This window comes from Oncorhynchus nerka, linkage group LG27 (assembly GCF_034236695.1).
Source record: "Oncorhynchus nerka isolate Pitt River linkage group LG27, Oner_Uvic_2.0, whole genome shotgun sequence".
In the NCBI taxonomy this organism is placed as follows: domain Eukaryota; kingdom Metazoa; phylum Chordata; class Actinopteri; order Salmoniformes; family Salmonidae; genus Oncorhynchus; species Oncorhynchus nerka.
In genome coordinates, this window is record NC_088422.1 from 25,791,049 (window position 1) to 25,863,137 (window position 72,089).

General features: G+C 42.6%; 2 protein-coding genes across 2 annotated transcripts; one reads left to right on the forward strand and one right to left on the reverse strand.

The window, feature by feature from the left end:
• The first annotated feature begins 15,465 nt into the window (after positions 1-15,465).
• Positions 15,466-31,196, forward strand: LOC115111454 (adhesion G-protein coupled receptor D2-like). The gene is made up of 24 exons (XM_029637505.2): positions 15,466-15,510; positions 15,773-15,833; positions 16,029-16,265; positions 16,425-17,054; positions 18,156-18,281; positions 18,437-18,531; positions 18,763-19,062; positions 19,955-20,066; positions 21,503-21,637; positions 23,359-23,467; positions 23,726-23,831; positions 23,991-24,046; positions 24,164-24,290; positions 24,422-24,525; positions 24,789-24,891; positions 25,134-25,287; positions 25,655-25,788; positions 25,969-26,084; positions 27,397-27,517; positions 28,104-28,145; positions 28,275-28,328; positions 28,481-28,628; positions 30,958-31,010; positions 31,146-31,196. Exons 1-24 carry the CDS (start codon positions 15,466-15,468, stop codon positions 31,194-31,196), a joined length of 3,219 nt encoding a protein of 1,072 aa, XP_029493365.2.
• Positions 31,197-36,139: 4,943 nt separating this feature from the next.
• Positions 36,140-55,976, reverse strand: LOC115111455 (steroidogenic factor 1-like). The gene is made up of 7 exons (XM_029637507.2): positions 55,769-55,976; positions 53,642-53,766; positions 53,406-53,547; positions 51,889-52,547; positions 48,278-48,397; positions 39,299-39,446; positions 36,140-38,092 (listed from the first exon to the last, which is right to left on the reverse strand). Exons 1-7 carry the CDS (start codon positions 55,788-55,790, stop codon positions 37,839-37,841), a joined length of 1,470 nt encoding a protein of 489 aa, XP_029493367.1. The 5' UTR covers positions 55,791-55,976; the 3' UTR covers positions 36,140-37,838.
• Between the last annotated feature and the right edge of the window lie 16,113 nt (positions 55,977-72,089).

The following is a 72,089-nucleotide window of genomic DNA, read 5'->3' on the forward strand; positions in this document are numbered from 1 at the left end:
CCTGCAGTGCCTGCCTACCGTGCCTGCCTGCCTGCCTGCAGTGCCTGCCTGCCTGCCTGCCAGTGCCTGCCTGCCTGCCAGTGCCTGCCTGCAGTGCCTGCCTGCCTGCCTGCCTGCAGTGCCTGCCTGCCTGGTGCCTGCCCAGTGCCTGCCTGCTGCCTGCAGTGCCTGCCTGCAGTGCCTGCCTGCCTGCAGTGCCTGCCTGCCTGCCTGCCTGCCTGCAGTGCCTTCTGCCTGCAGTGCCTGCCTGCCTGGTGCCTGCCTGCCTGCCTGCCTGCCTGCAGTGCCTGCCTGCAGTGCCTGCCTGCCTGCCTGCCTGCAGTGCCTGCCCGTGCCTTCCTGCCAGTGCCTGCCTGCCAGTGCCTGCCCTGCCTGCCTGCCCTGCCTGCCTGCCTGCAGTGCCTGCCTGCAGTGCCTGCCCTACAGTGCCTGCCTGCAGTGCCTGCCTGCCTGCAGTGCCTGCCTGCCTGCAGTGCCTGCCTGCAGGTGCCTGCCTGCAGTGCCTGCATGCCTGCAGTGCCTGCCTGCCTGCACCTGCCTGCCTGCCTGCAGTGCCTGCCTGCCAGTGCCTGCCTGCCTGCCTGCCTGCCTGCAGTGCCTGCCTGCAGTGCCTGCCTGCAGTGCCTGCCTGCAGTGCCTGCCTGCCTGCAGTGCCTGCCTGCCTGCAGCCTACCTGCAGTGCCTGCCTGCAGTGCCAGTGCCTGCCTGCAGTGCCTGCCTGCAGTGCCTGCCTGCCTGCCTGCTGCCTGCCTGGTGCCTGCCTGCCTGCAGTGCCTGCCTGCAGTGCCTGCCTGCAGTGCCTTCCTGCAGTGCCTGCCTACCTGCCTGCCTGCCTACAGTGCCCTGCCTGCAGTGCAGTGCCTACCTACAGTGTGCCTGCCTACAGGTGCCTGCCTGCAGTGCCTGCCTGCCTGCCTACAGTGCCTGCCTGCCTGCAGTGCCTACCTGCCTGCAGTGCCTGCCTGCCTACAGTACCTGCCCTGCCTGCCTTCCTACAGTGCCTACCTACAGTGCCTGCCAGTGCCTGCCTGCCTGCCTACCTACAGTGCCTGCCCCTGCCTACAGTGCCTGCCTGCCTGCCTGTGCCTACCTGCCTGCAGTGCCTGCCTGCAGTGCCTGCCTACCTGCCTACCTACCTACAGTACCTACCTACAGTACCTGCCTGCCTGCAGTACCTGCCTAGTGCCCTGCAGTGCCTGCCTGCCTGCCTGCCTGCCTACCTGCCAGTGCCTAACCTGCCTGCTACAGTCCTACCCTGCCTGCCTACAGTGCCTGCCTACCTACAGTGCCTGCCTGCCTGCCTGTGCCTGCCTGCCTGCCTAGTGCCTGCCTGCAGTGCCCTACCTACCTACAGTGCCTACCTACCAGTGCCTACCTACCTACCTACCTACCTACAGTACCTACCTACCTATACCTACAGTGCCCACCCTACCTACACCTACCTACCTACATACCTACCTACCTACAGTACATACCTACAGTACCTACCTACCTACAGTACCTAACTATCATACCTTCCTACAGTACCTACCTACAGTACCTACCTACCTAACTACCTACCTACTTACCTACCTACCCTACCCCTCTGTGGAGAAGCCTGGCTGGTCATTGAGCCCCAGCCCGGCCATCCCCTCATCTATCAGTGACACCACTGGCTGACAGAGCACTTATTCACACTCACTCATGAATATTCAATTTACTCCCACTTCAAGGGTACAAAATATATATCTATACACAAGAGAGAGAAGGAGAGACATCCCTCTTTCTTTCTCTCCGTCTCCCTCTCTTCCCCCCTCTTTATATCTCTCTCTATCTGTCTCTCTCTCCCTTCACTTTCTCTCTCTCTTGCCTCAGCTTGCATAACCAAAACACAGCAAGCAAATGTGGGCTCTAATTTCATGTGCATGTTTCATTAGAGGTGTCGACCAGTAGACATTTTTCCTGATACTTTGAGCAACTCCACACAATCCTGCACCATTTGCTGAAAAAAAAATCCCATTTGTCCTTTGTCAGCACAAACACTTTAATTTGATGCTTTCACTCTTGAGTGAGCAGCAGATCTCCTCAGAAGCCCTCAGAGACACAGGAAATGCATGTGGGTCCTTTCCTCTACCTCATCAGCAACACACCTAATACTACATGGCCTCTATGTTTTATAAATCATTTGAATCATGCATAAGTGGAAATACTGTAGAGGGCAAAAGTGCAGGTGTGTCAGTTTTCAAGTGGCAAAAACATCACAATAACTATGTCTTACTTTATAAAATGGCCTTTGGTATGCTCAACTGGATTCAGTAAAATAATATATGGTATGCTATACTGCATTCAGGAGAATAAAAAATTGTATGCTATAGTGCATTCAGTAAAATATATATATATATAGTATGCTATACTGAATTCAGTAAGATGTATACAGTATGCTTTTCTGCATTTAGTTTTTAAAATATATACAGTATGCTATACTGCATTCAGTTTCAAAATATACTGTATGAAAGTAATAATGTACTGTAACATGTCTTATATTATTAAATTAGGAAACATTGACATACAGTACCGATTGTAACAGTGATTGCATTTATGATCTCAGAAAGACTGAGCTGTACATATTTGGTTTTTCTCATCATAGGAAGTATACGACTGAGATGTGAGCCCACTCCATACTCTGAGCTGATCCCTGCAAGGACCTGCAGTCTGAGAGGAGCTCAGATACAGTGGTCAGCAGCTTCATGAAGCTGCTCTCTGTCCATCTTCTCTCTGTCCTTCCTTCCTTCCCCTTTGGTGTTTCTACAATGACTGGAACACTGTGCTTCTGAAACTCTTAAGAAATGCGATCATTTAGCAGACGTTTTGATCCGAAACAACTTCCAATTAACAGTAACTCATCCAAACCATCCAGATGGTATATTTGAAGTGTAGCCCATATGGGAATCAAACCCATTGCCTCGGTGTTGCCACTTGCCAGCGCCGTACTCTAACCTACTGAGTCCTTAGGACCATGAACCATGTTCAATGTACAGTATATTCACACACACAGGGTTTATAGTACAGTATATACTGAAACCTCCAGTAGGTCTATGGGGAGTCGTGGATCTGTCACAGCACACTGAGCTGCCAGGCCCCTGATGCCCCTCTGCCCTATCAGATACAGCCACAACATAGCAAGTGCCACTGTCTGAAACAGTTCCACCACACAGCCTGTCAACCACAGCCAATCACTTCCTCTGCTTTATACATAGCATAACGTTACACACAGAGTGACAGAGGGTGGGGACATACTCATCAGCTGATATGTAATAACAGACCTACTATACAGTACCTGAACAAGAGATTCAGTACCATTCAGTACCATTCCTACCGAAATCACACATTGTATAGCTTGCCTGGACTATTAAGGTTCTAGGATTTCCTCTGTAATGAATATAGCAACGAGTGGTAGATGTTTGGCATTATAAAACTTGTCAAGGTGTGCAGAATTGAAATATCCCATTCTGACATGTATTTGATGGAAATCAGCATGTTACTCTCCAGGTGTGATGAGGCCTTAATTAGCTGTTTGTGATGGCTGCTGTGCTGTGGGTTGCAGCGCGAGGTGAGCCACGTCACCGGGGCAATGAGCGGGCCAAGTGCAAACCTCTGTTCTCAGTATTTGCACAGCTGTTTCACAGTGATGGCGAAAGGTAATTGTTTCCTCCCCATCTCATTCATTTCCGCAGTAGTCTGTGACTGCAGGTGACACAGTCAGAGCAGGTAAACCTGAACAGGGAAACCTGTCTCTCCTGTGATCTCCTGAGAAGTCTACAATAATATCTCATTATTGAATCACAAGCCAGTGCCACTGAGCATTGAGTCCTTACACTACAGCAGCACCTAGTGGACATGTGCATAATTTTAGCTGGGAATTGGTGGCTCTGAGGTAGTATAATATTGTCTGCAGTTAATCGTACATTTCTTAAGGTGTGGGAATTTCTTTCAGAAATTTCAATCAAATCAGCGCTCTTTGATTTCTCAGTCAGAATTGATCATATGTAGTGTATACTGTAGGTGGCAGGTGCTGGTCTTGTGGCCACTTACCTGGTATGTATACAACATCCTGCCACTTGGTGTCAGTGTGTCAATAGGAATTGCTGTCATGCTCTGTGACTGCCCCTTGCATAGCTCAGAGTTTAGTGATATCCTTATCACATGTTATATCTCGTAATGTTTTTTACATCCGCCAAGCCTGCAGTGACAAACTCAGTTCAGTTTAACTTTTCTTACTTGACAATAGAGATTTACTGTACCTGATAACTAGGAATAATAGTTCAAAATTGAGGGTGCAGTTAGAGAGTGACACATTTGATCATTTTTCTATACATTATCATGTGCACACAATATTTAATTAAAACGCCAAAAGCCAGTCCATTAATCAGCTGTAGAGATCCCCACAATTTGATGGGGGAAATCTGCACTTGACTAACTCATTCAAAATACAAAGTATCATGTGTTTTACTCAAGTGGAGGCCTTGGGGTGCCTGAAAAGTGGACAGACCTTCACACATAACATCCACATACCTCTCCTTTCTAACTACAGCTCAACATATTATCCTCCAGGAATCCTCACAATGAGAGTCAACTCTTTACTGTAAGAATTTGTTCTTTTTTCAATACGTTCTTCAAGAATGCAATTTCCAATGGGAAGCCTTTCATTTGGAGTGGCAGAGCTCACTAAATGTATGATAGATGTGGACAGAAAGACACAATAGTTCACAATCAGAGAGAGAGAGAGGGAGAGAGAGAGAGAAATGTCATAGATTAACAGATTACACCATTTCAATTGTTCTCAGACCATTCATTACACATCTCTATTGTGTATCTGTTTCTTAGCTATTCTACCTCAAAATCCTATTAAACCATCCCATAATAGGTTTGTATTGAAGTGGCATAGGGAGGAAGTGGCTGAACATAATGTTTTAACGCTCCATGATTAGTTGCTGAGGACCACAACCGCCAGTTGAACAAGCTCACCACTTTTGGTTTTCCTTCATGCAAAATGCGAAGGAAGCATTTCTATGAATTCAGGGAGTGGCCAAGGACCAAAGTTTGAGTTCAGTTTTAAACTTTAAAGTTTGTCATTTAAGTTTAGAATGTACGGTATTCTCTATCAACAGAAGTTGGTTAGCTCTATCACTGACTGAGTGAGTCCACAGTAGAGTCCAGCAGAGTTTACATTATGCATTGGTGCTTTTTAGTGAAAAAGAGGTCTGAAATGAGCAGCGGATATGTATAAGAGGTAAGTAAGGTCAGACACGCCAGTGGCAGAGTGCTCTGAGATAAAGCTAATAGCTAATGTTAGCCTGCACCAAGTGACTCCACCCCCCCACCCTTCTGTTTTTGTCTCAACCTAATGCCCGTACAACATTTATGGCGCTGCTTTTAAAGGCGGTCTCCATAGCGACGGTGTGAACCCCTCTCCAACACTGACCCTTTCCCCAGCAGAGGTTCTGATTGATGGTTAAAGGGGCGGTCATCAAGACTATCTGCTCTGGCCAGATTAGGCAGGACAAACATGCCCCCGAATGGCCGGCCAGGCAGGAATGTTTGTTAACGAGGTGAAATTCCACCATTTTCTGAACCGCAGATTTACAGACATGTACCCTTTAATAATTGCATAAATCTCATCTGAATGTATTCTTGTCTTTAGGTTATTTTTGAACCTTTGAATCATCTCTTAATCTGAATACAGGTTAGTCTTGTCTGTCAGAGGACTCACACAGTCGTTGTTAGAATTTGCCATATGGGCTCCCGAGTGGAATCGCATTGCTAGTAGGCATCACTACAAAGCCCTGATTCGATCCTGGCTGTATCACATGATCAAGAGTCCCATAGGGTGGCCCACAATTGGTTTAGGGGAGGGCTTGGCCAGGGTAGGCTGTCATTGTAAAATAAGAATTTGTTCTTAACTGACTTGCCTAGTTAAATAACAACAAATACAAGTAGCTTTTGCTTTGTAGAGAATTCACTGGACTCTGGATGGTTCATTTACTGCAGGGGGCTAAATCAGGGACACACAGTGTTTCTTGGTAGTCTTAAACAAATCTACTTTTTTTAAAGTATACACCTCACACACATGGTTATGGGCTTACAAAAAATAAGACACCTGTACCATGTCAGATATAGAGTTTAAACGTCTTCAATTTTGAGTTTACATCACAATATTACACTTGAAATATATCACAGAACACTGAAATATAACAAAACTGTTTGACATATAAACACCGGATTTTCTGTGTTTTTTTTAAAGTAACGTTTATTATAATTATGAAAAATATTAATAACATTCCACCCATGAGGCCACTAGGTCATTTGACTGCCGGAAAGGATTACAGTGATCTGTCCAGACATTCCTGAGCAAAATGTCCAGAGTCCTTCTGTATCCCATGGATCTACCACTTCTATCACCTCCTTGGAAGACATCAGTCAGCAGCCCATTGTAGTAGAAATCACTCTGTAATGGAACGGCACAGGGGAACTGTGCAGCTATCCCTTCAACTCTCAACACATTGTTGCCCATTTTACATTCAAATCAAATCAAATGATATTTGTCACGTGCTTCGTAAAACAACAGATTACTCATGGGTCCTTTTCCAACAAATATGTTTTATCTTTACATTTTTGTAAGTCATTTGACACTTTGTTGCAACTCCAGGTAGCTTTACGTATTACAGGTATGTGCAGTTATGTAACACCATTCAGCTTCATCATATAGAATCTTATTGCTGAACAAGACAAAAGACTTTGCGGGTGTCAGTATCCCAGGGTGCCTGGGCATGCAACTGTGGGCTGGTGCTTCTGGGAAAAGTGTTCATCCTCTCACCACATGTAGCTCACTGGCTCTTTGTCTCCTCTGATGTGAGCCTGCCGAGCCCACTGTTTGACGTTTCCATGCCGTTCTTACAACCCCCAGGTTGTCATGGAAATACACTGGGTGGCAGTTGCCACAAAGTTAGAGTGGGGGAAAGGGGAGAGACAAGATGGTGAAAGGGAGGGGGGTCAATTATTCCGGGCTCTTTTGTGTACTTGTGCGACATCATAGTCAAATGTTGATTAAAAGGAGCTGTTGACTGCTTTACTATGGATATTTGTTGACACCAAGCTAAAGAAGGTGTGTACAGAATATTCAGTGCAGTTCAGAAGTCTAAATGTTGTACTTTATTAGTTTTACAGTACATGGATGTCTTAATGAAGGTAAATGTTTAATGTGATTCAGAGAAACTTGAATAGCCTCACAGTCTCTCTATCCCCATCCTAGTCTCTCCATCTGTGTAGAGCAGTGTTGACTTTGTTTGAAACAAGGCTGCTCTGAGGAAAAGCCCACAGTGGCCAGACAAGGCTGAACACATAGGCGCTTACATAGGGAGCCCAACACAACCAGCTTACAAAGCCTTCAAAAACACAGCATTCAGTACAGTGTAGACCAACAAACAACATAACATCTATTGTCTGTGTTGGTGTTATGTTTGTACTTGACGTGTGTATGAGTGGGTAGATGTGCTGTATTTTCCCACTCCAGACCACAAGACAGACAGATATTTCCCCACCATTTCTAGTGTAATTTAGAACTGTAATCATTATGTCCTTCAGTTTGCAACATTCCAATAACAACATCACTGTTTACAGACCTTCTCAGGTTCCTAACCTTGTCTGATGTATTGTACAGTATCTGACTAAAATCGATTGGGAGGTTACTGAAATAACTGTCAGCAAATCAGTGACACTCTCGTCCCCATATCTACAATGACAGTTATGATCTGACATAGCTTATCAACCACAGTTTGTGTGGATAGGATCAGAATCAGGGTACACAATGTCACATAAAGTGCATCGGAGCCTCCTCCAAAGTCCTAGGCTCTTTCTTTACCATGAACATGCAGCTGTTAGAGAGGCGCTTTTTCAACCACACGTTTCTCTCCTTGCTCCTGATGTGGTTAGTCTGTTGCTCTGGGATCCCCCGGACAATGCTGTGGTTAGTCTGTTGCTCTGGGATCCCCCGGACAATGCTGTGGTTAGTCTGTTGCTCTGGGATCCCCCGGACAATGCTGTGGTTAGTCTGTTGCTCTGGGATCCCCGGACAATGCTGTGGTTAGTCTGTTGCTCTGGGATCCCCCGGACAATGCTGTGGTTAGTCTGTTGCTCTGGGATCCCCCGGACAATGCTGTGGTTAGTCTGTTGCTCTGGGATCCCCCGGACAATGCTGTGGTTAGTCTGTTGCTCTGGGATCCCCCGGACAATGCTGTGGTTAGTCTGTTGCTCTGGGATCCCCCGGACAATGCTGTGGTTAGTCTGTTGCTCTGGGATCCCCCGGACAATGCTGTGGTGCCTCTTCCACATTATGTGTTCACCAGCACTGCTTTTATAACCCTGTGAATCATTGCATTGTAGTTGACATACCAGCGTACCAAGGTAGTCATGCCTCCACTGCATCCCACAACTCCTACCTCAGTCCTACTCTGTTAACAAGGCCGTCTCCTACACACCACATTCTCCTCACACTCTCAGCGTGGTTGTCACGCTGTCACCCTATAGTACATCTCATCTCAGTACCTTTTCAACAAGCCCTGCAGTTAACCCAAATTATATTAAGAACAATATGGATTGAAGTGGAATAAAGATTGATAAGTGTTGCTCATTAGTTGGTATCAGTAAACCATCAATCAATATGTTTGTGAAGGGTATATAACCTGTCTTATGTATACAGAGACATTTCTTTAATGCAGTCAACCAGGGTAGAGATGGTTATCACACCCCTGTCTCACCAACACACAAGATCCCTTCTCTACCTCCATGTTAAACATACTACTTGTTTTGTAAAGCCAAATGACATAATCAATACTCCTCTAAAGATCATGAGTTTCAAGTATCTGCTTGTGTGTCCTTTTTCTGACACACTGAGTCGGGGGAAACATCACAACTGTACCCATTATTTTTGTCAACTCAGTGTGTAGAGCGAACGGGTGGTAGTTAAGTTTTATACGTCAACCCCTAATGTGTTTTACTGCAGTGAGTCAGCAACACAGGGCTTAGCATTATGCTCTAACTATACCGTTTACACAGAAGGTGGACAGAGACACACACTTAGAACCACATTAATAGTCTTCCTAAAGCCTGTTGAGAATTATTAATAGTCAATTCAGATGATGGTTATCTACACTGTACATTTTCTTCAATGAACTGAGTCATTTTAATTATCTGAAGGTGAAAGAAGTATCCTGTTCTACTTCTTCAGTTGATCAGTACAAATGTAGGATCTTAACTTGATCACCCTGTTGCAGGAGAAATGTTCTGCAATGTAGGACATTTAAAACTTGTAGTGTGTTTTAAACCTCAAAAGGCTTCGGAAGTTTGTCATTTCCACTTTGACATTTCAGACTTGATTTACCCGTATGATGTGTCAACTCCTACAAAATGTCCATGAATTATAATCCACATAATTATTCACATTTCCTGTTGCTGCAGGATTATTTTCCCACTGTAGCAAAGTGGCTCAAAATAAGATCCTAAATCCACACATTTTGTTTACACAGGATTGGTGGATCCCCCGTGGGACGGTTGAGCTAACATGGGCTAATGTGATTAGCATGAGTTTATAAGTAAGAAAAACATTTCCCAAGACATAGATATATCTGATATTGGCAGAAATCTTAAATGATTGTTAATCTGACATACCAGTAAATGTAAATGGTAAATGTACTTTCCAATTTACAGTAGCTATTACAGTGAAAGAATACCATTCTATTGTTTGAGGAGAGTGCACAGTTATGAACTTGAAAATGTATTAATAAACCAATTAGGCACATTTGTCACGCCCTGACCTCAGTTACCTTTGTTTTCTTTATTATTTGGTTGGGTCAGGGTGTGATAAGGGTGGTGTGTAAGTTGTTGTATTGTCTAGGATTTTTTTGTATGTCTAGGGGTTTTTCTAGTCTAGGGGTATATGTCTATGGTTTATATGTCTATGGTTGCCTAGATTGGTTCTCAATCAGAGGCAGCTTGTTTATCGTTGTCTGTGATTGGGAACCATATTTAGGTAGCCATATTCCTTGGTTTATCTGTGGGTTATTGTCTATGTATAGGTGCCTGTGTCAGCACTAGTGTTTATAGCTTCATGGTCATTTTGTTAGTTTGTTTAAGTGTTCTTCTTTTAATAAAGAGGAATGTATTCTCATCACACTGTGCCTTGGAATGTGACACATTTGTGCATTTTGAAAAGAAATGCAATGGTTCATTGGATCAGTCTAAACCTTTGCACGTACACTGCTGCCATATAATGGCCAACATCTAAATTGCGCCTGGGCTGGAATAATACATTATGGCCTTTCTCTTGCATTTCAAAGATGATGGTACAAAAAGTAATACAAAAAAAACATGTTTTTTCTTTGTCTTATCTTTTACCAGATCTAATGTGTTATATTCTCCTACATTAATTTAACATTTCCACAAACTTCATAGTGTTTCCTTTCAAACGGTATCAAGAATATGTATATCCTTGCTTTAGGCCCTGTGCTACAGGCAGTTAGATTGCAGTATGTCATTTTAGGCGAAAATTGAAAAAAAGGGGCAGATCCTTAATTAAATTTTTTCAAACGCAAACTTGCAAAAGATGCTTACATGTTCAAACCAATGTGTATGGTCTGGGTGAAGGGAGAGGCCGCAGGCTGCTGTTCAGACAGCAGATTAAGGCGAGTGGTGCCCAGTTTGGTGCAGCAGCAGGCTTTGTTAATCTGGTTCTGTGGTGTGGCTTTCAGTCTGTGTGTTGGTTGGTGCTCAGGGGAATACTAATGCAGCTCTTTATCTTCCAGGGCATTAGTGATTAGTGGCTTTTGTGTGGGGTCTTACACTCAAGCACACGTGTGTGGGCTTGGGGGCACACGGGAGGCTCCCTCTACTAAAACCAAAAGCCGAGAGTGGTCCATACTATTTATTTCATTTCATATACAGTAAAGGAATGTATTCTGTTTGTAAATGTCTATGTATGCTGTTCACTTATGTGCATCTAAGAAGAAAGTATGTGTCACATGCAGTATGTTAAACACTCAGCATACAAAACATTAAGAACACCTGCTCTTTCCATGACATAGACTGACCAGGTGAATCCAGTTGAAAGCTACGATCCCTTATTGATGTCACTTGTTAAGACTTTTTAAAGAAATTAGATAATTGAGACATGGATTGAATAGAGCGCATCTCTTATTCAGATGGGTTGAGTTAAATGCGGAAGACACATTTCAGTTGAATGCATTCAGTTGTAAGACTGACTAGGTATCCCCACACAATACCCCATAATGACAAAGCGAAAACAAGTTTTGGGACATTGTTGCACATTTATTCAAAATAAAAAACAGAAATACCTTATTTACATAAGTATTCAGACCCTTTGCTATGAGACTCGAAATTTAGCTCATGTGCATCCTTTTTCCATTGAACAACCTAGAGATGTTTCTACATCTTGATTGGAGTCCGCCTGTGGTAAATTAAATTGATTGTGCATGATTTGGAAAGGCACACACCTGTCTATATAAGGTCCCACAGTTGACAGTGCATGTCAGAGAAAAAAAACAAGCCATGAGGTCGAAGGAACTGTCCGTAGAACCTCAGAGACAAGATTGTGTCGAGGCACAGATCTGGGGAAGGGTAACAAAAAAAGGCTGCCTCATTGAAGGTCCCCATCACTCTTAAATGGAAGAAGTTTGAAACCATCAAGATTCTTCCAAAATCTGGCCTCCCGGCCAAACTGACCAGTGCTGCCTTGCACACTCTTAACTGCATCTAGCTGATAATGGGTGTAATCATTAGTCGAACCGTTGCACACGAGAGTTTCTATTGGACAAATTCAGGTATGTTTATCCCCTTTTTGTTCCGTTTGCTTCTGTTTAAGAAACGTTTTTCAACAGAATCGTCAGAATGAATACACCCCTGATCACCCTTAAACACAGTTCACTGTAGCCACGTTGTATTCCTTCTCGCGTCTACGTTATGCGCTCTCCTCCTTTCACCTATTCCATTCTATTCCCTTCAATGCACAACACATCAGCTGTATGTGACCAGGAGAAAAAAACTTTCCAAGACATACAGCCTACAAACCCTAACCTGGACGACACTGGGCCAATTGTGCACCGCCCTATGTGACTGTCAATCACTGGCAGTTGTGATTCAGCCTGGAATCCAACCAGGGTCTGTAGTGATGCCTCTAGCGTTGAGATGCAATGCCTTAGACCGCAGCACCACTCGGGAGCATCTCTGGAGAGACCTGAAAATAGCTGTGCAGCGACGCTCCCCATCCAACCTGACAGTGCTTGAGAGGATCTGCAGAGAAGAATGGGAGAAACTCCCCAAAAACAGGTGTGCCTAGCTTGTAGCATCGTACCCAAGAAGACTTGATGCTGTAATCGCTGCCTAAGGTGCTTCAACAAAGTGCTGAGTAAAGGGTCTTAATACTTATGTAAATGTATTTATTTACATGTTTTTTTTTTATATAAATTTGAAAACATTTCCAAACAACTGATTTTTGATTTGTCTTTATGGGGTATTGTGTATAGATTGATGAGAAAAAAAAAACATTTAATCAATTTTAGAAAAGCGCTGTAGTGTCACAAAGTGTGGAAAAAGTCAAGGGGTCTGAATCCTTCCCGAATGCACTGTATGTGTGCCATTCAGAGGGTGAATGGGCAAGACAAAAGATTTAAGTGCCTTTGAACTGGTAGTAGTATGGTACTAGGTGCAAGGTGTGCTCAACAGTTTCCAGTTTTATTGTGTATCAATATTGGTCCATCACACAAAGGACATCCAGCCAACTTGACACAACTGTGGGAAGCATTGGAGTCAACATGGGCCAGCATCCCTGTGGAACGCTTTCGACATAGTGTAGAGGCCATTCTCCAGCGAATTGAGGCTGTTCTGAGGGCAAAAGTGAGGGTGCAACTCAAATTTAGGAATGTGTTCTTATTGTTTGGTTAACTCAGTGTATATATACAGAGTAACCTAAATAAAATAGATGATGCTCTATGGTTTACCGTAGAATTGGAAGTCATTCATTATCATCATAGTATTTTTTAGTATGTTTTTTATTTAACCTCGTTTTTATTTTTATTTTGGTTTGTTTTGAAAATATTTTCTCAACTCTATTTCTTGAACTGCATTGTTGGTTAAGGGCTTATAAGTAAACATTTCACGATAATGTCTACACCTGTTGTATTTGGTGCATGCGACAAATAACATTTGATTCGATTTTTGACCCAATCTAACTTTATTTTTTTACCTTTATTTAACTAGTTAAGAACAAATTCTTATTTACATTGACAGCCTAACCCAGCTAAACCCTAACCCGGATGACGCTGGACCAATTGTGTGCCGTCCAATAGGTAGTAAATGACGTCTCATTGACTATGTAATGTACTGATACACTATATGTACAAAAGTATGTGGACACCACTTCATGTTGGTGGATTCGGCTACTTCAGCCATACCCGTTACTGTCAGGTGCATAAAATCGAGCACACAGCCATGCAATTGCCATAGAAAAGTATTGTCAGTACAATGACCTTACTGAAGAGCTCAGTGACTTTCAATATGGCACAGTCATAGGAAGCCACCTTTTTAACAAGTAATTTCTTCACATTTTTGCCCTGCTAGAGCTGCCCCCGTCAACTGTAAGTGCTGTTATTGTGAAGTGGAAACATTTAGGAGCAACAAGGTGAAGAGGTAAGCCACATAAGCTCACAGAATGGGGCCGCAGAGTGCTGAAGAAAGTAGCATGTAAAAATCGTCTGTCCTTGGTTGCATCACTTACCACCGCATTCCAAACTGCCTCAGGAATTAGTCGGGAGCTTAACGAAATAGGTTATAATGGCCAAGCAGCCGCACACAAGCCTAAGATCACAATGCGCAATGCATTGGTCCCCGCTTTGCTGCTATAACAGCCTGAAGTGGTGTAAAGCTCACATCCATTGGACTCTGGAGCGTTCTCTGGAGTGATGAATCATGCTTCAGGCAGTCCGACGGACGAAATAAGGTTTGGTGGATGCCAGGAAAACTCTACCTGCCCCAATGCATAGTGCCAAATGTAAAGTTTGGTGGAGGAAGAATAATGGTCTGAGGGAGGATTTCATGGTTCAGGCTATGCTCCTTAGTTCAAGTGAAGGGAAATATTAACGCGACAGCATACAATGACATTCTAGACAATTATGTGCTTCCAACTTTGTGGCAACAGTTTGGGAAAGGCCTTTTCTTTTTCAGCATGACTATGCCCCCGTGCACAAAGCAAGGTCCATACGTAAATGGTTTGTCGAGAACTTGACTGGCCTGCACAGAGTCCTGACCTCAACCCCATCGAACAACTTTGGGATGAATTGGAAGGCTGACTGCGAGCCAGGCCTAATCGCCCAACATCAGTGCTCCACCTCACTAATGCTCTTGTCGTTGGATGGAAGCAAGTCCCCGCAGCAATGCTCCAACATCTAATGGAAAGCCTTCCCAGAAGAGTAGCAGCAAAGCGGGGACCAACTCCATATTAATGCCCATGATTTTGGAATGATATGTTCGACGAGCAGGTGTCCACATACTTATCGTCATGTAGCGTACCTTGATGTATACAGTAAATAGCAGAAGCAGCAGCAGACAATAAGAGTGGTGCAGAAATGCTTGCCACCCTGCAGGTCTTGATGAAATCTCCGTGCCAAACACTTGGCACTGCTTGCGTAAGTAGGGTTCTTAAAAAAAATGGCCCGATTTGCATGACAAAGCATGCTGCTGATTCAAGGGTGCTGAAGAGTGTGGTGGTGGTGTTGGTGCTAGGGAGGGGGGGCTGGCTGAAGGCAGAGGTTGACTGTTGGACAGAAAGGCAACGGACAGATGCTCCTCACAACGCACAGCAGAGACTTCTCCATAGAGACCAGTCAGGCAGGAGATACTGGAGGCTAAAGCGGCTGGACAGTGGATGAACTGACTAGACTGGACAATGGTCAGAGCACACGCAGGAAATCAGAATAGTGATCCTCAGTATTTAAGGAGAGTTACAGCAGCCTTGGAGTAGCACTAGGCAGTAAGAGCTGGAGTCGGAGCAGTCTGTTCTCTACGAGTCTACAGTAAGCCCAGTTACACAAATAAGGGGACATCACCTGTTGCAGTGTGGGTCTAGGGTAACTTTGATGTGTGTTATACGGTAAGATAAGTAGCCTATCGCTATTTTATTTGAAGTGGTTCTCTTTGAAATATACACAAAATATAGTATAATATCTATAACACTTCAAATATTGTTTATACAGTATGTTTTTGCACTGTGTTAGTCATTGTATTGTTGAACAGAGGTGTATTGGTCTTTGATATGAATAGAGGCTACAGTATAATCCATTGAAGAAACCTCAGTGTCTCCTGAAAGGCAGAGACCAGTTAGCATTGTGTTTTGTTTCAGCTGTGGAACACTGAGACATAGAGATGACTGGAGCCCTCCTGTCTGGGCTTCTGCTCTGTTGCATAGTGGTAATGTCTATTCCTTTATTATATATACAATTACATCATGTGGAATATGAATCCATTCATTGTTTTCAGCGTTTTACTGTAGATATTAATTTATTTATTGGTAGATCTGATACGTTTCATAGGCTAAACACAACTATTCATTTGACTCCATGGTTCTGCTTGTTTCTATACTGAGTTCATTGGATAAGTACATATCAAGGATATTACATGTCTATGCACTAGCCAACAGAATAAAGCAGAGTAAATGTTTCCTCTATTGTAGGTGCTGTGTGAATGTGAGCCAACACAACCGGGGCCAGACAAAGGAGAGATGGACTCAGGTGGTGAGTTCTGGAACTGTCAATCACTTTCAATGTGATGGCAGCAACTCTTACAACCTGATGTATGATGCTAGAATGTCTTTAGGATATCATGTCATTTCCCTGTTGTTTCCATAGAGATTTGCTCAAAGAGATGATAGAGGAGTTCCTGTAAAGTGTGATCCATGCCTATTTGTGGTTTTGTGGTCATAATGACAGAGGGCAGTCTGGTCCATCAAACATCAGACTGGGTGTTCCAGCTGGTCAACGTATCCCTGGACCTCTCCCAGGCAGAGAGCTTCTGCAGCGGCCAGTTCAGCTCCCTCACCACCCTGGGCCAGCCTGAAGATGAGGAGGGAACCCTGGCGCTCCAGATGCGGGCGGGCCTGCATGGACCCATGTGGGTCAGGGACCCCAACAGACCAATGAGCAGGCCTCTGGCACTAGCCAAACAGTGTGAGTTTAGCAACTACAACACCTATGTCTTGATGCCATATTGCATTAATCTCTTCCACTCTATCAAGTTGTCTATAAATGATGATCGATACCTTGGCATTGTGTTGTGATCAAGGCCAGCATAGAGAGTGATGATCTTCTTCTGTCTCTACCTGTTAGACATGCTCTTCCAAGCCCTGAACTTTCCCAGGGATTCTCAGGAGGGCTACGGTCGTGTCAACATGATGTTCCCGGCCCTGCCAGCGGTGAGCGTGTGTGTCCGCGTGCAGTGGGACCCCCAGTGGGACCAGGTGTCCACCATGTACTCCTACGCCGCACCTGTCTTCACCAATGAGTTCCAGCTGCGCGGGCAGGTGGACAGAACAGGACGCATACTGCTGGCGCTCATTGTCCACGGGCAGCACTTCCCCTACAAGGCCTCCTTCCTCAACGATGGGGCCTGGCACCACCTCTGTGTTACTTGGCGCAAGGCTGACGGCCACTGGGCCATCTATGTGGACGGGGAGAGAGGGGCCATGGGCTCCAAGACTAACACCCCCAGGGACATACATGGAAAGGGCATACTTATCCTGGGGCAGGACCAGGACTCATTTGGAGGGAACTTCACTGAACCCTTCGTAGGGAATATCACAGATCTGAATGTCTGGAACACATCCTTGGAGCAGAGGCAGTTCCGTGCCCTGGACGGCTGCTCACCTTTGACCCAGAAAGCTATCTTTACCTGGAGTATTGATAATATGACCCGTCACCCAGTGGTAAAAGAGGTGTCAGCCAATCTGTTCTGCCCAGGTGAGACTGCACCAACACTCACACAACAATGAGAGATCCCTACATAAAATATAGCTGTAATCTGATCTTTATTGGATGTGCTTTTTATCAGTGCTTTAGATTCAAGGTTGATATATGTTTTGTTTGGTTTGATTGTCATCTTAGCAGTTGAATCTTGGCTGTTTAAACTTACTGTCAGCCATTTTGTTTCACATGCCCCTTGTGGTCTCTTGGTCCGAGTTAGGTAGCCTACTTTCCATTGAAGAAGGATTTGTTCACACAAAAGAATTCAGAATAGATTATTGGGTGGCCTCCAGCAGATTTAAAATCAGAATGTAGGTATTTTGTTTCTTTCACATAGCTTTTTAATTCTGATATGGTACCTTTATGGAGCTTTCTATTGCAAACCTATTGTCCTTCTTCCAGATCAATCCATAGCTATTACTAATCCAATACTGAGGCAGTGGTGATTGTTCCCAGTCCCCTGTCAGTTGGTTGTTGAATCATTCTGGGTGATCTACCTCAAAAGAGGCCAGTTAAACCAGTGGCTGTCTGCCTGAACACATCCAGTATGTCTGTCTGAGAGAGAGTCATGGGGGAGAGGAAACTGGTTAGTGTGGTTCACTGGCTAACGGCCATGTGGAGGGCAGAGGAGGGGGATTCACACAAGTATGAGGTATGTGCTTTACGAAGAGAATGGAGCTCTACTCAATAGTGAAAAGCAACAAAATGTTAAACCGTCACGAAAGGGATTCCATTTCTGTAAGTAACAAGTTGACTGGCTTTTTGTTGGCAGCCATTTTCAGTAAAAATTTCAAACACGGTTAAATTAATTGCAAGTAATTGTCTGTGTTTTTCAAAGGTTGTTGAATATGAATATGAAAATATGATAGTATTTTACTTATACATGTAAATTGCTTTAAAGCATGTTATGCTATAGCATGCTAAATTAAACCAAATACTTAGAGGACCATGGAGTAAACAAAGGTGTTACAAAATCAAGAGCTCACTTGACACAAATAAGTCATTTAAATATATTTCCATTAACTTTAGTAGAATAATAAACAGATTATGTAGTTACTGGAGCTGTCTCATGCTGTATGTCTGTGTGTTGTGTTGCAGGGGTCCACAGGCAGAGGGAGATGCAGGGCTGCAGGGCCCTAGAGCGCTGGTCTAGCCAACAGCTCCCCTTGTACAGCTCTGCAGACTGCTCCACCACACTCCCCTTCATCTGCAGGACCAGCAGGGGTGAGTCAACTACTATCTAGACCGCCAATACATAGGCCCAGACCATTACTTACGTACTGTAACAAACATAGCAAATATAGTTTGTGACTAAATAACCTAACAAAACATCAGAGAGGAACCATGGACTGTTTCTGACACATGGCTCTCTGTAACAGAGCGCTATGTTAAGATGAAGGGGTTGAGTGAGTTACAGAGCTCCCATCCCAGTCCCTTCATGAACCTCCTCATGCAGCTCTCCAATGGAACACAGGTAAAGACTGATTACTATAAATCACTGGTTGCCTGTCAGGATTAGGACATTTATGATTGCTCTCTAACTTATTTAACTTGACACAGCAATTTAACTTTGTTCTGTCAGAAAAGGATGTCCAGTTTTCTTTGATCTACAATTCTTGATTTCCTTTACATCCTCTGCTCTTTTTGTGTGTTTGTGTGTATTTGTGTGTGTGCGTGCGTGCGTGTTTGTGTGTGTGTTCATCAGGGTGTGGAGGGTGTGATTGGGGAGCAGTCAGGGGGTCAGATGAGCTGGGGTCAGGTGTCCAGTCTGCTCAACATGTCCAGGCAGGCCCTGGAAGACACCAAAGAGGGGCTGCAGCCGAGAGACATGCTGTCCCTGGTCCAACTGCTAGTGCGGGCTGCAGACGTGCCCACAGACATGGCCACGGAGGGGAACCACAGCCGGGCCACCAACAGCGCTGGGGAGCTCAGCCACACCTTCATCACTGTGGCTGACAGCATCATCAGCCAGGACAACGTCCCCAAGTGGCAGGCCATCAAACAGGTATCAATCAATTATTTAAAGTGATTTACGAAGCCCTGTTTACATCAGGTACCAGAGTGGCAGACTACAGCAATGACTGGGAACAGGAGGAGGCAGAGACAAGGTGTTAAGAATGTAGTACTGAAGTATGATTTTAGCATTTCTCCACTAGAGGACAGTAAGATGTATACTGTGAATGACCGAGAAACTATCAAATGAATGGTTACGCTTGGCTTAATTAGTTAGTGTACATGTACAGAACACATAAGGCTGAATCTTGATAAATCTTAATTGCACATACACTAAATGTAATCTCCTCTAAATCTCCTCTAAATCCATGAATATCTAGTGTAACAATAAACAGGTCTAATTTATATATTGCTGCAGCACTTTTTCACAGACTATTATGATCTCTGAACAATTTTTATTTAATATCCAACAAAGACAATATTGAATGTTCTTTAAAGGAAGCACTGTGTGCTTTTATGGTTAACAGACCCATCCAAAACAATTACATAGAACATGTATATTATATGTCTATGTATCCTAGTGGTAGCCATATGATAAGTGTTCATATTGATGCAGCGCTCGCCTCCCCCACTTCACCCACCTCCCCTCTCCCAGGCCTTTCTACCCTTCAAGGTCACAGCAGCACAGCACAGCCAGACTGAATGTATTAGAGCAGCTAGAGGACTGAAACACTGTGGCTTTCCTCAACCACGTAGCACTGCTTCACTCACAGTGTCTGCTCTTCTCCAATAACTACAGCCAGGAGTCTCTTGACCAGCTGACCAAACTCTGTGTCCTAGTTATAGGCTTAATATCCTGGTCAGTTCACGTGGTCAGGGCCCTACCAATGACCAGTATATTGCTATGATGAACCCCATACCCTTATCCCTGCCCCGTGCCCCAGGTGGTGAGTGGACCGATGACTGTGGTCAGGAGTATTGACCGCATGGTGACCAGTCTGAGCACTCGGCTGATGGCAGAAACCGACCATCTGCTCATTCACAGCTCCAGCATCAGTAAGTCACTTAGTACAGTACATTCTCTAGACTGTTACAGTGTGTTCTGTGTGCTTCTGAAAGGCTGAGAGAGTGGGCAGACATACTACACAAAGCAATATTGAAACAATAACATCTTCCACTGGCTAATTCAGAATTAGCCACTTAACATTTTTATTGGTTCGATATTGCTTTGTGTACCCACATGAAAAAAGACTAAAGTATACTATAGAATATTACAGTACTTACTATAGAATTCTGTAGTAAACTTAGTATACTGTAGAATACCATACTAATTAGTACATACTGTACCCTGCCCATTCCCCACCCCATAATCTCAATTTGTGCCACCCATAAGTGAGAAACCTTATTATAGACCATATATTGTGTTACCTACAGTAGGTTTCCAGAAGGACAAAGCCTGTACTTCTATGTCAAAGATAATAAAACAAAAACACTATAGTAAATACTACAGTCATGTCAGTAGAAACACTACAGTAAATAACACACTATAGTACAATCTGCGAAAACACCACATTAATTACTATATTATATACTACAGTTTTCCTTTACTACATTATTTATACTATAGTAAAGAGTAAATACTACAGTATGCTACAGTAAATACATTTTGCTGAACTTTAGTTTGCAGAAATGCTACAGTCAATACTACAGTAAAGTCCACAAAAGCACTACAGTGAATACTGTAGTAGTTATACCATAGTATACTTAAGCAATAAGGCACGGGCGGGTGTGGTACATGGCCAATATATCACAGCTAAGGTCTGTTCTTATGTACGAGGCAACGCGGAGTGCCTGGATACAGCCCTTAGCCGTTGTATATTGGCCATATACCACAAACCCCCGAGGTGCCTTATTGCTATTATAAACTGGTTACCAATATAATTAGAATAGTCCAAATAAATGTTTTGTCATACCCATGGTATACAGTCTGATATACCACGGCAGTCAGCCAATCAGCATTCAGGGTTTGACCCACCCAGTTTATAATATAGTATTTTTTCATGTGGGTAATGCGTATACTGCTATTCAGAGAAACCTGGACCTCTTTGGACCCCGCCACATGAGCTTCATACTTGTTCTTTCCTTTGTTCTTCTAGACCTACTATAGCCTAACACAGGCATCTTGCTACAATACAACGTAATTTACCAACCGCTATGGAGCACTTAGCTGTTCCTCTTACTATAATACAAAAAGGACAGCTAGGCCTGCCCACTACACTATGCATGTTCCTTATACCACCTTTAATGACAACCTTCCTATCCACAGTGGACCTGTCTTCATCAGGTCACATGTAGGAGCATACAGTGTACAGGCCTTTCTGTCCTTTGCATGTTTACTCATTAGCACGTTTTGTAGGATGTGCTGCTGTGACTACAACCCTTCCTCTTCCTATAGTTCCACTGAGAATAGTTATTTACTTTATGTCATTCAGAGCTGGAGGTCCAGCAGAAGAGTCTGGGAGAGGAATCCAGTGGGTCGAAGTTCTGTGGTCCAGTGGTGGACAGCAACACCAACATAGACTGCATCTCAGTCCCCACACAGAACATGCAGGATCTCCATGACAACGGTGAGAGACATCCCTGAGAGCGCTGTACTGTCTGTAACTGTGCTGTCTGTAGCTGTACTGTGTCTAGATGAGTATATGCACTCCTTCAATCATAGCCAGCCGACTACTTTACAGTCTCAACCATGCATTCCTCTAACAGTAAAAACACCTACAGTAGTGAAGCAGGATTTTAAAATACATTCCAAGAATTTATCAAGTACTGTTTGAATACTGAGTGTGCAAAGCATGAAGAACACACTCCTCATATTGAGTTGCAAGTTGCACCCCCCTGTGTTTGCCCTTAGTACAGCCTTTCGTGTTGAAAGCGTTCCACAGGGATGCTGGCCCATGTTGACTCCAATGCTTCCCACAGTTGTGTCACCTCAGTACCTCCAGGCTCTGATCAGGCCCTACACCCAAACAAGGGCACTGCGTTCATCCACCTCTGGCCTGCTCGCCTCCCTACCACTGAGGAAGTACAGTTCCCCTCGCAGCCCAGTCAAAACTGTTCGCTGCTCTGGCCCCCCAATGGTGGAACAAACTCCCTCACGACGCCAGGACAGCGGAGTCAATCACCACCTTCCGGAGACACCTGAAACCCCACCTCTTTCAGGAATACCTAGGATAGGATAAAGTAATCCTTCTCACCCCTCCCCCCCTTAAAAGATTTAGATGCACTATTGTAAAGTGGCTGTTCCACTGGATGTCTTAAGGTGAACGCACCAATTTGTAAGTCGCTCTGGATAAGAGCGTCTGCTAAATGACTTAAATGTAAATGTAAATGTGTCAAGTTGGCTGGATGTCCTTTGGGTTGGTGGACCATTCTTGATTCGCACAAGAAACTGTTGTGCGTGAAAAACCCAGCAGTGTTGCAGTTCTTGACACACACCAGTGTGCCCGGCACCTACTACCATACCCCGTTCAATGGCACTTAAATCTTTTGTCTTGCCCATTCACCCTCTGAATGAACGAATGGCACACATACACAATCCATGTCTTAGTTGTCTCAAGGCTTAAAAATCCTTCTTTAACCTGTCTCCTCCCCTTCATCTACACTGATTGAAGTGGATTTAACAGATGACATCAATAAGGGATCATAGCTTTCACCTGGATTCACCTGGTCAGTCTATGTCATGGAAAGAGCAGGTGTTCTTAGTGTATGTACTAGTACACACTTGGTGCATGGTACAGACATTATGTTTTCATCCATTCGTAGTACCACTTGACTTCATACAACTATTCACAATCTATGTTAGCTGGTTATTGTGAGACATAATATTGCTCTGTTTCCACTTTGTGCTGCATTGTTAAACTGTCTAGTGTTCTTAGAAGTGTTGTTTATGTGGATGTTGTTGTTTATGTGGATGTTGTTGTGTATGTGGATGTTGATTTTGTTGTTTATGTGGATGTTGATTTTGTTGTTTATGTGGATGTTGATTTTGTTGTTTATGTGGATGTTGATCTTGTTGTTTATGTTGATGTTTATGTGGTTGTTGTTTATGCTTATGTGGATGTTGATCTTGTTGTTTATGTTGATGTTTATGTGGTTGTTGTTTATGCTTATGTGGATGTTGATATTGTTGTTTATTATGTGGATGTTGATGTTTATGTGGAAGTTGATGTTGTTGTTTATGTGGATGTTGTTGTTTATGTGGATGTTGTTGTTGTTGTGGATGTGGATGTTGTTGTTTATGTGGAAGTTGATGTTGTTGTTTATGTGGATGTGGATGTTGTATGAGCAGGCTTCCAGATGGTGACTGTGGTGAACACGTGGTACAGTTCCCTGCGGCCTCTCTTCAACTCAGAAGAGAACATCACCATGTTTCCCATCGTCACCGATGGCATCCAGAGGTAGGGAAGACGAGAACTCTGAACTGTTTTAGGCCATGGTGACACTGACTAGGCACGAAATGAGAAGAAATCATTTGAAACAGGACAGGTCTTTTTTTCATGAATTACTGTAGATATGAATCAGTCCATTAGGAACATTACTTTCCATTTTCCATTAAGACTTTTTTCCATTAGTGCCTACTGAGCATAAGCCAGTGTTGATATCCAGCCTTATGTGTGACTGTCCCTATACGGCCTGTGCTTTGCTATGTGTGTCAGGTACCTGGGCACCATCCTGGGCTCTTCTGTCATCTCTACTACAGTCCTGGGTGACGGACAGCCTGTCAGCATGGCTGTACGCTTCCAGCTCCAACACAGAGCTCGGGTTAGTCTCACACTCACATGGAACACATTCCTCTATACACTATATACCTCTGCCTCTGCCTCGCTCACAGAGAATATGATATATGCCCCTTGTTCTCCTCCATACGTCTGTCCTTTACTGTAAGTGTGAAAGGATGTCCTGTTCCATTGATTCCTTTAGAATCCTGTAGGGACCGTGTATGACCCAGTCTGTGCATTCTGGGACTTTGATCTGATGTAAGTATAATGACAGCAAATATTCTGCCATTACATCAATAGTAATCAGTGTTTGAATCATTAGTGTAAAGGTTACCGTACATTGCGATGAAAGTGTAAACTGTTGTCCCTCTCTAGGCCAGAGGCAGGGGGGTGGTGGTCTACTAGAGGATGTGAGGTCATCTCTAAACAATACGACTCCACTGTCTGCTTCTGCAACCACACCACCAACTTTGCCCTGCTGATGCAAGTCTATGAAGTCCAGGTAAAGGTCCATTCTATCCTCCACAAGTCCTCACATTCCACATTGTGAAATAGTGCACTCAATAGAGAATAGTCAACAGACACTTATAATCAGTTTAGTTTCTGATAAATACATATGTGTGTGTGTGTCAGAGGAGCCCAGAGAATGAAAAAGCCCTCCAGGTGATGACGTTCATTGGCTGTGGAGTGTCCCTGTGTGGCCTACTCTTCACCTTCATCCTCTTCATTGCTGTAGGGTGAGTGGTGCTCTGCTCCAGGGAATAATCTACTAGCATGTGAAGGGTACAAGACATGTGTTTGTTTGAATGATTAGCTCTGTCTGTACAATATGTCTTCTTTACCATGCTGAGCAGACCTATTGCTGCTGTGTTTAGTATTTATGTATGATTACTAACTCACAGACGAGCTGCATGTTGGTCTGACCTTGATCATCTCTCTGTGTCTGTCTCCCCTCTCCCCTCTCCCCTCTCCCCTCTGGCCTGGTGTGGTGTGGGTTCAGAGTTCCTAAGTCTGACCGCACCACTGTCCATAAGAACCTGATCGTGGCTCTGGGAATAGCTGAGCTGCTGCTAATGTGCAGTGACTGGGCCTCTGCTAACGAGGTGGGACTCTTTACGTACAGTAGCTCTGTCTGTCTTCAAACATCTCATTCTCTGTATGGTTATGGGTACTATGAACTAGAGGAGGGCATAGGGTCAGAAATCCATGTGCCTGTAGGCTTTTATCTGCTTTTGTCATTGAAAGTATGATAGGACTCCATTCTCTTCTCTAGACCACGGTTCTATATGTGTGTTACTTAAATGGCTGACAAGTGTGTCAATGCTTTGTCCCTCCTGTCCACTAGGGGGCGTGTCTGGTGGTGACAGCCCTGCTGCACTTTTTCTTCATGGCCTCCTTCTCCTGGATGCTGGTGGAGGGGCTGCTGCTGTGGAGTAAGGTGGTGTCTGTCAACATCAGCGAGGACCGGAGGATGAAGATGTACTATTCCATCGGCTGGGGTAAAACCCACTACAGCAATAACACTGATACACTCCACACAGGACTCATCCAGTCACACAAGACACTGGCCTATATCCTACAAGCCCAGTTTGTGCACAGTGCTGTCTGGAACACAACTCATCTAGACCAAAGGCTGTGTTCCTACTGACCACATTGGAACAGTGTATTTATTCAAACAAGCTCAACACACTCATGATGCTGTGTTATAAGATGCTCATCTATAGGCCAGCTGTCTGAATAAATAGAACGGCTGGTGAATGATGTCTACTGCAGTGCCTGTAACACAGCAATGCCAACTCTCTTCATTAAAGACATTCCTGTGTTATATTCCTTTAAAAAAAAAAAATTGTTGCTTTCTTTTTGCAGGTCTACCTGTTGTGATTGTTGGTGTAACCTTGACGATATCCTTGGACAAGTACAAAGCAGACAATCACTGCTGGCTCAATGTGGAGACTGATATGATTTGGGCTTTTGTGGGACCTGTTCTATTTATCTTGGTTGTATGTAGCTTTGCTTTACTTGTGTTACTTCACTTCACTGTGTGTGTGTGCATTTGCATGTGTGTGTGTGCATTTGTGTGTGTGTGCTCACCTGTGATGATTATTCATGTGTCATACATGTGTCATGCAGCAACAATATGGCATGTCCATCAGTTGTTCTAAGACTTTGTGTACTCCTAGGTCAATGCAGTGGTGCTTTGCCGGGTAGTCATAGTGACAGTGTCCAGCGCTCGTCGTCGCGCAAAGATGCTCACTCCCAGTTCGGCATCTAAACTCCATAGCTTCGACCTGACCTGGTGAGTCACCACACTATATCGCTCTCTCTCTCTCTCTCTCATTCAATCTCTCTCATTCAGTCTCTCGTCCTCTTTCTCTCTCTCATTCAATCTCTCTCTCATTCAGTCTCTCGTCCTCTTTCCCTGACTCTCCTGCTCTCTTACGCACATGCAAACCTAGGACACATACATTGTATTTTGTTTCTGAAACCCAACATCCAACACTTGGTGGCTTTTCATGGTATGTTTTATACGTGCGATACAACGTGACAGAGAGCTGTCAGAGGAATTTTCCTTTGAAGCACAATCTGTGGAATAGGTGATTTTCAAATCCACAAGTGACCGATCCACACAGCCAAACTTAACGGAACTAAACAGAGAGACTGTAACTGCATGAGAATGAGGTAGTTTGAGTCTGAAGTAGTGGGAGTTGTTATAGGTCTTATCAGCCTAACACCTGGTCCTAGAGAGACGGAGAGGCAGACTGTGTGGGTGTGTGTTGGTCTGTGTGCTTTTCACTGAGCTCATTGTCTGGTCAATGTGGACTCTAAAACAGGGACCAGGGCATAGGGTTCAGTCCTGTCCCAATATAGACAGGGTCTAAACATGCCATACTCATATTTAGCTGCCTACATGCAGAGACAAGACAAATAAAACAATGATATTGTGCACACTGCACATCTATGAACACCAAGACAGTATTTCATTGAGATATTTATTTTCAATCATCACCTGTTCATTTCCTTGTAAAGAGAGTGAAGGAGTAAGCAAGCCATCTCTGCCCCCTCCGCAGTCATCTCTGCCCCCTCCGCAGTCTATCTGTTCCCCTAAGAATGGGATGAGATGTCACAAGTTTGGAAAAAAGACTCAATTGAGAAAAAAAGCAAAGAAAGAAGAGGAATTTCTCACTTTGTCCTTGTAGACAGAGTTCAACGTGAACTCAATCTCCTGGCCCAGGTGCAGCAGGACGACAACAAATCAGAGACACAGAGCATACATGATAATAATGTCATGTGATTATTGTTATTATTTTTACTAATTTCAATTGAATACACTCGCATCAAGTATAGCTGTGGCTGTCAAATAACTACATTTTGTGTGTGTGTGTGTGTGTGTGTGTGTGTGTGTGTGTGTGTGTGTGTGTGTGTGTGTGTGTGTGTGTGTGTGTGTGTGTGTGTGTGTGTGTGTGTGTGTGTGTGTGCGTGTGTGTGTGACAATAGCTAGACCTCATAATGGACATCTATTCAGCATCAGCTGAGTCCTGCCAGGAGAGTGTGTGTGGGGGGGTCGGTGAGTGGGTGTGTGTACTATACTGACAGTCTGACGTCTGCAGGGCTGTGACGCGACCCGTCCTTATTCTACTGCCAGTGCTGGGCCTTACCTGGCTGTGTGGAGTCCTGGTGCACCTATCCATGATGGTGGCCTATGTCTTCATCGCTCTCAATGCTTTCCAGGTGAGCAAAGCCATTCTTTCAAGGATCATTGTCTGTAAAAGTTTGTAGAGAGCGAGCGAGAGAGAGAGATGGGCTAGATAAGCCGATTGGTGGGCCGCGGGAGCAGTGTAGTGTGTGGGAAAGGGTGGCTCAGTCTGGACCTTTGAAGGACAGGTCATGGCAGGGCTCAAGGCTGGCCCCTCGCCAGATTCACCTCCACCTCTCTTCCCATCACACTCCTGATAAGACCTATAAATCAAATGGGGGTACTCTGCACTTCCCCTCTATTTTTCTCTTTCTACCTCTACCTCTCTTTCGCTATCTGTCTCTGTGCTCTCTCTCTCTCTCTCTCTCTCTCTCTCTCTCTCTCTCTCTCTCTCTCTCTCATATAAGCTTCCTGCATGGTTGTTAATTCATGTGAATGAGCTGGCCATGGCCCCGGAGTAACCCTCAGAGAGTTGCTAGTTAATTTAGATTTATTGTGAGGCTTCATCCGGAGAAAGGGGAGGTAAACCTCATCATCCTCAAACTATACTTAGGTTGTTGAAGGGTCCATAGAAATAACTCACTATATTGTACATTGTCTTCTGTCCTTTCCTTCCTGTAGGGCCTGTACATATTCCTGGTGTATGCGGTTTACAATAGTGAGGTATGTTTTCTAAGAACTCTGTTTCTCTCAGAATGCAGTTGTCTATCTGTGGCATGCCAACCATTTGACAATGCCAAACACGTTAGTGGCAGTACTGAGTACTGAGGGTATTGTCTGCTTTTCTTAAAGGTGAGGAATGCCATAAAGAGGATCAAAGAGAAGAGGAAAGCCTTGTCTTTCACGGTGAGCCAAAAAGCATACAGCGACATCCGTACTAACATTTTGATTATTTTCAACCTGGAGAAAAACATTATGCTAATTCAGGGTGAACATGCATTGAATACACAATCAGACAGCGTCATGTAAACTTCTCAATGCAATCTCATTGGTTGTAGAACTGTTCCCAGCCAATCAGCTTTCTGCCGTCCCAGAGGGGTCCAGCCCAGACGTGGACCCACAGTCTGCCACCTCCCTCCAGCCCAGAGACCAGCGACATCTCAGGCCCCGGCAGCACCACCTCCACCTCACTGGTCATCAAGAGCGGTAGGAGAGGCTGGCCAGAGTGGGGTGGGTGGCTCTGGGGTTGGAGTGAGGATTGGGGCTGTGGAGGGTTGGGGTGGGTCAGGTTGTCTGGTTTTGGGTAGGCTGGGTTGGGTTGGGTTAGGGTTGTGTAGTGGTGGGTTGTGGTGCAAGGAGTCATGCAGTCTGGATATTACACTTAGGTGTTCAACATACCTGACATGAATGCCATTAAAGGCATTAAAGGAAAGTTTACCCAAAACTCTCAAATGATTCCATACATTGAAACTAGTTTAGTTTGGAGTTTGCCCTCTCCCCCTCTCTCTCCCTGTAGTGCTGTACTGAAACAGCTGCAAAAATGGGTCACATGACTTGTGACTCTCGCTGGATGCAGGCCTCACTCTACTCCGTTGCCAGTGAATTCATTATTCAGAAATGTGTTATTTTATTGAAAGCGTACTGCCGAATGAGCTATTTTTGTCAAAAGTTCTATCGGTTTTGAGTCAGGAAAGTTGTATATTTCAACCTAAAATATTAGCGATTATTTAATATTATTATCTTATCTAGCTGACTGCCACAGCAGCGGAGATGTCTAACAACTGCACACGTGTGTCCTCATGGGGTAGACCGTCCTCATGGGGTAGACCGTCCTCATGGGGTAGACCGTGCTATGTAAAAACATCACAATATACCCTTATATAGAGCTAGACGTCACGAAATTCAATTCTTTAAGGGGTGAGAAATAACCTGGTGCGAAAGTTAATAGTTAGAAAAATAATAGGTAAAGTTAGTTACATAAAGTGGAAAAAGACATGTCAGCAAGCGCTAGCTGATGTCCGGTCCCTGACTGCACTTTATAGTAAATCAAGGGAAGAAGCCACCAAATGTCACGGTGTTCTGATAAAAGATATGGAGTGATGCAGAAGAAGGTTAATAGCAATTCAAAATAGTAAACACAATATAAATACTCCTGCAGCCAACCTTGCATTGCTACATGTGTGTAGCAAGCACTTCAGTGGGGATGTATATGAATAAGATATGCAATCTGAAATTATGGGGACAAGAAACTGAAGGATACTAAAAGATACAGCTGTTGCCACTATGTTTCCATGGACTGGATATGGCGCAGTGCCAAAATATAAAGGCGCATTTGAGAAGAGAAGGCGACAACGCAAGCTTTTGGAGGTAGGTAGACTAGCCTGTCCGAAGTGTTCTTATTGTGTTATTGCCATTGCGTCATATCATGTAGACATATAGACCTGGGTTCTCTACAGGTTAGAATATGTATTTATGACAGGGCGGGTTGAGAAACAATACACCTAAAATCACCTTACATTGCAGAGTATAATATCCCAAAAATATTTTGAGAAATAAACATATGATATATAGTGTTTTGGGATAATGTAAAACCCACTAACGGTCTTGCTCATAGAGGTTTATTATAAGCGGTGATGCAATAAAGTAAAGTTTGAAACAGATGTGTGCTCCAATTTGTTTTTTGAATACATTTTTTTTTCAGGACACCAGAGTTTATGAGGGCAGCAAAATCCCTCTGGTCACAAAAGCAAACCAACTGCTTCTCATCATCATTATGTTCCTCCATTTCTGTAAGAATTGTAGTCATTTATTTGAATTCTCTCTGCAGCACAAACGTTCTTTATTTGCAGCATTGGAGTGAAATTGCCACAACTACACCATCGTCTGTGTTGATCCTGGAGATGGGTTGGGGCTGTGATCCAGCTACTGCTGCAATTTGACTCAATTCTCCGTCCGAATACTCAGGCCACGACACCATCAGCACCCCTCCAGTAGCTTTTTTTTGGTCGTCAGACATTTTTGGAGGTTGTCGTTTACTTTGTATAACTAATGTCTAACGTAGTCTTCACTTCACTGTCCTTACAAAAACCTGTATCTGTGATTACGGCACCCATCTCCACTGCTGTGTCAGACGGATATATCAAATTATGATGTAAAATAATAGCTAATGTTTTGGGTGGAAAAGTACACATTTCCTGATTCAAAACCGATGATGCTATTGACAAAAATAGCTTAATCCGCAGTATGCTTTCAATAATACAATGAATTTCTCCACAATTTGCAGATTTCTATATCATGAATTCATTGGCAACAGCGCAAAGCGAGGCCTGCACCCAGCAACTTCACCAGTCAGTTGAACTGCTTTTGCAGCTGTTTCAAGTACAGCACTACAGGGAGAAAGAGGGGGAGAGGGCAAACTCCACGGAACTAGTTTCAATGTATGGAATCACTTGGATTCATGATTTTGGGTAAACTTCTCCTTTCGTACCAGGTGAATAAATGCATCTATGTGAGATTTTGCCTTTTTGTCTTTCAGAGAGTTTTGGAAAAGAAAGTAGTTTCTCCTTGAAACCTGCATCAGGAAACCAGGTATGTTTGGTATTATGCATCTATAGAGATTCTATCCTCTTATTTGACCTACCATCACTCCTAAATGGTTCATTGTGTATTTTACGAATTCTGATCCATCTCCCAGACATCAACACGTCTGTTTTACTTTACCAGGTGGTTCAACTGACTGCTTTCAAGCCCTCAGGTATTTTCACCATTTCCTAGGCAGCTGAATCTGACTTTCATTTAATCTTGCTTTATTAAAAATAATGTGGCTGGCACACATACAATAAGGAACCAGGTTACATTGTCTACTGACAATTTGGTCATCATTTAATCCCCTTCTGTTAGTATCTATATTTTCTTCAGATTTAAATGATTTTTGATTGGACAATTATTTTGACTACATGTAATAACATCAGGTATGTGTTTTGTAAACATATTGGCAGCTCTTTTTTGTTTTTTGAAGTGGGCCAGGTCATTTCACCATGTCGAGAGCCTGGAACTATAAGGTTCTATCTGCAAAAAAGAGGATTCTGAGATAATTGGCTTTAAAGTTCTGAATCCTAATCGGTTTGAATGGTGTCAGCAATTTTTATTGTGTATTCTTTTGAACATAGCAACATGAATTGGGTATCTAGAGTACTATATAAGTTGAGAACACTGAACAGAACAAGGCTATATCAATAACTACATTTTGACAAAAATGCAGATGGAACCTTATAGTGTCAATCAAATCAAATCAAATCAAATGTATTTATATAGCCCTTCGTACATCAGCTGATATCTCAAAGTGCTGTACAGAAACCCAGCCTAAAACCCCAAACAGCAAGCAATGCAGGTGTAGAAGCACGATGGCTAGGAAAAACTCCCTAGACAGGCCAAAACCTAGGAAGAAACCTAGGTAGTCAGGTAGTCCTGGGGCATGGTCCTGGGGCTCAGGTCCTCCGAGAAAGAGAGATAAAGAGAGAATTAGAGAAAGCACACTTAAATTCACACAGGACACCGAATAGGACAGGAGAAGTACTCCAGATATAACAAACTGACCCTAGCCCCCCGACACAAACTACTGCAGCATAAATACTGGAGGCTGAGACAGGAGGGGTCAGGAGAAACTGTGGCCCCATCCGAGGACACCCCCGGACAGAGCCAAACATGAAGGATATAACCCCACCCACTTTGCCAAAGCACAGCCCCCACACCACTAAAGGGATATCTTCAACCACCAACTTACCATCCTGAGACAAGGCTGAGTACAGCCCACAAAGATCTCCGCCATGGCACAACCCAAGAGGGGGCGCCAACCCAGACAGGATGACCTGATCAGTGAATCAACCCACTCAGGTGACGCACCCCTTCCAGGGACGGCATGAGAGAGCCCCAGCAAGCCAGTGACTCAGCCCCTGTAATAGGGTTAGAGGCAGAGAATCCCAGTGGAAAGAGGGGAATCGGCCAGGCAGAGACAGCAAGGGCAGTTCGTTGCTCCAGAGCCTTTCCGTTCACCTTCCCACTCCTGGGCCAGACTACACTCAATCATAGGACCTGCTGAAGAGATGAGTCTTCAGTAAAGATTTAAAGGTTGAGACCGAGTTTGCGTCTCTGACATGGGTAGGCAGACCGTTCCATAAAAATGGAGCTCTATAGGAGAAAGCCCTGCCTCCAGCTGTTTGCTTAGAAATTCTAGGGACAATTAGGAGGCCTGCGTCTTGTGACCATAGCGTACGTGTAGGTATGTACGGCAGGACCAAATCAGAGAGATAGGTAGGAGCTTTATCCGGGTAGCCGGAAAGTAGAGCATTGCAGTAGTCTAACCTAGAAGTGAGAAAAGCATGGATTAATTTTTCTGCATCATTTTTGGACAGAAAGTTTCTGATTTTTGCAATCATCAGAAAGGAGAGAGGTGAAAGTTTGTCCTTTGATTTGCTGAATGTTTTCTCTTTTATGGCAAACACCTGATCGGTGGTGTGTGAGTGGCACTTGGGGTCCGATGTTGACAGTCAGAACAATAGGAAACATAATTTTCCTCAGTAGTTAGACAATCAGGCCGCTCATCCACTCAAACACCTGCTCCCACAGCTTGACTGTGTCACACAGCATGTATGCACACACACATACGCATTCACGCGCACACACACAGACAAACAGACACACACACACACACACGCAGGCACGCACCCACACACACTCAATCCACCCAATATGTTGTGTTGGGGCAATAATGAAGGTTTTACAAGGTCTAGTCTTTAGTTTTCTTTTTTGCAAAGAAAGAATAATCTATTATATTGGACATAATGTGTTGATAGAATAATACATTTTGTGTTACTTTTCTGTTACAACAGGCTGCTGATGGAATGTTTGGAATTGGACACAAAGGCACATTTATCATATAACCTGGTGGGAAGAAAGCGGAATTGCACAGTGGATACCACAAACAGATACATACAATAGATGCATCCTCTCTCATACAAATATTGTAGATGGTGTAAATAGACACACACTCAAAAACTGCACATATAGAATACACACACACACACACACACACACACACACACACACACACACACACACAGAGCGTGTGAAGCAGGAAGCGTTTTTTTAGGGCGACAGCTCCTCCTCCACCACAGTGTCCCATTCCCAGGGTCAGGAACCATCTGCTGTTTAGGAAATCGCTGTTCCAGAGAGGCAACACAACATTTGTCGTGTGCAATACAGACTTCAGTTTCATTCTCTTTTGCTGAGTGGCTTATCACACCTTCAGTCTTTTTTTTACAGTCATCTTTTTGTGTATGTGTCATTTTGGTTTTTACAGACATAACTAGACAGTAGACGTTACTGTTTTTACAGACATAACTAAACAGTAGACGTTACTGTTTTTACAGACATAACTAGACAGGAGACATGACTGTTTTTACAGACATAACTAGAAAGTAGACGTTACTGTTTTTACAGACATAACTAGAAAGTAGACGTTACTGTTTTTACAGACATAACTAGACAGTAGACATCACTGTTTTTACAGACATAACTAGACAGTAGACGTTACTGTTTTTACAGACATAACTAGACAGGAGACATGACTGTTTTTACAGACATAACTAGACAGGAGACATGACTGTTTTTACAGACATAACTAGACAGTAGACATTACTGTTTTTACAGACATAACTAGACAGTAGACGTTACTGTTTTTACAGACATAACTAGACAGTAGATGTTACTGTTTTTACAGACATAACTAGACAGTAGACATGACTGTTTTTACAGACATAACTAGACAGTAGACGTTACTGTTTTTACAGACATAACTAGACAGTAGACATGACTGTTTTTACAGACATAACTAGAAAGTAGACGTTACTGTTTTTACAGACATAACTAGACAGTAGACATGACTGTTTTTACAGACATAACTAGACAGTAGATGTTACTGTTTTTACAGACATAACTAGACAGTAGACATGACTGTTTTTACAGACATAACTAGACAGTAGACATGACTGTTTTTACAGACATAACTAGACAGTAGACGTTACTGTTTTTACAGACAACTAAACAGTAGACGTTACTGTTTTTACAGACATAACTAGACAGTAGACGTTACAGGTTTTACAGACATAACTAGACAGTAGATGTTATTGTTTTTACAGACATAACTAGACAGTAGACATGACTGTTTTTACAGACATAACTAGACAGTAGACGTAACTGTTTTTACAGACATAACTAAACAGTAGACGTTACTGTTTTTACAGACATAACTAAACAGTAGACATCACTGTAAACACTTTGAATCAAGGATTAAAGGCCTATACTACTGTAAGATATTATATGACCAGACAACAAGATTGTGTTGTCAGTGTGAGAATGTGGATAGTAGGATGACAGATCCTCTCATAGATCAACAGCATTATATAGTAGAGATATGCTGCTAACTCACTGTGCACTGTCTGGGCAGCTCATAAAGAGACTTTAAGAAGCCTATCACCTGTTGTACAGTACTGTATCACCAACCAACCACGATGTGTATTGGAGGCTGTGCTAGCTGCAGCTTGGCTATCTCCCCAAGCCTTTCCTCCCTCCCCTGCCCTGGCCTATCCTGCCTTACAACAAGCAACAGAAATCATGGCCTCTCCCTATCTCCACTGCAGGAAGGTGCACTCTGAACCAAGACACATTATTCAGTACAGCTCAAATGATCGCATGAAACTCTTTATTGTCCCAATAGAAGAATATGCTGGGCAAATATAATGTACATTATCGTTTGATATAATTTTATTTCTATACATATATTGTTATGAGATGGGGGAAGGTTATTGTTAGGACATAGACAAACACACTACCACACACTTCCACACCTCATCCCCAGGGGGCAGCAACAACCTGGTTCAAATGCTTAGCCAGGAAGTCTTGTGGAGCCTTATGAAGTGTTGATTGGGCACAGGTGCAAGGAAATGAGATTGAGACAGCTATTAGAGCCGTAAGGCTGATGTTTTTTCTTGGTAACCATGTGAGCCCTTTGTTTTGTTTAAAATCTTTTGCTTGGGAATGTTTTTAGTTTTTTTGCATATATTTATTTTTGTCACCTCTGAACAATCAAAAATCTGCTTGGACTGGCTAACCAAGAGGTCATGGAGGAGCTGGCCCTAGACCAAAGGTAAGGTTGCTGTCTTCTGGGTACATGTACATACAACACAGTCCTTATACTCTGATTTCTCACATAGGTGCACATCTTAAATCAGGTTATAGACCATGTAACTAGGACTAAGACCCCTAGACTTAGAGAGTGCAACAGTATTAGCAGGCTAGTCAATCGATTTTGTAACAATACATTGTAAGATTTGTATGAAAATGATAGCTTTTCCAAAACCCTTATACTTCGTTCCTTAAATGTATTGTTTAATTACTGTTAATGGCCTCCAATATTTGTGCTCATTGTAGCCATTGGCTGAAATGTACATTTACATATGTATTTGTGAAGTAGCACTGACTTGTCAGCCCAAAACCATAGACTTTCACATTAATATGAATTGCTTTGTCATGACTCATAAATTGCTACCACTATCCTGGATAGCCTCCAGAGTATTTGAAAAGAATGTATTATGTATATATGACCCCCATGGTCATTGAACAACAGCGGGATGGTTCAAAAGAAATGGACAGAACATAGGTAGCGCTTTACTTAATTGCATTTATTGATTTGATGCTATTACAATAAAATATATTTAAAGAAAAGTATGTTTTGATTGTTTCTGTTTGAAAAGCATTCATATTGCTGACAGAGGTAACCAAGTGGACCATCACAGACAGTTTGAGAATGAGATCTTAAACAGACCTCATCACTTCACCAAAACATCCAAGACTGGGACTGCACAGAATAAGGTGAAACTCAACAGAAGCAAAAGCAACATATAGAGAACCAATTACACAATGAGCATCTTCAACCTTAAGAAATAGAAAAGTATGTGTGGTGAAACATCTGAGCTTGATGTATTCCTCACTGTGGCATTTCTTTTCCTGCTTCACAATATAAATGCACTGTACAAAGAGGTACAGATGACAGTTATTTCAGTTAGGAAAAGGTCAATATATTCAGACAGACAGGCCAGGGTTATCTTAAGGCAGGTGTTCTGATTGTCTCCAAGAAGTGAAGTTAAAAGAGACAACCCTGCCATGTCTGTATGCGAGAGACAATTCAAACATGTTGCTTCATGTGTGCTATGTGCTGAAATTACGCAAACGGATATGTGGGTGTTACATGTTAGTCCTGCCATTTCTCAAGTACGATAAGTCTATTTTCTCTTTACACTTGAATCCAACTGGATTTCCCTAGATCTCTTTCCAATTTAGCTTAAAAAGCAACCATTCCATACATTGCCAATTGCATGTTTTCCTTCATTCTGCGAGTACAAAATGTCTGGAGCACATCCACAGTGCACGACCCCCTATCCTTGACCTGGCTCTGTAGTCCGGGTGGACAGAAGAAGCTAGAGGACTTATACAGTTAAGCTTACCAAGAACATTCATTTTTAACACATCTACTTAATAAGAGATTGCTTTCTTTGTTGTTCATTTTTCTGTCCACACACGTGGGTGTCTCTTTCTGGGGCCGTCCTCCATTAATCTGCTAATAAGAGACGACTGCAGCCAAAGATGGCTTTCATTCTCTCCCACACATCAGCGCCACATTCAGGGCTCTCTCCCTCCCTCTCTCTTACGCCATCTCTACCCCCTCCCTCTCTCTCCTCTGTATCACTCTCTTTCTATCACTTTAAGTCGATCTCTCATTGGGGTAACAGACAGTCATTAAACATAATATGAGTATGCAGATTTAATTCTTTAAACATATGTGTAGTTCATATATTAGTATATCAATATCTAATAGAAAAAAACTATATTGAACATAACATATTTTTCACATACCACATTTTTTGGTAAAGTTGGTGAGGAAAGGAATAAGTGCTCAAATAAATGTAGTGCTTCCACTATATTTGAAAGGCTAAGACATGTCTTAATGACGTGTTATAGGGCCTCTTTCATCTGAAAGAGGCCCTATAACTCTGATATAACGCGGATATAAGACCTCACTCTGCTGAATTCAACAAAATGTTACATTTATTACATACAGTATCATAGCATAGCTTTCTTTGTACATTTTATAAATATGTACATTTAAAGGACTGCCAAAACAATCAGTCAATAATCTGTTTACACACACCTTGGACAGAGGGGATACTCACGCATGCACGGACGTACACACACAAACACACAACTCATCTTCTCCTAGCTGTAATCATAAATCCCCTCTTTGCTTCCACACCATCGGTCCCACAGACAGTCTGCTGGTGTATAGTGATGGTAGCGTGGTGCTCATATACAGGCCTTCTTGGCATGCAGCATCTCAATGAGCAGGTTGTTGCAGGGCACCTCCCCACTCAGGTGTTTATAGCACAGGTAGTCCTCTGCCTGGGTGCTGAGGGCACGCAGCTCTGGCAGATGCAGCACCAGCTGGCTGAACTTGTCCAGATACAGGGGGTAGGTGCACACAGTGTACTCCAGCAGAGCCCCATTCACCTGCTCCTGAACACTCTCCACAAACACCTGGTTCTCCAACAGCTTCACATCTGGACAGGGACATAATAAAGAGATTTAGAGGGGATTCATTTACTCTGCAGATGTCACATAAATGGGAGAATATTGATATATTTATTTGAAACTGTTCCTCAAATCCCTGTGTTAAGGCTCAGCATCAGTTACTTGTTGAGATCAAGTGTAGGCCTAATCTTTAGCATTTAAATTGCAACAGTTTATTACTAATATTCCATTTCTGGTACATTGGATCTGTACACCGTGGGTTGGTTGTGGGTTGTGTGTGTGTGTGTGTGTGTGTGTGTATATGTGACAATAGCTAGACCCTATAAAGGACTTCTATTCAGCATCAGCTGAGTCCTGCCAGAAGAGCCATTCACACAGTAATTAAATATTTTGAATAATCTTTTCAAACCATTTAAGGGCATCTAAATTGCCCTGATAAACCGGACTCATTGATTGAAGGAGAGAGAGCAAGAGAATGAAACAGACAGCGGAGATGGGAAATATTTTCTGCATGTGACGAGTGCTCTCATTATTCTAAAGCCTTTTATTCCCAGCTCGCTGGCGCTAAATAGCAGTCGCTTAAGGGAATCTGGGCAACTGTCGTCAATACACACTCCATATGCAGAAGCCACAGCATGAATGTCAGTCAGATTATTGAATGATAGACCCATCCATTAAGGTTCCATTGAATGCTATTAAAGAATAATGGGTGAGGTTGTCTTCTTTGTTAATGTTGCCTTTTGACAAGGCCCTATATTGAATTATGAGTGTACCTGAAAATAAAGGACTGGTTCAGATAACAGTTGGAACCTTCTGGATAAAAAAACATAGATCAATGGCTGTGACTTTTCTATTTAAGATGCCATTTCTGCCTTTCAAAATAAATGGGACTTGTCAACTAAAACCTATTTCCAACAAAAAGTTTGAAAAAGTTATTTGCTCATTCTTAAGTACTACACATCACTGGGTTATACAAACCACAGCTACGATACAAACAAGTATGAAGTACCTCAAACCTAATGAAATTCAAATCTTTGAAAGACCATAGTAGTTTTCAAAGATGATTATTCCATTATTGAGCTAGCTGTAATGAGCTATACATGAGCTGTATGTATGCACGCATGACTGTAAGTCGCTTTGGATAAAAGTGTGTTATATTATATACATATTATAAGACTAATAATCACCGTCTAATGTGGAACAGCATACAGCGTATGTCCATGTGGTCTACTTACTGGGATTGAAGAGGAGGAGGAACTTGAGGCAGGCAACCTCTCTCCTGTCCACCTGCAGGGCTAGTAGCCTCCCAGCCAGCTCCTGTCCTCTCTGGACCAGGCCTGACAGACTCAAGCCCGCCTGTGACCCCACGGATGACAGATCCATCTGCAACACAACACAAAAGGACAACATGAAGTATTATTGTATATACAGGTTTTAAAGGCCAATTCCAGCACTTTTCAACATCATGTACATTTTCTCCAGCACCGAACCAGTGTCTGCATATGTAAAAACACCGCATTTCTACGATCTATGGTTAAAAAGTTAAGAAAGGTCCCAAAAAATGCTGCTGTGACAGGTAGCCTAGCGGTTAAGAGTGTCAGGCCAATAACCAAAAGGTTGCTGGTTCAAAACCCTGAGCCAACTAAATGAAATATCTGTTTATGTGCCCTTGAGCAAGGTACTTAACCCTAATTAGTCTGGATAAGAAACTCTGCTAAATGACTAAAATGTAAATATACATCAAAGGGTAGGATTAAAAGTAAGAAAAACGGTGATTTTCAAAACAGAGGGAGGGTATTTTCTTACTCCCTACATCACCGTAACTCTCATAGTGTTCGAAAATCACTGTTTTTAATGTCATGGGGTAGAACCTTGTAACTTCACATTTTTTGTAGAAATGTGCAGTTTTCACATATGTAGACACTGTTATTGTGCTGGAGATAATGAAAATGAGGTTGAAAAGTGGTGGTGTTGCAACTTGAATTACAGTACAGTATAGCTTCAGTACAGGTTCATAGATGCCATACATTGAGTCTGCAAATGAATGCGATTGGCATTTTATGTAACATATTGGACGTTAAATCCTCAAATTCCACAGTAGCTTCTAGAATGATACAGTGCAACTTTTAAGCTCCTCTTCCTTCTGTTCTCACAAACCTAGTACAGTTTGTAGATAAAAATGGCCAGTTTTCCATTGCAGTCTTTATGAGAAAAAAATAACTTGATTTAAACACGAGGCAAATAAATACCAGCGGCCATCTTTCACCTCTCCTCCCTAAACCCAGGAGTCAGTTACAAGCTGCAGAGACAAGCTGATGGCTGTTTTTTCCTTTTCTGTTCTGCATCTTCCAAACACAAGAACAAGAGCAGGCAGCAGAAAGTGTTCTCACTCCTTGAATTTGTTTAACTTTTTGTTGTGTTACAAATTGGGATTAAAATGGATTTCATTGTCTTTTTTTCTCAACGATCTACAACAAAGAGCTTTGCACACCTGGATTTTACAATATCTGCCCATTATTCTTTTTTAAACTCTTCAAGCTCCGTCAAGTTGGTTGTTTTTTATTTTATTTTTTATTTCACCTTTATTTAACCAGGTAGGCTAGTTGAGAACAAGTTCTCATTTGCAACTGCGACCTGGCCAAGATAAAGCATAGCAGTGTGAACAGACAACACAGAGTTACACATGGAGTAAACAATTAACAAGTCAATAACACAGTAGAAAAAAAAGGGGGAGTCTATATACAATGTGTGCAAAAGGCATGAGGTAGGCGAATAATTACAATTTTGCAGATTAACACTGGAGTGATAAATGTACAGGTAGAGATATTGGTGTGCAAAAGAGCAGAAAAGTAAATAAATAAAACAGTATGGGGATGAGGTAGGTGAAAATGGGTGGGCTATTTACCAATAGACTATGTACAGCTGCAGCGATCGGTTAGCTGCTCAGATAGCTGATGTTTGAAGTTGGTGAGGGAGATAAAAGTCTCCAACTTCAGCGATTTTTGCAATTCGTTCCAGTCACAGGCAGCAGAGTACTGGAACGAAAGGCGGCCGAATGAGGTGTTGGCTTTAGGGATGATCAATGAGATACACCTGCTGGAGCGCGTGCTACGGATGGGTGTTGCCATCGTGACCAGTGAACTGAGATAAGGCGGAGCTTTACCTAGCATGGACTTGTAGATGACCTGGAGCCAGTGGGTCTGGCGACGAATATGTAGCGAGGGCCAGCCAACTAGAGCATACAAGTCGCAGTGGTGGGTGGTATAAGGTGCTTTAGTGACAAAACGGATGGCACTGTGATAGAATGCATCCAGTTTGCTGAGTAGAGTGTTGGAAGCCATTTTGTAGATGACATCGCCGAAGTCGAGGATCGAGAGGATAGTCAGTTTTACTAGGGTAAGCTTGGCGGCGTGAGTGAAGGAGGATTTGATGCGGAATAGAAAGCCGACTCTTGATTTGATTTTCGATTGGAGATGTTTGATATGAGTCTGGAAGGAGAGTTTGCAGTCTAGCCAGACACCTAGGTACTTATAGATGTCCACATATTCAAGGTCGGAACCATCGAGGGTGGTGATGCTAGTCGGGCATGCAGGTGCAGGCAGTGATCGGTTGAAAAGCATGCATTTGGTTTTACTAGCGTTTAAGAGCAGTTGGAGGCCACGGAAGGAGTGTTGTATGGCATTGAAGCTCGTTTGGAGGTTAGATAGCACAGTGTCCAATGACGGGCCGAAAGTATATAGAATGGTGTCGTCTGCGTAGAGGTGGATCAGGGAATCGCCCGCAGCAAGAGCAACATCATTGATATATACAGAGAAAAGAGTCGGCCCGAGAATTGAACCCTGTGGCACCCCATAGAGACTGCCAGAGGACCGGACAGCATGCCCTCCGATTTGACACACTGAACTCTGTCTGCAAAGTAATTGGTGAACCAGGCAAGGCAGTCATCCAAAAAACCGAGGCTACTGAGTCTGCCGATAAGAATATGGTGATTGACAGAGTCGAAGGCCTTGGCAAGGTCGATGAAGACGGCTGCACAGTACTGTCTTTTATCGATGGCGGTTATGATATCGTATAGTACCTTGAGTGTGGCTGAGGTGCACCTGTGACCGGCTCGGAAACCAGATTGCACAGCGGAGAAGGTACGGTGGGATTCGAGATGGTCAGTGACCTGTTTGTTGACTTGGCTTTCGAAGACCTTAGATAGGCAGGGCAGGATGGATATAGGTCTGTAACAGTTTGGGTCCAGGGTGTCTCCCCCTTTGAAGAGGGGGACGACTGCGGCAGCTTTCCAATCCTTGGGGATCTCGGACGATATGAAAGAGAGGTTGAACAGGCTGGTAATAGGGGTTGCGACAATGGCGGCGGATAGTTTCAGAAATAGAGGGTCCAGATTGTCAAGCCCAGCTGATTTGTACGGGTCCAGGTTTTGGAGCTCTTTCAGAACATCTGCTATCTGGATTTGGGTAAAGGAGAACCTGGAGAGGCTTGGGCGAGGAGCTGCGGGGGGGGCGGAGCTGTTGGCCGAGGTTGGAGAAGCCAGGCGGAAGGCATGGCCAGCCGTTGAGAAATGCTTATTGAAGTTTTCGATAATCATGGATTTATCGGTGGTGACCGTGTTACCTAGCCTCAGTGCAGTGGGCAGCTGGGAGGAGGTGCTCTTGTTCTCCATGGACTTCACAGTGTCCCAGAACTTTTTGGAGTTGGAGCTACAGGATGCAAACTTCTGCCTGAAGAAGCTGGCCTTAGCTTTCCTGACTGACTGCGTGTATTGGTTCCTGACTTCCTGAACAGTTGCATATCACGGGGACTCTTCGATGCTATTGCAGTCCGCCACAGGATGTTTTTGTGCTGGTCGAGGGCAGTCAGGTCTGGAGTGAACCAAGGGCTGTATCTGTTCTTGGTTCTGCATTTTTTGAACGGAGCATGCTTATCTAAAATGGAGAGGAAGTTACTTTTAAAGAATGACCAGGCATCCTCAACTGACGGGATGAGGTCAATGTCCTTCCAGGATACCCGGGCCAGGTCGATTAGGAAGGCCTGCTCACAGAAGTGTTTTAGGGAGCGTTTGACAGTGATGAGGGGTGGTCGTTTGACTGCGGCTCCGTAGCGGATACAGGCGATGAGGCAGTGATCGCTGAGATCCTGGTTGAAGACAGCGGAGGTGTATTTGGAGGGCCAGTTGGTCAGGATGACGTCTATGAGGGTGCCCTTGTTTACAGAGTTAGGGTTGTACCTGATGGGTTCCTTGATGATTTGTGTGAGATTGAGGGCATCTAGCTTAGATTGTAGGACTGCCGGGGTGTTAAGCATATCCCAGTTTAGGTCACCTAACAGAACAAACTCTGAAGCTAGATGGGGGGCGATCAATTCACAAATGGTGTCCAGGGCACAGCTGGGAGCTGAGGGGGGTCGGTAGCAGGCTGCAACAGTGAGAGACTTATTTCTGGAGAGAGTAATTTTCAAAATTAGTAGTTCGAACTGTTTGGGTATGGACCTGGAAAGTATGACATTACTTTGCAGGCTATCTCTGCAGTAGACTGCAACTCCTCCCCCTTTGGCAGTTCTATCTTGACGGAAGATGTTATAGTTGGGTATGGAAATCTCTGAATTTTTGGTGGCCAGACACAGCAAGGACATCAGGGTTAGCAGAGTGTGCTAAAGCAGTGAGTAAAAGCAGTGAGTAAAACAAACTTAGGGAGGAGGCTTCTGATGTTGTTGATCATTGCTAGACATCCATTTTCAAGCCTTGCCATACATTTTCAAGCTGATTTAAATCAAAACTGTAACTATGCCACTCAGGAACATTCAATGTCATCTTGATAAGCAAATCTGATGCATATTTGGCCTTGAGTTTGAGGCTATTGTCCTGCTGAAGGGTGAATTTGTCTCTCGGTGTCTGTAGGAAAGCAGACTGAACCAGGTTCCTAGGTTCCTAGGATTTTCCCTATGATTGTAGCTGTATTCCATTTATTTTCATCCTAAAAAAATCCCTAGTCCTTGCTGATGACGAACTGATCCAAACCATGATGCAGCCACCACCATACCTGAAAATATGAATGGTGGTACTCAGTGATGTGTTGTGTTGGATTTGTCCCCCAAAAATTGCTAACAGGTTTTTGAATATTTGCACTCTTTACAGACTTCCTTCTTTTAACTCTGTCATTTAGGTTAGTATTGTTTAGTAACTGCAATGTTGTTGATCCGTCCTCAGTTTTCTCCTATCACAGCCTTTAAAGTCTGTAACTGTTTTAAAGTCACCTCATGTTTTCCTTCCTTTCCGGCAAATGAGTAAGGAAAGACGCCTGTATCTTTGTAATGACTGGGTGTATTGATAGATCATCCAAAGTATAATTGATAACTTCACCATGCTCAAAGTGATATTCAGTGTCTGCTTTTATTTTTGTACCAATCTACCAATAGGTGCCATTCTTTGCAAGACATTGGAAAACCTCCCTGGTCTTTGTAGTTGAATCTGCGCTTGAAATCCACTACTTGACTCAGGGACCTTACAGATAATTGTACGTGTGGGGTACAGAGATGGGGAATGATTCCAAAATCATGTTAACCTCTATTATTGCACATAGATTTAGTCCATGCAACTTATTATGTGACTTGTTATGCACATGTTTATTCTTGAACGTATGTAGGCTTTCCATACATAACAAAGGTGTTGAATACTTATTGACTCAAGACATTTCAGCTTTAAATGTTTTATCAATTTATAAACATTTTAACATCAACAAAAAAATCCACTTTGACATTGAAGGGTATTGTGTGTAAATCAGTGGCACAAAATCTCAATCCATCATAAATTCAGGCTGTAACACATCAGAATGTGGAAAAAGTCAAAGGGTGTGAAAACTTTCTGAAGGCAATACACTGACCATACAAACATTAGGAACACCTTCCTAATATTGAGTTGCACCCCCTTTTGACCTCAGAACACTCAATTCGTCGGGGCATCAAATCAGATTAAATTGTATTTGTCACATGCGCCGAATACAACAGGAGACGACCTTACAGTGAAATGCTTACTTACAGGCCCTTATCCATCAATTAAGTTTCAAGAAAATACCAACAAAAAAAGTAAGAGATAAAAATAACAAATAATTAAAATGCAGCAGTAAATAACAATAGTGGGGGTACAATAAAGGGGGTACAGGTACAGAGTCAACATGCAGGGTCACTGGTGTCGAGGTAATTGAGGTAATATGTACATGTAGGAAGAGTTATTAAAGTGACTATGCATAGATAATAACAGAGAGTAGCAGCAGCATAGAAGATGGGATGGGAGGATCCAGTTGCAGAGGGATGTGTTTATTCCCAGGTTCCTTAGCTTAGTGATGAGCTTTGAGGGCACTATGGTTTTGAACACTGAGCTGTAGTCAATGAATAGCATTCTCACATAGGTGTTCAGTCCAGATGTGAAAGGGCAGTGTGGAGTGCAATAGAGATTGCATCATCTTTGGATCTGTTGGTTCGGTATGCAAATTGGAGTGGGTCTAGGGTTTCTGGGATAATGGCGTTGATATGAGCCATGACCAGCCTTTCAAAGCATTTCATGACTACAGATGTGAGTGCTACGGGTTGGTAGTCATTTAAGCAGGTTACCTTAGTGTTCTTGGGCACAGGGACTATGGTGGTCGGCTTGAAACATGTTGGTATTGCAGACTCAGACAGGGAGAGGTTGAAAACGTCAATGAAGAGACTTGCCATTTAGTCAGCGCATGCTCGGAGTACACGTCCTGGTAATCCGTCTGGTCCTGTGGCCTTGTGCATATTGACCTGTTTAAAGGTCTTACTCACATCGGCTGCAGAGAGCGTGGTCACACAGTCATCCGGAACAGCTGATTCTCTCATGCATGTTTCAGTGTTACTTGCCTCGAAGTGAGCATAGAAGTTATTTAGCTCATCTGGTAGGCTTGTGTCATTGGGCAGCTCTCGGCTGTGCTTCCCTTTGTAGTCTGTACTAGCTTGCAAGCCCTGCCACATCAGGCGAGCGTTGGAGCCGGTGTAGTACGATTCGATCTTAGTCCTGTATTGACGCTTTGCCTGTTTGATGATTCGTCGGAGGGCATAGCGGGATTTCTTATAAGCTTCCAGGTTAGAGTCCCGCTCCTTGATAGTGACAGCTCTACCCTTTAGCTCAGTGCGAATGTTGCCTGTAATCCATGGCTTCTGGTTGGGGTATGTACGTACAGTCACTATAGGGACGACGTCCTCGATGCACTTATTGATAAAACCAGTGACTGACGTGGTGTACTCCTCAATGCCATCATAAAAATCCCGGAACATATCCAGTCTGTGCTTGCAAAACAGTCCTGTAGCTTAGCATCTGCTTCATCTGACCACTTTTTTATAGAGAGAGTCACTGGTGCTTCCTGCTTTAATTTTTGCTGGTAAGAAAGAATCAGGAGGATAGAATTATGGCCAGATTTGCCAAATGGAGGGGGAGGGAGAGCTTTGTACGCATCCCTATGTGTGGAGTAAAGGTGGTCTAGAATGTATTTCCCTCTGGTTGCACATTTAACATGCTGATAGAAATTAGGTAAAACTGATTTAAGTTTCCCTGCATTAAAGTCCCCGGCCACTAGGAGCGGTGCTTCTGGGTGAGCGTTTCCTGTTTGCTTATGGCAGTATACAGCTCATTGAGTGCGGTTTTAGTGCCAGCATCGGTCCGTGGTGGTATGTAACAGCTACAAAAAATACAGATGAAAAGTCTCTAGGTAGATAGTGTGGTCTACGGCTTATCATGGGACACTCTACCTCAGGCGAGCAAAACCTTGAGACTTCCTTAGATATTGTGCACCAGCTGTTGTTTACATATATGCATAGGCCCCCGCCCCCCGTGTCTTACCAGAGGCTGCTGTTCTATCCTGCAGATAGAGTGTATAACCCGCCAGCTGTATGTTCTTAATGTCGTCATTCAACCACAACTCGGTGAAACATAAGATATTGCCGTTTTTAATGTCCCGTTGGTAGGATATACGTGCTTTCAGTTCGTCCCATTTATTTTCCAGCGATTGAACGTTAGCTAGCAGGACGGAAGGCAAAGGCAGATTAGGCACTCGTCACCTGATCCTCACAAGGCACCCTGATCTTTTTCCGCAAAATCTCTGTTTCCTTCTCCGGCAAATGACGGGGATCTGAGCATGGTCGGGTGTCTGAAGAAAATCCCTCCCATCCGACTCATTGAAGAAAAACTCTTCGTTAATCTGAGGTGAGTAATCACAGTTCTGATGTCCTGAAGCTCTGTTCAGTCTTAATAGACAGTAGCAGCAACATTATGTAAAATACAAGTTACGAACAAAGTGAAAAAAACAAACAAAATAGCATGGTTGGTTAAAAGCCTGGCAGCCATCCCCTCCGGCGCCATCTTCAGATGAACTCTACAAGGTGTTGAAAGCGTTCCACAGGGCTGCTGGCCCATGTCAACTCCAATGCATCCCACAGTTGTGTCAAGTTGGCTGGATGTCCTTTGGGGGTGGACCATCAATGATACAAACGGAAAACTATTGAGTGTGAAAAACCCAGCAGCGTTGCAGTTCTTGACATACTCAAACCGGTGCACCTGACACTTACTACTATATCCCGTTCAAAGGCACTTAAATCTTCTGTCTTGTACATTCACCATCTGAATAGCACACCTATACAATTCATGTCTCATTTGTTTCAAGGCTTAAAAATCCTTATTTAACTTGTCTCCTCCCCTTCATGTACACCGGTTGAACTGGATTTAACAAGTGACATCAATAAGGGATCATACAGTAGCTTTTACCTGGATTCACCTGGTCAGTCTTTGCCATGGAAAGAGCAGGTGTTCTTAATGTTTTGTACACTCAGTGTAGTCCCACTTTATATTATGTCACTAAAATAATGTGTGGTAATTCCACTGGTACAGTGTAATAACAGTAATTACTGTGTAGATACACATTACTGCAACAACAAAGAAAAAAACCTATTGCTATCCATGGAGGTTGTGTATCTGTAATGACTACATGATGAATGTGTGTGTGTGTGTGTGTGTGCGTGCGTGCGTGCGTGCGTGCGTGCGTGCGTGCGTGCGTGCGTGCGTGAGTGAGTGAGTGAGTGCGTGCGTGCGTGTGCGTGCGTGCGTGCGTGCGTGCGTGCGTGTGTGAGTGAGTGTATGTATGTCTGGTATTCATGAATGTATGTTTGTATTAATTTTATGTTGGAACTGCAAGGCTGCTTACCTCCTGGCCAGTAACCAGCAGCAGGCTGCTCTCCTTCCCATGTTGCACTTGTCTGAAGACATGGTCCAGGACCAGCAGCTCAGACCAGCAGTTGTGAAGAAGCTTCATCTGGTCCCCCACCTTAAAGTAGAATCAGAAAACAACAGGTCACATCAAAGCTCAAACTCATTCCACACAGCTGGCCAAGCATAGGAATAGTGGAGAACCAATCTAATGTCAAACCCAATGTCAAATAAAACAGCCTACACTGATATTAAAATCTCAAGCAGGCATCAATCTAACATTAACCCCCTTAAAAGCTATCATCCACATGGGATAGCGTGGTCCCACCTGAAACACACATAGCTACATGGACAGATAAATGGGGTGACCATAAAACCAAGAGAGGAAGATCAGGGGCCTTGTGCCATATTTCCAGCATCTGGGGCTGGTGTCAATGTCTCGCGCATCATCACCTTGTATTTACGAGCCACAGAGATGACCTCTCCCACCTCCTCACCGCTCCCTGTCCTCCCTGTCCTTCGTCACCTCCCTTGCCCCCGCCCAACAGGGGGGGGCGGGGTTGATTGGATGCTCCTCAATGCTAGCACATATTACCCTGGGTGCCGAAGGACAACACTGTCAGTAATTCTGCAGCTGGTGACACAGAGTGTTCCTGAAGCCCCCAAATAGCACCAGGACACACATTCATCTGGCATGGGGATGACAGAATTACTACCCCTTCAATGGAACTATATATCTGTCTAGAGGAGGAGTCCAATCTTGCTCCCAGTCAGAGCTACAGGACCAACACACAACATCTTGATTCATCATACAGTACCTCTTCTCAAGGAGGATTCAGCACACAGACACAACATTTCACACACACACACTCACATACACACAGTGAACGTTCAGTCAAGGAACATTCAGTCTTGTCCCCCCTGGCTGGCAGAAACAGGGAAGCATAAACCTGCCTCACTCAGTGCCATTACATAACTGTCAGAATTTGGCTTTGAGACCAATACAGATGTTTTGGAGATCAGACAGACAGGTCTAAAACCATCGAACAATAAATATATATCTTTCTTTTCATCAACATTTAGTAAAGGGCTGCTATAATGCACCAACCCTGCATGCACGTAATGGTGTTTGATCAAATGCTACAGGTATGTCAATGTCAGATACTGTATGTAAAAACTCAAGTAAACGGGCAGCTTCTGACACAAACATACTGGCAATGCCCAAGGTAAATTTAGCAGATGATAGCTCAATTTTTCCTGTGCAAATATGAACAATGAGAGACAAAATACTGGGCTGTGGAGAGAGAACTGACATTCCCCTGTTATCGTCTGGATGGAATGTAATTACTCAGAGAGATAGCTCTTTCTGCAGGAGGCTCTCTCTCTCCTGGCAAACATCCACTGCTTTGTGCTCGCCTCGCCTCACACTGTTCACGTCTACAACCTCACAATTGGTTGCAATTTAGCCAGGATACATCAGAGGTACGTAACATGACTGAAATCCATGCAGTTCAAATTTTACTGTTGGCTTTGCACGATCAACATGCCGGAGGCAACACTAAAGTGGCTCTCCAATTTTCCATAATCATAATCCCATAGCTAGATTATATTACACACGATTACATCAAATAATATATGCTGGCCATTTTCTCATATTGTATTTAAAACAAAACCCCATCACTCTCATTTATGCTATTTTTCAGGCTGTTGTTTATCCAGGGGCAGAATCCTCCTCCCCAGTCAGGTCTAACTCCATAGTACTGATGATGCTGCCATAACTACTACTGGCCACTGATCACTGCATCAGATCATTGGTCCTCAGAGGCATATAGGCCCACCGATTATAAAATAACCCAGTTAAAAGAGTAAAGTGAAGAATGGGACCACTGTGTGTGTCCCCATGACACAGTCCTTACATAGATACTATGTTCCTATCTCACCACACAATGGACTCGCTGTCTCACAGATAAGGCTAACAGACAAATAACAATAATGTGACAAAAAGTTGCTTCTAAATACAGTCAATTCAGATGGGTGCTAAATATTTTTTGAATAATAAATGTCAAAGAGCAAACAATCTATTAGTAGGTTCCCGTTGCCAGCCATTCTCTGGTCGATGGCAGCATCAATAAAATGAATAGCATAGTGAGCATTGAGCAATATCACTGGTCAGCCTTCATCAACACCAGCATGCACTGTCTCCTTTAGGCCACCTATCTGTAACATGCCCAGAGGCCCATACTACCAATCAGGTTTGAGGAGTTATCGAGGTAACGTTGGTCAACCCTGAGTTCATCTCGGGATAACCGGTACCACGAAAGTGGCTAACCTTTTAACCAGGTACATTTCTATGGCAACGAATCCTCAGAACTAACCTGCAGGTTAACTCAGAGCTTACTCTATGTATCCTGAATGAAGTGGCTGAGCCGCGAGTTGAGGACCAATGAAATCAGATTCCCTCCCTTTCGCAAAGATTGAGTCATCATCCCCTTCATATTTTTTGTTCTTTATTTACAATGTTAATTTAAAAATACCTATCACATTACACATTTAGTAATGAAGGAACGCATTTCAAACATCACGCACCGTAAAACGTTTGTAGTTATGACTTAATAGAATTCTTTTATAGATGGGAGTGGGGGAAATGTTGCTTGTGCACACCAAAGCCGCTATTAATGATAAGTAATCAAATAAAGACGGCCCTTCTAAAAGCCTATTTCACACCATAGCCTGCTGAATATGCTACATAAATTGTATTTCATTTTGATTTCTACACAAATTCAAATGTGGCACTGACTCGCCCATGGATTGTTGCTACAGCACTGTCTCCATGAAGAGTTCTGCATTCGACTAGCCACGTGGCAGATGAGCAATATCCACCGTCGTAGAATACAGATGAAGCCTTAGATGGAATGTGAAGCTAACTGAAGCTGGCTAGCTTCAGAAAACCCTGAGTAGATCTAGCTTCCTTCGTAGTTTACCCCTCTGGTCAGTCACCACAGTGTCAAACAACAGTATTGATTTCACTCTCCTCTTGGGGCCGGGGAGTAACATTTGACTGGAGCCATAACTCACGCTGTACAAGTATGACACACCTCAATTACACCCTTCAGTTGACAAAGAGACTCAATGTACAAGGCCTATCTGACATGGACAGTGATGCATCTCAAATCATTACCCAGAGGGAGATACACCGGGTTACGATGTCACCTCTTTAACTGCTGCTCTATTTGAGGACCCCCAACAGAAACAAGGAGGGACAGAAACAATGATAATCATCTGTCATAGGAAATCTAACATTTTTACACAGGCCTTTGTTCTTTACTGCCATAATGGGTGTGTGTGTGTGTGTGTGTGTGTGTGTGTGTGTGTGTGTGTGTGTGTGTGTGTGTGTGTGTGCAGGGTTACAGAAATAGGATCAAGAAACATTAAGATATCAAAGCTAAAATTGTTTATCTTCAATATTCTTGATATCACTTATGAATGAAGTGGAATAATAAGATCATCACAATGATAAGATATGATACTGTGATCATTATTCTAAGAATAATTTCTAAATGTGCATGTCTCTCCTATCATTTCTGTGTGGACAGGGTCTGGGATGCTTACCTTGAGCTCCTTGAAGAAGATGCAGCTCCTGGCCCACTCCACTATGGAGAACAGAGTCTGGTCGGCCATGCGACACATGAGGCTGAAGGTGCTGAGCCTGTCCTGCCGGCCCCGGCCACTCTGCTCCTGCTGCAGGAAGGCCATGATCTTACTCTGCACCTGCATCTCATCTGGGTCGCAGCGCAGCAGCTCTAGCACCAGGGGGGAGAGGGGGGGAGGCTGTGGGGAGCCTCCGGGGGGGTACACATCCGGAAAGGGGTACCCCACCTGAGACTCTGGGGAGCTTGTGTGGTGGTCAGAGTACTCAGACTTGATGGCCCTGCTGGGGAATGCTGTGCACAGGTACTGGGTAGGCAAGGGTCCATGGGGCTGCATGGCCACCCCCAGCGAGGAGGGTCCGTAGAGGCTGGCCTCATAGTCTGTGGGGGTGATGGAGGCTGGGATGGAGGGCATGAGGCCTTTGGGGAGGGATGGGAGGCTGTGCAGGGTGCCAGTGAAGCCATAGTTAGTCTGTACAGGGGAGAGCTGTGGAGGAGCAGACTCCAGCTTGAAGCCCGTGGAACGGATCAAAGCCTTCTTCTGCTGCTTCATGGCTCTGTCCCGCTTGTACATGGGGCCAAACTTATTCCTGCCCCCACGCATGCGGTCTGCACGCACAGCTGTCACAGAAAGAGACAAGGAGTGGGGAAACAGAACTATGTCAACCACAGTGGGTCTTTATATGGAAATTGTTACTATGCTACTATAGCGAGAAGGATATCATGGTAAAATGCTCCTCGTGAAAATGTATTATTTATTATTATTTTATTATTCAAATATATATCATTGCTAATACAGCACAGGAAAAGTGCACAGGAAAATAGCCTAATTTATGTGTTTGGCAGTTTCCTGAACCAAGTTTTGGGAAAAGCAATGTAAAAACAACATCATACTACTTTATTCTATTACACAATTCTCTTTTTGACATTTTACTGTACACAACATGTGCTATTGCCTTTGCAATTACACAATGGTACCGTGTTGATGTAAATATTAAGTATCCTTTTAAAACCACAGCGAGAAGCCCAGAGTCGTATTAGCAAATCAAGAATGTGTAATTTCTCCGCGGAAACAGGTGCTTAATTTTCGCATCACAGCCTGGGTGGGAATCACTGATGTGCTCCGCGCTCTGGCCACATCATGTTTTTGCGTCCCATAAAACCACGGACGCTAAACTTCTCTTCTCTGTATATTGTCTGTCCCTAATTCAAAACAAAGCTACCACTACAACTTTTGCGAAAATATTTAACAATTCAGAAGCAACTGATACTAAGACATTAGGCTATTGCATCCCTTGCATCCCTATGCTGGACATATTTCGGGCATATAGCAAATTATAACAAATGCATATAGATTCAATCATATTCAAATGAAAAAAATATGCCAAAACATTAAAGGCTTATTTTTTTCTGGACAATAAGGTTGAAATCCACTCAATGATAATGTGAAATGAAGGGGTGAGATGAAGAGAACCATACCTTCTAATCTCATGCCAACATCGAGGCATTTCTGGAATCGGCAGCAGGGACATCTCTTCCGCTGTGTTTTGTCTATTTTACACTCCTGGTTTTCTGCACAAGTGTACCTCTTCTTGTTTTGGACTGTCCTCTTGAAGAAGCCCTGGAGAAAATATCTATCCTACATTAGTTTGATGAGCCACAATACCCACAAAGGAAAGGACATTGAAAAAAGGAGTAATTCCAAATGAAAATACCTTACAACTTTCACATGTAAGGAGTCCATAGTGGTATCCTGAGACCTTATCTCCACAAACAGGACACAATTCTTCCAAATCTTCATCATAGTTGTAGTCCATTACGCCTACCATCAATGGGACGCCTGGTTCGCAAATAAAAGCACGGGTCAAGAAAAACGAATAAAGCAGGGATGTAACGAATAAATTAATTCAAATAATGTACAGTTTCTTAATCAAATTCATTTACGGCCCTTGACAAATTTGAAAATGCAGTACGAAATTGTAGGATTCTGTGCAGCTGTGAAATAATATCTGCTTTAAATCAAACTTACAAAAGGCTTAAAACCTAATATATATATATATAGTTTCGCTAATAATAATCTTAATGTGGGTTAATATATATATTGCGAAAAATAGAAAAATAAATGTATTTCCACAATAAATATGTTAGATTGATGATACGGTGAGAGCTGATTGACAATAGTTTCAGTCTATTTCACAAAAATAAGACCGACGATTCCATAATGCATGGAAGCAAACAAAAAAACATTGATATTTACGATTGATTAAAATCCAATGTAAAACCTTTTAAAAAATAAATATGATAAGATTGGCAAATGTTTAAACGGATTCGACCAAATATGACCTGTATTGGTTGATTACCTTTATCGCCCCCTTCTTCCAAGTGGTTATTCCTATTAATCAAGAAATGCCTCAAACTAGGATAGAATAACGCGTTTTATAATCCACACCTACAACACGGTCGACGCGCGCTTCGACGCGAGCACATGTCCTTTACTCAGGGCTCTCTCACCTTCTACTGGGAGGTTGGCCAAAGAGCGGTGGATGCGACCACCTATCTTGAGAAGACAACCTATGTGTGGTACAGTACACCCTTTCTTGCAACATAATAAACGGAGATGTCCCATTTTAAGGAGAATGTCTTTAACCAAAACAGTGTCAAATAGGAACGTAGGATCATCGAAAGTGATAATAGCCTATCCATTATTATGATTATTAATACTGTTATGATTATTATTATTATTGTTATTGTCGTTGTTATTATTATTACTGCTATTATAGCATAGTTAGGCTATAACGATTGTTATTACATTTTTGTTATTATTCGTTGTTTGTTGTTATCGATATTATCATAATCATCAGTCGTTTTTGTTATCGTAATTAAGATCCAGAGTTAGTTTTAATTCTGTGACTAAGTTATGACTTTAGGCCATATGAATGTGAACAGCAATAACTTAAACAAGAAATTAGTAGACCTATAGCTTACGAATCAACGGTCCTTTGGCGTAATTATTTCACATTTAGTCCTTGCTCTTTTTTATAATCATTTTTCATGAATCAATAGACTCGATCTATAATAGGAAACGCAGACCCAATGCATGAGTTAATTATATTCCAAGGCCGTTTAAACAATAGCCTACATTTCGACAAGGGGTGTTAGGCTAACTAGCTTTTATAATTATTTTTGACAAAATAGGAAGATAATATCCAATAAGTAGGATTAATTGTTTTGTTTTTCTATAGGCTATTTTGTAGAATTCATTTCGATTCACTACTTCACATTGGACTATATTTGCTGTTTTGGCAATTACTTTAGATGCAAACGGCTTAAAAAATATCTATAGCTACTCTATACCTCAAGGTCAGACATCAAGGGGAAGCATTTCATTTAGTACCATTTTCATTTCAAATGCAGAATAAAACTGTCTTTTTTTCTTATTATTTCCCTTTTTCTTATTATTTCCTTTATTCTCCCCCCAAAACAGTTTGCAAGGAGAAATAGTTTGGAACCTATTGAATAGCTATTCCTTGAATAGACTGCTGAATATGTCAGGTTCATATAATATTTGTCTTGCAATATGGTTAAAGGCTTCGACATAAACAAATGAAATGCAGACTGAATATCTTTATTTAAATGTTGATCTATCTGCTTACTAAATTATTTTAAATAGGCTATTCTATATGAACGTGCAACAACAAAATAGAGGCATATTACAAAATAAAAGATTGCATAAGCCTACAGTATCTGTGGGTTTACAAATAGCAAATAACTAAAAGTTCATGTAGGCATATCCGAAGCTTCAGACAATTCTACACATTCCGATAGCGGATTTGTTTACTTACCTTGTGCCTTTTCTCCCAACATGGTATTACCTATGAGGCAGGCTAGACGTCGACGACAATAAAACCTATTAAAGAAGATGCTGCAAAACTTTGACCACTTTGTATGTCATATACAATCCGAATCTGCAATACAAATTCGTAGCCTAATAAACAAATAATTCAGGATAATGGTGATCTCCACGAATAACTGCAGTCATTTCCAGCGTTCTCTTTGCTTTTCTTTCTTTATCAAATAGCAAAAAAGTTACTAAAGTTCTTATTGGACATCGTCATGTGACGACCACGGAAACGATGATGCGCCCTTTTTCCCATCCAAGCATGCAGATAATAACTGAGATGCACATATACATGAGTAGACAGACACACAGTGTATCGTATGCGTCTGTTATGGCAAATTTATTTGTAAAAAATATAGCAGATTTCAAACATTTATATTATTCATCACTGATAGGCCTGTTATGCTTTCAGTACTCATATTGTAAGACACAATGCATTTGGAAGAAATGTATGTAAAACAATCAGAAAACAGTTACTTTTGATTTACATGTCATATATATTTCATGCATGACATTTCAGACATTTTTCTGAGAGATTATTCCAGTATCAGTACCTGAGAGGATGTACCTGCATGGTCCCTGCAGGAATGAGCTCTATGAGAAAAATGTCAGTTAAAAACGTCTGTTGTCACAAGGACTCTCTATCCGTATGATATATCTGTTCTTAACCACTGTGTATGCCAGTTCAATAAACTCATGTCATTATTCATGGAAACTGGCATACTGTGGCTATGAGACGAGAGGTCTTCAGTTGTATAAAATGTGTATTCAATATGCAGTACCAGTGAAAAGTTTGGACACACCTACTCATTCAATGGGTTTTCTGTATTCTTACTATTTTCTATTTTCTATGAAATAACACATAAGGAAATATGTAGTAACCAAAGAAGTGTTAAACAAATTAAAACATATTTTATATTTGAGATTCTTCAATGTAGCCACCCTTTGCCTTGATGACAGCTTTGCACACTCTTGGCATTCTCTCAACCAGCTTCATGAGGTAGTCACCTGGAATGCATTTCAATTAACAGGTGTGCCTTGTTAAAAGTTAATTTGTGGAATTTCTTTCCTTAATGTGTTTAAGCCAATCGGTTGTGTTGTGACAAGGTAGGGGTGGCATACAGAAGATAGCCCTATTTGGTAAAAGACCAAGTCCATATTATGGCAAGAACAGCTCAAATAAGCAAAGAGAAACGACAGTCCATCATTACTTTAAGTCATAAACGTCAATCAATCCAGAAAAGTTTCTTCAAGTGCAGTCACAAAAACCATCAAGCACTATGATGAAACTGGTTCTCATGAGGACCACCACAGGAAAAGAAGACCCAGAGTCACCTCTGCTGCAGAGGATAATAATGGCACAGGGCTGGATGAAATGCCAGGCTGACTTCTTGTCCCAGTCCGGCCCTGCCACCCATTGTTTATGGTCAAACAGTTCGAGGACAGGATCAATGCAGGAGTTTCCACTATTACATTTCTGTTACATTATTCACATACGGTTCACGGTTGCAAAGACGTAATGAAAATAACTCAAATTGGTCATTATTATATCAGCAGCATTTTAACAGAAACTCAGTAACTATAATAGGGAAATGAGCTCTTTGGGACTAAGGCTAAGGAGACATCTATCCATCAATCTATGTTGTATGTATCCTAAAGTGCACTGTCCCCATTGCAGTGAAGGATCTTAGTATGGAACAGTGACCCTTCAAGGTCTCTGATTAGGCACAAAAAGGTCCTTGAATAGTTTCTCTACACATCCATTTATTATATCCAAGAGGCAGAAAACAAACATTGAGCCCACTGTCAGGACGGGGTGATGAGGAGGAGGAGGGCCCGCAGTTGCAGACACCAGGCCTCTTGTCAATGAATCACAGAAATATGGCCTATCTAATGTTTTTCTCCAGCACTCTTTTGTTTTGCAAGTGTGCTGTGGCTACAGGTCAATGGTGCCCCAGCATCAGAAGTCCTCTGTCTCTGTCTCTGAGATATATTAGTATAATAAGTAAAGAGCAAGATTGGGACTGGGATATTGTTTTGACTTCATCATTTATATTTTACTCATTGTGCCCTCTGCAGCGATTTTCTGCCAAAACAGCAGAATATCTGCAATAAAAAATGATAGGAAAACAATTGCTTTATAGGTGAAAGTGCATTCATGTTAATCTGTTTTACATGTCATTTAAAAAAAATGAAGAGTAAATATGTCACAAAAAAGTTGAAGTATTATATTTTTAGAACATTTAATTGAATATATTTTGATATTATTATGCTACAGAAAAGATGTGCTGTCTGATGGTTCAGACATGGATGGAATTACAATAGGACAGACTGACTGGGTGTAAAGTGCCTTTAGAAACTATTCACACCCTTTTTCCACATTTTGTTGTGTTACAGCCTGAATTTAAAATGTATTAGATTTAGATTTTTGTCACTGGACTACACACAATACACCATAATATCAAAATGGAATTATGTTTTCCTAAATGTTTACAAATTAATAAAAAATGAAAAGATTAAATGTCTTGAGTCAATAAATATTCAACCCCTTTTGTTATGGCCATAATAAGTTCTGGAGTAAAAATTTGCTTAACAAGTCATATAATAAGTTGCATGGACTGCACACTCTGTGTGCAATAATAGTGTTTAACATGATTTGTGAATGACTACTTCCTTTCTGTACCCCACATATACAAGGGTCAATTGTGTACCCCACACACACCTCAGTCGAGCAGTGAGCTTGCAGTGAGAAGTTGGTAGATAGGTAAAAATGTAAAAAGCAGACATAACCCTTTGAGCATGGTGAAGTTATTAATTACACTTTGGATGGTGTATCAATACATCCAGTCAATACAAAGATACAGGGGTCCTTCCGTACTCAGTTGCCGGAGAGGAAGGTAACCGCTCAGGGATTTCACCATGAGGCCAATGGAGACTTTAAACAGTTACAGTGTGTAATGGCTGTGATTGGAGAAAACTGAGGATGAGTCAAAAACATTGTAGTTACTTCACTAATTACTTCAATACTAAGCTAATTGACAGAGTGAAAAGAAGGAAGCTTGTACCGAATACAACTATTCCAAAACTTGCATCCTGTTTACAACAAGGCACTAAAGTATTACTGCAAAAAAATGTGGCAAAGCAATACACTTTTTGCCCTTAATACAATGTGTTGTGTTTTGGGCAAACACAATACATCACTGAGTACCACTCTGCATATTTTCAAGCATAGTGGTGGCTGAATCATATGCATATTTTTTTTTAACCTTTATTTAACTAGACAAGTCAGTTAAGAACAAAAACTTATTTTCAATAACAGCCTAGGAACAGTGGGTTAACTGCCTTGTTCAGTTGCAGAACGACAGATTTGTACCTCGTCAGCTCAGGGATTTGATCTTGCAACCTTTACAGTTACTAGTCCAATGCTCTAACCACTAGGCTACGCTGTCGCCACTTGTAATCGTTAAGGACCGGGGAGTTTTTCAGATAAAAAATAAACAGAATGGACAGAGCTTGAAGATGTTTTTAAAGAAAAATTGGCAAATGTTGCACAATCCAGGTGCGGAAAGCTCTTAGAGACTTAACCAGAAAGACTCACAGCTGCAATCACTGCCAAATGTGTTTCTACAAACTATTGGCTCAGACATGTGAATACTCATGTAAATAAGATATATGTAAATAAGATGTTTTTATTTTGTCATTATGGGGTATTGTGTGTAGATGGGTGAAGAAGAAGAAAATATTTAATACATTTTGAATTCAGCTTGTAACACAACAAAATGTGGATAAGTCAATGGGTTTGCCTACTTTCTGGAGGTACTGTAACATGTAGAACATCAGCCCACGTATAACCATCTCAACCCATGGTGTAGCAACATTTACAAGTTATTGATGGATCAATTTTACCTCAATGAGGAACTATTGGAAAATTACAAAAGAAAGTGTAAGGAGACTGCTTTCTCGGAAGAAAGTGGAGACTGCATTCGAAGAAGAACATATATGGAGCGACTGCATTTTGTACTTGACTAAAACAAATGACAAAGCAAGCTTTAACAGTATAGGAGAACCTCAGGCTTAATACATATGTCAATGTATTCCATCTATCCTTGGGGTAAGGGTACTACACAAACTTAACAAAACACTTAAAGAAGGAAAATAGATGGTTTAACTACAATAGCATCTTAAAAGAAAAGGGTTTTCCCCAAGTGTCTTGTCACAAGGTCAAACCATACACAGTTTTCTAAGAGCTAGAATTACTTTGGAAGACAAATAATTATATATCAGTATGAATTCCATTTAGAATAGACCATGGGGTTTGTTGAAATGTGATGGATCGGATGAATATGTGTTTCTGAATTATGCCCTCTGCTGGTCTACTCTATGCTTTGTATTTTGATGCGTAAAGACTACCAAGGACTACAAACCATACAATCTTTCAGTAGTGGTTGAAGCACGTACAGCAGGCCTAAAGTGTGCATAAGGGATTGTATTAGTTACTTATTATTATAATAAGGCAGTAAGTAAGTAGTAATGATAAGGTAGTAGAAATAGGCTAATTGTGAGAAACCAATAAAACAATGCAGCGCTTTCAGTATTTGTAAAATGCTTAGCCTCATTTATACTCAAAGCTGGGAGCATAGATGGAGGAGCACCAAGATGGATTACCACCATTCCTTGGCCTTGACTTATAACTGAAATCTAACAGATGTATTCCCGTTAGTGCGCCTTTGAGAAGTCAGCTTTGTGCTCAACAACAATAGAAAAATGGTTATCATCAATTGCAACCTTGCAAACAATTAAATATATCCCAATTTTTCGTTATTGTATGATAATCCATTATAACAGTCAGAGTAATTCCACGCAGTAGAAACTTGGTGTGCATCAATAGGCCCTAAATATATATAGTACATTGTCACATCTCTATTCAAAATGTTATTCTTCTGTCTTCTTTAGTCTAGAAATTCTTTGTCCTTCACATTTGAACATGCCGCAAATCTTTTGATGTCTAAAATAACAGTTGTTTGGCAAAACATTCAGTATTAGAGAGACAGGAGATACTCAGTTGCACAGAACAGTGTATGGAGGTCAGTGGTGGGCCTGTCAATATGGACTCCACTCTCTGGACACTTTAGGGCGGCGGATGGTTAGTGACGTTGGTCAGTAACCAAAACATTGCTACTTTGAATCCCTGAGCCAACAAGGGGAAAAATCTGCCCATGTGCTCTTGAGCAAAACACTTAACCCTACATTTTCCAGTGTCACCGTTGATAATGGTAGACACTGGCAGTGACAAATCACCTTGCATCATAAATAACTACTCATTCCAAGGGTGTTTCAGGGAGAGTGGGATATGCAAAACATGTATTTCCAATTAATGCAATTGTATTAGGACAAGCATAAGCACCCACCTAATTACGGAGACACCTGAAACCCCACCTCTTTCAGGAATACCTAGGATAGGATAAAGTAATCCTTCTCACCCCCCTCTTAAAATATTTAGATGCACTATTGTAAAGTGGCTGTTCCACTGGATGTCTTAAGGTGAACGCACCAATTTGTAAGTCGCTCTGGATAAGAGCGTCTGCTAAATGACTTAAATGTAATGTAAATGTAATTATTATATTATTATAATAGGTACAGTAAAAATATTACCTTAAAGTTGAATGGGTTCCGCTGGTGTACAGCAATCTTTAAGTCATACCACAGATTCTCAATTGGATTGAGGTCTGGGCTTTGACTAGGCCATTCCAAGATATTTCAATGTTTCCCCTTAAACCACTTGAGTGTTGCTTTAGCAGTATGCTTATGGTCATTGTCCTGCTGGTAGGTGAAACTCCGCCCTAGTCTCAAATCTCTGGAAGACTGAAACATTTTTTTATCTTGGATTTAATGCCCTGTGGGATGTTCAAAGTTTCTGATATTTTTTTATAACCCAACCCTGATCTGTACTTCACCACAACTTTGTCCCTGACCTGTGGAGAGCTCATTGTTCTTTATGGTGCCGCTTGCTTGGTGGTGTTGCAGACTCTGGGGCCTTTCAGAACAGGTGTTTATGTATATACTGAGATGATGTGACAGATCATGTGACACTTAGATTGCATACAGGTGGACTTTATTTAACTAATTATGTGACTTCTGAAGGTAATTGGTTAAACCAGATCTTATTTAGGGGATTCACAGCAAAGGGGGTGAATATATATCCACGCACCACTTTTCCGTTTAAATTTTAAAATATATATTTTTTTAAACAAGTAATTTTTTTCATTTCACTTTACCAATTTGGACTATTTTGTATATGTCCATTACATGAAATCCAAATAAAATTATATTTAAATTACAGGTAGTAATGCAACAAAATACTTTTGCAAGGCACTGTATATCGCTCTTTGTTTGATGTAAGAATTTATAAAAATGTTGTTGCCATTTATGATCATGCTCTAGTGAAGGGGATCAGGTTGAAGTGAATGGCCATGTTTGAGAGCAAAAAAAACGTCATACATCATGGGTAAATTATGACTGACTGACCTACAAATATGAATAAGTAGTTATTTATGATGCAAGGCGATTTGTAGATCAGTCAGTTGGCAGCCGCCTGCCCTATCAACTGTAATATCGAAAAAAGTCCATTAACTGGACAAGCAGATATTAAAATGTTGGCATCTGCCAGAAACACATTCACATGCAAGGTTACAACAGCCTGGTAGGTAGCCTATTCATTAGGGGGCTGATTCAGACTTAGGAAACGTGTGCCTTTCTTACACCTTTTGATTTAAGCACTTCTCAGTATTTGTTATTCAGACACACTATGGATGTGCTTAACGAGGTTTGTGGTGTGGCTCCCTCAGCAACAACCACACAAACGTGACAGTGTTTACAAAGGAAGCAAATGAAGGTAAACAAAACAATGGAATGAAATGAAATGATATAAACTGTAGGCTATACTGAAGGGAACTAACAATAAATTGGCAGTAAAATATGTGTGTTAGTAATATTTAACATATAATATCTAACACACCCATACACCAACTGACACTCATTGACTGACTCTATTAGTCAAACAATGTTTTATGTCTATCTCCGATAAGCTACCCAGGAAAGTAGCTGGCCATCTCTGAAACTCACTTAGATAATTCCTTAGATCAGGTATTCCCAAACTGGGGTACACATACTCGCAGGGGAACGCACAATGACGTCGGAGGTATTCCAAATAAAATGTGATTCACATTTAAACAATTTTGGAAAACATTTTTTCTTCACATTTTCAAACAGTCCATTTATATTTTGCAAAGGGGCTATACATTTGGGTGAGGTTTTTTTCTCGCCTGAGTAGCCTCGTTTTACTGCCAAAAATAATATTAAACCATCTAGTGTTCAGCGAAATAACAACACAACGTGAAATACAGGTAGCCTAGTCAAATAATGAACATCCAATCACATTAACCATTACTCTGTCGCAGGAATTCCACTAATGGTCTGTACGCAGCCAAACGTAGTTGCTGCTCATGTTGGTATCTGTACTGATGGCGCAAAAGCCATGACAGGGAGACATAGTGGAGTGGTAATGCGCGTGCAAGCAGTTGCTCCAGACACCACTTGGGTACACTGCAGCATCCACCAAGAGGCTCTTGCTGCCAAGGGAATGTCTGACAGCTTGAAAGATGTTTAGGACACTACAGTGAAAATGGTTAACTTTGTTAAAGCAAGGCCCCTGAACTCTCGTGTATTTAATGCACTATGCAATGATATGCGCAGCGACCATGTAACGCTTTTACAACATACATAAGTGCGCTGGTTATCAAGGGGCAAAGTATTGACACATTTTTTTTAAATTGAGAGACGAGTTTAAAGTTTTCTTTACTGACCATCATTTTCACTTGTCTGACCGCTTGCATGATGATGAGTTTCTCACACGACTGGCCTATCTTGGTGATGTTTTTTCTCACCTGAATGATCTGAATCTAGGATTACAGGGACTCTCCGCAACTATATTCAATGTGCGGGACAAAATTGAGGCTATGATTAAGAAGTTGGAGCTCTCCTCTGTCTGCACTAACAAGGACAACAGACAGGTCTTTCCATCATTGTATGATTTTTTTGTATGAAACTTATGGACAATGTCAAGTGTGATATAACGAAGAACCTGAGTGAGTTGGGTGCGCAATTACACAGGTACTTCCCGAAACTGATGACACAAACAACTGGATTCGTTATCCCTTTGATGCCCTGCCTCCAGTCCACTTACCGATTTCTGAACAAGAGAGCCTCATCGAAATTGCAACAAGTGGTTCTGTGAAAATGGATCCTGCCTTGGCAAATTGTGCTGTTAAGACACCGATGCCCTTTGCAACCATGTGGATTTCTCAGCCCTCACTAGCATGAAAATTAAATACAGGCACAAACTGTGTGTGGAAAATGATTTAAGACTGATACTCTCTCCAATACAACCCAACATTGCAGAGTTATGTGCATCCTTTTAAGCACACCGTTCTCATTAACCTGTGGTGAGTTATTCACAATTTTCGATGAACAAATAAGGTTTTTGAACAAATAAAGATTGTTAAATAAAGAGCAAAATTATTGATTACTATTAAGAGATCACTATTTTGTGGAAGATGTAAACATTTATGTTTGTATGATGTGTACGGGGAAGTGAATCCAGATGCAGCACTGGAAGCATTTGTAAAATCATTCATGCCAATTGTTGACAACCATGCACCTGTTAACAAATTAACTGTGAGAACTGTTAGAGTTCCCTAGATTGATGATGAATTGAAAAATGTTACGGTTCAGAGAAATTATGCAAAAGAGACAGCAAACAAGTCATGCTGCTCAGTTGATTGGTTGACATACTATAAATTGAGACATTTGGTGAATAACAAAAAGAAGAAGAAACTGCATTACCTCACCAAGATAAACAACATAAAACACAATGGAAAAATACTTTTTGGAGGACCTTAAATAATATCATGGGCAGAAAACCCAATTCCTCGTTCATTGAAGTTGATGGGTCATTTAAAACAAAACCTTTCCATATTGCCAATCATTTAAATTACAATTTTACTAGTAAAGTGGAAAAACGCAGAAGTGGAATTAACTTTGAACAGTGAAACATCATATTTTTGCATAAAATATCTAATCATGAAAGACAAGGGTTGCTGTTTCGAATTTGGTTAAGTTAGTGTGGGAGAGGTGAAAAAACTATTGTTATACGTTAATAATGATAAGCCACCAGTCACGGATTCCCCTGGTACTGTTGCTCATTCCGTTCACCAGCTCCGGAGGTCTACGTCACCGGCCTTCTAGACGTCACTGAACTGGATCATTACTACCAACCCCGGATTGTCTTGTCTCATTATGCACACCTGGTTCCCATTCCCCCTGATTAGTATGTGTATATATGTGCCCTCTGTTCCCCATTGTCCTTGTTGATTATTGTTCCATGTCTGTTTGTCTTGTGAGTACCTATTCTCTGATGTATCAGCTTTCGTGTTACCGTGTTAGTGTTATTACGGGTCTCGTCCTGTGTATTTATTAAAGGTTTACACCTCGCTCTTTGCTTGGGTTACAGCCCTGTGTTTATATATATATATATACACATGTTTGTTTTGGGCTTTGTCCCCATCATGTTCATGATGTACTCTATTTTGGGTAGAGAATTTTTTTTTTTTCAATTTAAAGTTTTATTAAGTTCTTGTTTTTCAATCAACCAACAAAACACATTCCACATTCGCAGATGTGACAAGCTTTAAAAAATAAAAAGTCAAAAAATAATAATACATTTGAAAAAATTAAAATACAATTAAAATGAATGATAAAGTCAAATAAAAGCATTTATTTTTCTTAATCTATATATTTTCCTTGGTACATGTATATACATACATACATACATACATACATACATACATACATACATACATACGCACATATACATACACACACACATACGCACACGTACTCAAAAACTAAATTAAAATAAAAACACACACAAAAAAAAAAAAAAACATACCACTTGCAGCAGCACTATCAAGGTTCTTATCAGCTATTTCAAGCATTCGCTGAGACGATGGGCCAATAATTCGTTTTTAGGTTTTACAGTACCTTACACAACATGTATCTGCGCATTTCCCTAGTCACCCCGTTCACTCTGTCCAGTTTGAAATATAGTTGAATAGTGGGGACCAGAGTCTATCAAACTTGGGCTGTCTCTTGTGGAGGTCATAAGTGAGCTTTTCAAGAGGAAGAAAGTCAACAATCTGGTCAATCCACATTTTAAATGTAGGAGGGGTATTAGAGGCCCACAATAGAAGAATACATTTCTTAGCAAAGTATGTAATAGTCATAAGCAAATTTTCTCTTGTCAGGATCAAGAACAAAGTCCTGCTGGGCATTAAGAAGATAGATACATGGGGTCATATCAAACTGTACATCTAGTATTTTCTGTGCAGCGGTATGTACAGATTGCCAGAATCTGGCAATCTCCCTACAGCTCCAAAATACATGCATATAGGTTCCACATTCAGAGGTACATCTTTTACAGTTAGGAGACATATCTGTTTTCATTCTATGGAGTCTCAAATGAGTATAATAAAATTTGTACAAAAATTTGTAATTAGATTCTTTCATTTTTACACTGGTAGAGGAGCAGTATACCTTGTCGCAAACCTCCGCCCATAACTCATCACTAATAGTCAGACCAAGGTCCTTTTCCCAGATTATTTTCAAAGGAGTAAAGGAGGAGCTTCCTTTCTCAGAAAGGAGTCTATAGATGCAAGATATTTTGCCTTTAATGGATTGTGCTGTGACAAGAAGGGTTTCAACTTCGTTCAACTGAGTTCTAAACCTCCTCTTGGAGGTAAATGAGGAAATTACATGTCTACTTTGAAGATATTTAAAAAAAAATGGGATCTTGGCACATCGAATTCACTGCAGAGCTCTTGAAAGGATTTCAGTGTAGTGGTTTTCTGATGAAATAGGTCTGAAAAGGTCCTGATTCCTAGAGTATGCCAAAGATTAAAGTTGGCATCCCTCAGGGCTTTTGGCAAGTCTGGGTTGCCTACTATAGGCGAGAGAGAACATATTTGGGAGGAAATGCCCAGGTATTTCTTACAGTCCCTCCACGCTAGTAGGGTGCTGTAAATCACAAAGGATTTGGCTATGTTGCCCACTTCACTAAAGTTATTAATGAATATAATTGAGCTTAAGGGCAATGAACCACAGGATTGGGCTTCTATCTGAATCCACGTTGACTCTTGTCTGTTTGTGATCCATGTTAGCATGTTGCGGATTTGGGCAGACCAGTAGTACAATTGAAGGGAGGGAAGGGCAAGGCCACCTTTAGATCCGGGTTTTGATCAAGTGGAAAACTTGATCCTAGGTTTTTTATTGCCCCATATAAATTTGGTGATGCTTTGGTTAGTTGTTTTGAAGAAGGAAACTGGGAGATAGCATGGGAGCATCTGAAATAAGTAGTTCAGTCTAGGGAGGACGTTCATACGGATTACATTAATTCTTCCTACTAAGCTAATTGGGAGGGAGATCCAGGTTTGGAGATTGTTCTTGATTCGATCCAGGAGTGGAAGATAATTTTCCTTAAAAAGGCTATTCAGATCTGGTGTTATGAAGATCCCGAGGTATTGAAACCCCTGTGTTTTCCATTGGAAAGGACAAAGTGTCTTCATAGAGCTGGTGAGTGTAATATTGAGAGGGCAGACAGTGGATTTGTTAAAATTGATCTTATAACCTGAGAACTTGCCATACTGAGCAATTGTGTCTAAAATGAGAGGGAGGGATTTCTCAGGGTTGGATATGTAGAGCAAGACATCATCCGCGTAAAGCGAAATCTTGTGCTGCAGGCCACCTGCAGAAACACCCATAATACTTGGATTGCTCCTTATCAGCTCTGCCAGAGGCTCCGCCCCCAACAAGTAGAGCAGCGGGGACAGCGAGCACCCTTGTCTTGTGCCCCGTTCCAGAGGGAATCTGTCAGAGTTCAGTCCATTAGTAGTCACCATGGCATTTGGATGAGAGTATAGTGATTTGATCAATTTAATAAAATTTGGGCCCATATTGAACTTTTCTAAGACTGAAAACAGAAAGCTCCACTCCATCCTGTCAAACGCCTTCTCAGCATCCAGTGAAGCCAGCAGGACAGGGGTCTTTTGTGCGTTTACTTGATCAATAATATCAAAAAGACGGCGAATGTTATCAGAAGAGTATCTGTCTCTAATAAATCCAGTTTGGTCCGCTTTTATTGAGATGATGAGATGATTTGTCTAGGGTTGGGTTAAGGGTACAATTAAAATCTCCGGCCACCACACCAAAGGAGACACAATGCTCATTGAACAGGGTTATAATTTTTGACATGAAGGCAGGAGTATCTGTGTTAGGGGCGTATATGTTTAATATAGTAATTGGTTGACCATATAGTGACCCAGTTATCAAAATAAATCTCCCCTCCGGATCAGATATGTTTTTGTCTATTATGAATGGAACATTTTTATGGATAAGTATGGCTGTGCCTCTACTGTTTGATTTGAAAGATGAGAAATACACCTGTCCCACCCAAGCTCTGCGGAGTTTGGCATGTTCAGCATCACAGAGGTGTGTCTCTTGTAATAGCGCAATGTCTGCTTTTTCCTTTTTTAGAGCACATAGTATCTTTTTCCGTTTTATTGCATGCCCTAGGCCATGGCAGTTCCATGTCAATAGATTTAAGGTACTAGTCATCGTCATCGAGCAGTAATCGAACTTTAGTGCAAGTCATCGCTGGGTAAAAGTGGATAGTAATTACAGCTGAGTTCACATAAAAGGAAAATAAATGGTGTACATAAAATAATAATCTCTGAACACCCCAGCCGAGTTCCCAAACAACTCGACACATCCCGTTGGATCTATTACCCCCGCTCAGTCTCAATTCTGTTTTCCGAATAAAACAAAAACCGGGAACAGTTAGCAACGCACAACGTCTCCCTCTCCCCACCAAAGAAATGCCTCATCCTCTCCACCCCGCATTGAGTAAATAACACAGTTGCCCTCGTCCAGACCTCAGTAAAAGAGGGGAGAAAAATAAAATCAATTGCCCAGCCTACATATACCTCCCCCAAGGGACATAGGGAACCCCAGGTAATAATAGCAACAACAACAAAAAAAACAGGGAAATAAAAGTAGGCTGAAACATTAGTAGGCCTAGGTTAGGCTATACAGCCCATCCCTCTCAGTTAAAGGAAAATAAATATAAATTGGACGGCTGTAATGACATTTAGGGGGTGGGTCTCTGGATATCGGCTATATGTCGTCTTACCTCCTTTAGTAATGGCATTAATCGCATTTAGTCATTGGTCTGTTTCTCATTGGCCAGGATTGTCTTTCAAAAAACGTTTTGCCTCTTCGGGAGTTTTGAAGTGTCGCAAGGCTCCTTGGTGAAGAATCCTGAGCTCGTTTGGGTATTTGAATCCCCTGAAGATGCCTCGGTCAATGGAGTATTTCTTCACTTCGTCAAATTCTCGGCGCTTTCGGCGTATTCCAGCTGACAGGTCCTGGTGTAAAGCGAGTTTGGCGTTTCCCACTGTGATGGTGTTGTTTTTCGCCGCCTGTAGGACTCGTTCCTTGTCGGTGAATCTCAGGAAACGTATGGTGATTGGGCGCGGTGGTTGTCTGGCTGCTGGTGGGGGCCTCAGTGCTCGGTGAGCTCTCTCGAGTTCTATGGGCCTGTCGGTGGGAAGGTGGAGCCACTCGGGAAGTTTGTCTTGCAGGTAGCGGATCAGTGGCATGTTTCCCTCTTCTTTTTCGCCCAGATTGAATAGAACACAATTATTCCTTCGCCCCCTGTTTTCCAGGTCCTCTGTTTTCTCTTCCAGATGCTCGATTTTCTTTTTAGCATATGCTATTGTTTCCATGGCATCTGTCAATAAGTTTTCCATGGATAGGATTCGCCCCTCTGCCTCGTCCAGGCGCCCCGCGTTTATGGTTATCTTGTTGTTGATGTCAGGCAATGCGTTTTCCAGGATTGTCACCTTGCCCCCTATCGCACTGAGCTGAGAGTTAATGGCATCTAATTTGGTGTTTAGTTCTGTACGTTGGGATCTCAACTCAGAGAGGATGTCTTCGACAGAGTGCGAGGTTGGCATTCGTTGTGCCTCGTGGGGGAGCGGGTTCTCTTACTCCTGGCTAATGGCGCTAGTTTTTTCTGAAGCTAGCTTCTTCTTGGAGGCTTTTTCCGTCGCTAATACTCGAGTCCGGGTAAAAATGTCACCTGTAGTGTCGCCTTTTGTAGCCGCCATGACTTTTTCTTACTAAAGCTAAATGAGTGTGAACTTGGAGTGGAGGTAAGATTAGGAATTGGAAACTACTTGTGCAGAGCTCTTAGTTCACGCGGCCATCTCGTTCAAGGGTCACGTGATCCCCGGTAGAGAATTTTTAAAAACTATTTCGTATTCCTGCGCCTGTCTCCTATCATTATACAACGTGACAGAATAATCAACCAATCTAATGGAGACAGCGGGAAAGGCCGAGCTGGCAACCATAGAAGGGACAGTCCAACATCACAAGGACTATTTCTCCAGACTCGGCAGCGCCATGGACAGCATATTGGCAACCATCCTGCGTTTGGAGGAGAATGTGCAGTCCCTCCAGTATCCAGCACCTGTTCCGGCACCAGCCCCCACACCACCACTACCTGCCTCCGTCCCATCTGAGCCAGTCCGTGGAATTCCCCTGTCCCTACCGGGGCACATTGACGCACCAGCGAGATGCAAGGGATTCCTTCTGCAATGCAACCTGTACCTCGCTCACTACGCCGAGGCTGTCTCCGGGAGAGACAGGGTTGCTACCATCATCTCGGCAATGACCCGGGCGGGCCCTGAACTGGGTTGCCGCACTCTGGGAAACGGGCAGACCTGAGGTTGAGTCCTACGAGCGCTCCACCCTCCTCTTCCACTTGGTGTTTGATCATCCTGTGGATGGCCGAGAGGGGGGTGAACGCCTACTCTGACTACGCCAGGGATCTCAGACCACGTGGGAGTTCGCCCTGGAGTTCCGGTCCCGACGAAGCCCTCGCAGAAATCCAGAGCCCATGGCTACAACTGCTCCATGGCCAGAGCCGATGGAGGTGGGCTCTGCACGTTTGCCTGAGGCAGCGCGTAGGAGGAGGAATCTGGGCCTCTGCTCCACTAATAGGCGATGAGGTGACAAGCCAGGGAAATCCCATGCTCCAACCAAGGTAGGATGCAAGATCTCCTTTCCGTTTCAGTCAACTCAACCAGTGTGTTTTTCCATTAAATTCCCTGAATATCCTAGCCCCTCACTCCTGTTAGCTCAGATTGATTCCGGAGCTGCCGGGAATCTTTTAGATGGTGGATGCCTCCCAAGTAGGAGTCGGGGCAGTGCTGTCCCAGCGCACCGGAACCGCTCCAAAGCTGCAGCCCTGCGCCTTCTACTCCAAGCAGCTGAGCCCCACCCAGAGGAACAATGATGTAGGAGACTGGAAACTATTGGTGGTCAAGAAGGCTCTGAAGGTGTGGAGGCACTGGTTGGAAGGGTCCAAACACCCTTTCCTGGTATGGACGGACCACCCCAACCTGGAGTACATCAGGGCAGCGAAGAGGCTAAACCCGTGACAGGCCAGGGGGCTCGATTCTTCGGCAGGTTTCAATTCACACTTTCCTATAGGCCAGGCTCGAAGAACGTGAAGGCGGACGCACTGTCTCGCCTCTATGATGCAGAGGAGAGGCAGGGAGAGGAGACCCCCATCATCCCTCCATTCTGTATCATCATGCCAATGGTGTGGGACATGGATGCCGACATACAACCTATCCCAGGATGACCCGACACAGGCTGTGTGCGTCCAGGTAAGGAGGCAGTCCCGCACACCGGTGGGCACTTAGGCACGGTGCACACAGCCTGTGTCGGGTCATCCTGGGATAGGTTGTACCATCGCCTGCCTGACTGAGAAGTACTGGTGGCCCACCTTGGCTAGGAACACCCGGGTTTACGTCTCTTCCTGCTCCATTTGTGCCCAGTCTAAGACACCCAGACACCTCCATTATGGAAAGCTCCTTCCCTACCGGCTCCACACGACCCTGGTCTCACGTCTTGGCGGACTTTGTCACTGACCTTGTACCAGGGAAACACCACCGTTCTGTGGACCGGTTTTCCAAAGCCTTCTTTTTAGGCACAGCATCCGGCACTACAGGATCAGGCCGTGGCCCTCAGTTCAAATCACGCGTATGGAAGGCGTTCATGGAACGCCTGGGTGTCACCTCCGGGTA

What these genes read in the sequence shown, in the direction of transcription:
- LOC115111454 (XM_029637505.2), top strand. Translation starts at nt 15,466, where the DNA reads ATGACTGGAGCCCTCCTGTCTGGGCTTCTGCTCTGTTGCATAGTG. An exon ending in TGCAAGTCTATGAAGTCCAG is followed by an intron (nt 24,291 to 24,421) that starts GTAAAGGTCCAT and finishes TGTGTGTGTCAG; the next exon opens with AGGAGCCCAGAGAATGAAAA. An exon ending in ACTGGGCCTCTGCTAACGAG is followed by an intron (nt 24,892 to 25,133) that starts GTGGGACTCTTT and finishes CCTGTCCACTAG; the next exon opens with GGGGCGTGTCTGGTGGTGAC.
- LOC115111455 (XM_029637507.2), bottom strand. Translation starts at nt 55,790, where the DNA reads ATGTTGGGAGAAAAGGCACAAG. An exon ending in GTTGGGAGAAAAGGCACAAG is followed by an intron (nt 53,767 to 55,768) that starts GTAAGTAAACAA and finishes TTTGCGAACCAG; the next exon opens with GCGTCCCATTGATGGTAGGC. An exon ending in TGTTGGCATGAGATTAGAAG is followed by an intron (nt 52,548 to 53,405) that starts GTATGGTTCTCT and finishes TTTCTGTGACAG; the next exon opens with CTGTGCGTGCAGACCGCATG.